The 72089-nt window shown below is 38.0% G+C and overlaps 2 pseudogenes; both read left to right on the top strand.

The window, feature by feature from the left end:
* The first annotated feature begins 14979 nt into the window (after positions 1–14979).
* Positions 14980–15979, top strand: LOC149139882 (uncharacterized; annotated as a pseudogene).
* Positions 15980–16039: 60 nt separating this feature from the next.
* On the top strand, positions 16040–56677 carry LOC149139881 (uncharacterized; annotated as a pseudogene).
* Positions 56678–72089: the final 15412 nt, after the last annotated feature.

Raw genomic sequence — 72089 nt, 5'->3', positions numbered from 1 at the left:
ATTTCCCATGGTATTTTCAAGGTAAAGGAAAAACAAAAGGAAAACAAAATTTCTTTATGTGAATGGTAAATTTTACTTTTTACGTGGCAAAAATTAACCGAGTCAAAGGCACATAAGTGGACATATATTTTTTATTATACCCCAAAGAGGTGAATAAGCATGTTTCACTAGGGTTGTAAACTTTCAAAAAGAAAAAAAAAATTATAAAAAAGAAGAAGAGAGTTTAAGAAAAAAAATAACAATTGTTGAGAATATATATATATATATATATATATATATATATATATATATATATATATATATATATATATATATATATATATAAATTAAATTACCAAGGAAGATTATCAAGTCAAGAAAAAGGGAGCCTAATTAAAAAATAATGAAGGAAGTAGTCAAGATGAGTCCCACACAACAATCGCTATTTTGGACTAAATTTCCAAGTTGTGTAGAGAAAATTGCATATACATATAATAAAAAAAATTGCAATATACATTGTCCAAGGTGTGAAGATTTTTTAGTACAAAAGAACACCAAGATAATGAGCAGATGCAAATAAAATGATTAAAGGAAGAAATCACAAAACTTCAACAAAAGAACTAAGCATCAGAGAAGAAATATAAATATCTTGAAGACCGGTTTCATGAAAAATCAACAAAACGCAATAAAGAAATTTGGCATCTAAGGGACCACAATGAGGATTTGCTTTCATAAATAAAAATGTCCAAGGTTAAGAAACAAAGAATAAAAAAAGAAAATGAAAGTTCTGATAAGGAACTAAAGGAGAATCTATTAGAAAAAGAAAAAGAAAAATTGTGCATAGAAACCCGTAATAAAAAATTATCAACGCAAATAAAAAATTTAAAATATAAAGGGAAAGATACTAAGGACAAAGTGAATGATTCAGAAAATGATGAACTTTCACGTCTAAGGAATCATAACCAAGCCTTACTTACACAAATAAAAAGATTAAAGTGACAAGAATTCATTAAATGACTATTATACATCTAGCTCATAAAATAGAAGAAAGAGATAGATAAACGACTTAAAAAGTAGCCTCTTCAAAGGGGCAACCTCCTTTACATTACACGAATGAACAATTCTTAAATGATACAAATGGCAAGACCTGATTTCTATATATAGGAGTTTAAGTGGTCACAATATAATCAGAGCCGACATAACAATACTAATGTAAGAGCACAACAATAACAATAGTGGGCTTCTATGGGGCACAATAATAACAGTATGGGGACAACATGGGCACAACAATAAAAATAAGAGGCTACAATGACAATAATAATAAGGGAATACACTAGTATTATAGGGACCTAACATGTTGCCTCCTTCAAAAAGGTGTTGTCCTCAATGCTTGAGTAGTCCTGGATGTTTCTGTATTAAATTATCATATTTCCATATGGAATCTTCAGTGGGTAAGTTTTTCCACTTGATGAGATACTCTGAAATTGATCGATTTTGTAGCTGTCGATTTCTTGTTTTTGTGACTGCTTCATGTTCCAATATGATTTTTCTTTCCTCGTCAAGTTTTGGCAATATTGTTTGAACTAGGAGCTTGTCACCTATAACCTTATTTAAGCATGAAACATGGAAAATTGGGTGCACTCGGGAAGATGCAGGAAGTTCCAATTTGTATGCCATAGTACTAATCTTTTGCAACACCTTGTACAGACCATAATACTTTGGTGATAATTTATTATCCTTCTTAGCTTGGTTGAGGGACATTTGCTTGTATGGTTGTAGTCATAGAAATACCCAGTCACCTACATCAAAAATTCTTTCACTATGATGTTGATCTTCCTGTTGTTTTATTCTATTCTATGCCATAGTGAGATTATCCTTTAAGGGTTGGATAACTTTTTGTTGATGATCGATGTGATCTTCCACTGCTTGAACCTTATAATTTTCTCTTAAATATGACGTGATGGACAATGAATGATATCCATAAAGTGCCATAAATGGGGTCATTTTTGCTGTAGTATGGAAGGAAGTGCTATACCAACATTCAGCCAGAGGTAACCATTTGACCCATTTTGTTCGCTTATCAAATACAAAGCGATGTAGATATCCTTCCAAACATTTGTTCACTATCTTAGTTTTCCCATCAGATTGAGGATGATAAGATGAGCTATGAGCTAACCAAGTACTGAGCCAAGAAAATAATTATGTCCAAAAATTTCTAGTAAAAATAGGATCTGTGTCGCTTACAATAATCTTTGGGTTTCCATGTAGCTTTTGAATTGTTTCCATAAATGCAATTTCAAATGTGTTGGCTTTAAATGGATGAGATAATGCACAAAAGTGCACATACTTGGTAACTATATCAACTACCACCATGCTGACACTATTTCTTTTGGACTTGGGTAAACCTGTGATAAAATCCATTGAAACCTCCTCCCAATGTTGACTTGGAATGGATAAAGGTTGTAATAGACCTAGGGTCTTAATTGTTTCAACTTTATTTTGTTGGCAAACCAAACATTCCACCACAAAATTTTGAATATAAAATTTACGGCCATCCCAAAAAATACCTTTTTAACCCTATGGTAAGTTTTAAAAAATATTGAATTCCCTCCTAAGGGAGAGGTGTGCAATTCCAAAAAAATATTTTGTTTGAGTTGGGAATTATTACAAGGGTATAAGCGATCTTTGTACCATAACGAATCATTTTTCTAGCTAAATGTATCAGATGTACTAGGATCTTGCTGCAACTTTTGAATGAGAACCCACACTTCTTCATCATTCTTCCATTCATCCCTTGTTTCCTTTATCCAAACTGGTTGGATAATAGAGATCGCACAAAGAAATGATTCCACATCCTCATCCTTTCTTGAGAGTGCATCTGCAACAACATTTTTCTTCCCTTTTTTGTAGATGGTTTCAAATCCATAACCCAACATCTTTGTGACCCATTTGCTGCTCTTCTAAAGATAATATTTGTTCTAAAAAGTATTTAAGATTACCACGATATTTTCTTACCTTGAAGTGTCTTCCCATTAGGTAAGGTCATCATTTCTTAAGTGCATGTAGTATTTCCAACATTTCTTGTTCATAAATAACTTTGTGTAAATAATTTCCTTTGATTGGGCGAATTTCAAAAGTAATGGGTATTTCTTCTTGCATCAAAACAAGACCAATTCCATTTCTTGAGGCATCACATTCCACAATAAATGTTTTTGTGAAGTCTGGCATAGCTAAGACTGGTGCTTGGAAAATTGACTCTTTAAGATGTTCAAAGGTATTCGTTGCTTTTGGAGTCCAAGAAAATGCATATTTTTTCAGTAATGTTGTTAGAGGTGCTACTATTCTCCCATAATTCTTAACAAACTTGTGATAATACCCTATCAACCCAAGAAATCCCTGAATATGCTTTATGGTTATGGGGATTTTCCATTCCATAATGGATTTATTTTTGTTAGGTTCTATCTTAATAACCTCATGAGATACAATATGACCCAAATATTCCACCTCTTGTATTACAAAGAAACATTTAGTGATTTTTGCATATAATAGTTTCTCCTCCAAAAGTTTGAGCACTCTCTCAATATGTTGAACATGATCCTTCCAAGACTTGCTGTAGATTAGTATATCATCAAAAAATACTAACACAAATTTTCTAAGGAAGGGTTTGAAAATGGAATTCATCAAACCTTGAAATGTAGAAGGTGCATTGGTAAGGCCAAAAGGCATGAGCAAAAATTCATAATGACCCTCATGAGTTCTAAATGATATTTTTAGAATGTCCTCAATATTCATTCTGATTTGATGATATCCTGAACAAAGGTCCAACTTGGTGAAGTAAATTGCTCCATGTAATTCATCCAATAATTCATCAATTACATGAATGGGAAATTTATATTTAATAGTGAGCTTGATAAGCTCCCTATAATTTGGACACATGCACCATGATCTATCCTTCTTGTGCACCAATACTACTGGAGAAAAGAAATAATTTTGACTAGGTTGAATTATACCAACATCTAGCATTTCTGCGACCATACATTCAATTTCACTCTTTTGGGCTTAGGGATATTTGTAAGGCCTGATGTTTGGAGGAACATTTCATGGAATTAAATTAATATCATGATCATGATCATGAATAGGTGGGAAGCCTTTGGGAGTCTCAAATACCTTGGAATGATTGTCCAAGACTTTTGGAGATCTAGAGAAATAGATGATTTGGACATGGGAACATCTAGCGAACATAATTGTGCAATTACGCCTCGTTATTCTTTCTTTAGAAGCTTTGTCATGCCATTATAGCTGATTATATTTCCCAGTTTTCATGTGATACCCCTTAGTTCAAATTCCTTTCTTCCGAAAACAATTTCAAGAAAAGTTCTTGAAAATTAAAAGCTATCGTACCCAAAGATTGTATCCATTGGACTCCTAGTACAACATCAACACTACCCATTGGAATGGAAAGAAATGGACTATTCAACACATATTCTCCCATCGATAGTTTGATTTTATGGCACTTTCCAGAGAAATGTATAGTTCCTCCATTTGCAACCATCCCTTGACACTCTGGTGATGGATATATGAAGCAATTCAATTCCTTGGCTATCTTACAATGAATAAAATTATGGGTACTACCCGAATCAATCAACACTACTACATTTTTCTTCTTGATGTGTCCTTTTATCTTGATAGTTTGAGAAGTGGTAATTCTATCCAATGCATTACAAGATATGGTCAGGTTCATTTCTTCTTTCTCTAGGGTTTTTTCATGGTGTGGATCCTCTTATTTTGATGTTTCTTGTTCCTTTTCTTCCTCCTCTTCACAATCTATGTAAAATAATTCCTTCTGAGCACAGTTATGACTTTTAGTGTATTTTCTATCACAACTGTAACAAAGCAATTTTTCTCTTTTTTCCAATTGTTGTGGTGGCAACCTTGTAGGTTGTGGAAGGCTAGGGGCAACAACACTTCCATATTTATAGTTGTGAGTGGTAGGCTTCCTTGTTGTCATAATTTTTCTTTCCAACTTGAATGCCTTCTCTAATGAATTAGGTTCCCAAAGGAAAACCTCATGTTGTATGTTACCCTTTAAAGTCCCTATGAACACATCAATCCTATTCTCCTCTGCAATATCTTTTACCTTATATTAAATTTTTGGAAGTCCTCAATGTGCTCCACCATTTAACCCTTTTGTTTGAGATTTATCAATTGGCTAAAAATCGTGTTTCTTTTTGTATCTTCATAATGTGATATCATTTGTTCTGTAAAAATTGACCAGGTGATAATTTATTTACGAGAGAAAAGCCATCAATGCCATACAAACTGATTGGGTTCCAAATATAAAGTTGCAATGCGTACCTTTTGTGTGTTTTGTACATTATGGAGATCAAAATATTACTCCATCTGTAGTATCCATGTTATAGGATCCTTGCCATCAAACTTCCTCATATCGATCTTTGGAATATGGTGGGTCTTCAATCCAACTTTAGAGTCTATGAAATCATGACTAACATTTCTTTGTTCTTCTCATGAGTTTCCTTTACTACCCTTTCTCCATTAGTAAGCATTTCTTGTAGCAACTTTGTCAAATCTATCCTAAAATATTCCATGTTGGCTTTAAGTTTTACTTCTATACCATCCTTATTAGCTTCCATGCCATTCTTTAAAACATCCACCTTGGCTTCAATTACTTTTTGTGAGAGTGGAATTTTTTGCACTTGGTCTCGTAATTTTGATATATCATGTTGCATTTTCTCCCTCTTCTTCATGTGTCATAGTAGATATTTCAAGTTGCTGACTAGGTGTTTCCATTTTATTTCTTTGGATCCTAAATGAATGATAATTATGCTTCACAGTTCCCTTCGAATCACTTCAAACTACTTTCTCAAATAAAACTTATGCAAATTAAAAAAAAAAACTACACACATTTTGTTTTTTAATCTCTTTGTATGAATTCGATCTTGAAACACCTGTAACTATGTAATTTTGGATCTAAAAGTCCTAACATTTCTACCTATGATAGCCCTTGGGTATTCTTTCTAACCCCACAAGTTTGATTGCAATTGGATTCTCCAAGAAAGAGTTATGCCCAATCTCCCACGATGACCTAATTATAGACTAGTTCAGTAGAGAGAACTGGTATGACATTCCACATGTAACTATTTCGACCTTCGGCTCTAAAAATGATACCCAACAAAATAAAGTCCGTCCTATTTCTATCACTTTTTACAAAATTTGAATCTGATGCTCAGAGAGAAAGTTATGATGATTTTCCCAAGGTGATCTGTTTGAGATCAAATTTGGTATCTTGCAAAAACCCTAATTTCCCCAATTCATATCTCTGAAAATATAGTGAGAGAAGATCTGAAATTTGGTCACGAGGTTCATTACGATTTTGTCTTACATGGGTTTTAATTTTTGCTTCCAAAACTTTGTAGAAAAATAGTTATAGCGAACATTCCACATGATCTATTTGAAGTAGTGAAACCCTAAAATGCAAAGCTCTGATACAAATTGTTATGCATCCAGCTCACAAAATAGAAGAAAGAGATAGATCAATGACTTAAAATGTATCCTCTTCGAGGGGGAAACCTACTTTACATTACAAAAATGAACAATTTTTGAATGATACAAATGACAAGACCTCCTTTCTATATATAGGAGTCTAAGGGATCACAATATAATCAGAGCCGACATAACAATAATAATGTAAGGGCACAACAATAATAATAATGGGATTCTATGGGGCACAATAATAATAGTATGGGGACAACATGGGAGAAACATTAACAATAAGGGGCTACAATGACAATAATAATAACTTAATATACTAGTATTATAAGGACCTAATGATGACAAGTTAGAATGATTTACATAAGAAGAAGTATCAAAACCTTCAGTCCAAGTTGAAGATAAAGGAACAAATACCAATCCCATCAATATCATAACTCAAAAGGATGAGAAACCAATAGAATTTAAAACTTATGCAGAGGTTGTAGCTCAAACAATGGAAATTCCAAGTGATGATTCAGAAGCCAACTCAACAACAACAACACCTCAAGGAAATCAAGAAATAAACATAACATGTTAAGGGAAAGTCCAACCATAAGAACTATTTATCGAAATCTGAACCACAAGAAAGACTTTCCAACAAATGTATGTACCAGTATCACTCAGAACATAAACAAAAAATTTATGTTCCCAAGAATGCTGAAGTTTGAAAAATCTAGTCCTATAATAATTATTCATCACAAATTTCTAGAGATTAGAAGATTCCACAAAATATTAATGTAAAATGTTATGATCCATTCTCAATATGCCAATTTTTTCTATCACTTAGAGCATCATATCATCTTATATCAATGAAGATGAAAGTTCAGAGACAAAAAAATATTCTCAATAAGCTTTGAGGACAAAGCTTCTTGAAGAGAGAGGAAATGTTCTGAATATAATTCCTATGAAATAATAAATATAGATATAAATATAATAATAATAATTAATAATTAATTAACTAATGGTTAGTTAGTTAATAATGAAGAGGCATGTCTTAGAGACATGACCATTCTTGAAAGGGCACCTTCTTAGGGTATATAAGCAGGCCCTCATTCTCATTTGTAATCATAACATATCTTACATAAATGCAATATACAATAATCAGTATACAGTTACATGTCTTACAATGCATATTTATGTCTTTGAAGCATTTTAAATATTTCTGTTGCATATATGATTTTTGGTCGTTACATTGGTATCAGAGCCATGTTAGCAGATCCCAACCTTTGGCCGTCAACTTGTTATTGAAACTAAAGAGTTTCTCTACACGAGTTGGATTTTCTCCATTTTCAGTCGAACACTTGGCCACCTAAAAAAAAAGAGTTAAAAAAAAATGGAAAAAAAATTATAAAAAAAGAGTTAAAAAATGAATTATTTAATTAAAAAAAAAACATTGTCCATTGACATTTCAATAATTCTAGTAAATAAGTGGTTTACAAACTCATGGGTTTAGAAACCCATGGTAATTTCCCATGGTATTTTCAGGGTAAGAGAAGAACAAAAGGAATACAAAATTTCTTTATGTAAATGGTATGTTTTACTTTTTACGTGGAGAAAGTTAACCGAGTCAAAGGCACATAAGTGGACATATATTTTATATTATACCCCAAAGAGGTGAATAACCATTCTTCACTAGGGTTGTAACTTTTCAAAAAGAAAAAAAGAAGATTATAAATATACATTTTTTTAATAAAAAAAACAAAATAGAAAAAGAAAAAAAGAAAAAAAAATATAAAAAAAGAAGAGAGTTTAAGGAATTTTTGTTTGTTTGTTGTGTGTGTCTATATATATATACATACCAAGGAAGGTTATCAAGTCAAGAAAAATGGATCCAAATTATAAAATAATGAAGTAGTCAAGATGAGTTCCACACAAAAATCACTATTTTTGACTAAATGTACAAGTTGTCTAGATGAAATTGGATATACATATATTAAAAAAAATTCAATTTGCGTTGTCCAAAGTGTGAATATTTTTAAGTACAGAAGAACATCAAGACAATGAGCAGATGCAAATAAAATGATTAAAGGAAGAAATCACAAAACTTCAACAAAAGAACGAAGCATCAGAGAAGAAATATAAATATCTTGAAGATCGGTTTCATGAAAAATATATAGAAGGGAACGAAGAAATTTTGCATCTAAGGGACCACAATGAGAAGTTACTTTCACAAATAAAAAAATCCAAGGTTAAGAAACAAAGACTAAAATAGGAAAAGGAAAGTTCTAATAAGGATTGAAAGGAGAATCTATCAGAAAACTAAAAAGAAAATTTGTGCCTAAAAACCATTAATAAAAAATTATTAGAGCAAATAAAAAATTTAAAAGATAAAGAGAAAGATACTAAGGACAAAGTCAACTATTCAGAAAATGGCAAGCTTTCACGTCTAAGGAATCATAAGCAAGCCTTACTTATGCAAATAAAGTAGCTTAAAAGTGACAAGAAGTCACTAAATGACAAGTTAGAACGACTTCAACAAGAATAAGTATATAAGCCTTCATTCCAAGTTAGGGAAAATTTTAAGAACCACCCTAAATTTATATGTATAATAAATGGGAAAATCCCCATGATACACAGGAAAAATGGTATTGAGCCATGGAGAAGGTATGTTATTATCATTTATTTTGTCATCTTTTCTTTAAAACTCATAACCTCTTCAAATCATGAACTAGGTAGATAATAAGAAATTATGATAAAATCTATAGGATTTGTATGCAACGTGAAATAACTAATAATTACTCTTTTCTTATGCAGGAAAAGGAGAAAACGGAAGAATGTCATCCCAAAGGAAAAGACAAGACAAAGTTAACTGTTGTGCCTTTGACAGGGAACTGCACGCAAACAAGGTGATCCAAATTGGAGCGTATCAGCCAGGAAAGGGAAAAGGAGATACCAAATCGGCGCAAGAGAACAAGAGGATAACTGAGAATTAATAGTTTGGCAAATCCCTCAAGATCCTTTGATCTTGAGGGATCGTTATCTTAATGATTTTTTGTATCATTGATATCTCCACTCGGTTTTTATAGGAAGGGACAACACTGCTAGCCCGGGGGATAAACTGTTGTTGTTTTTATGAAATTCTCCTTTGTAGTTGGAACGTTGATCATCGACTCTTGTTGAAGAGTGACTCATTATAACTCTATTTTGATGCTTTAATATAAATATGGTTGTCGTTCCATCTTTGATTCTGGAGTAATCTCAAGAAGTGTGTCCTTGGAGGCTAAGGGCCCAGCCCTGGTAGAACACATGCTCCTGTACCATTATTTCCAATTCGTGTGTGGTTTGCTCTTCTTTCTTAGCTCTGTTCAGTAATCTGATGTGCTTTGCTATTTTACATAGCAGTTCTATTATATTTTGTTTATGCTCAACTAAGTAATGTTGTTCTCTGTAACAGGAATGTTGTGTTCTTCATTCTGACTTTATAACGCATTGATGTTCCTTTAACCATTGATCTAACATTGATGTTCCTTACAGATTGCCATTATTGTTCGATTATAGAGTAACCATGATGTACAATCATAAATCGGTATTACTATATTTATCATGGTTTTCACTTAAACGCGATTGTTGTTCAATTGGGATTGTTGTTCAATTGCCAATCACAATTGTTATTCTTTATAACTGTGATTTACACATTTTGTATCGAAGTCAGATTACTATTAAGTGTGCCATGTGTGATATTCATCTTGGTTTATTGTACATTTATATTTGATTCAAGTTGTTGTTCTATATTTCATCTCTGTTAGTTGTCGTTCTATTTCCATTTACTGTATGATTTATCTTTAGAGTAAGGATTGTTACTTAATTCCTGTAGGATATAATTACTACTGCACTCATTTCCGTAGATTAAGTTTTTGTTTTTCAATCTTGTTCATAAGAATAGTTACTGTTCCATTTCCTGTCATTTGCATTATCATTGCTTTGGTGTCAGAACAATCTAAGACTGTAGTGAGCATTGACATATGTTGTCTAGTTCCCAGATTGATGATATTTTCCTTGATTGTATTTTAATTACATCAGTTTACAAAGGGATGAGTTATCATTATTGTACCCTTGACTGATAAATTGTTATAGCTTTCTGAGTGCATGATTTGAGTTTTAAGGTTATTTTCTGTAAGTAGATCTTATTTCAAGCATATGTTTACTCTTGTATTTAGAGCACTATACTACTAGCATTACTCTGACCAATGACCACCTCAAACTGAGTACACTCTTTGAGATAACAAATTGTTCCTGGATTGATAAGTTAACGTAGGGTAACTAGAGGTGAAAATGACCCTTTTTACTGCTTGACATTTTGGCGTCGTTGCCGGGGAAGAGTGTAGCCATTTGTTTCTTTTCCAAAGTGATGTAAGAACCTACTAGGAGAGAACTAGGTTTTAAAACGGAAGGTAAGAACCTGCGTATGAAGAATGTAATAGCCCTACTCCCTTGCCCACTTTCCTACATATTTGTTGCTATTCTTTGGGTAGAAATTAGCATTTGATTTTTGTGCATGACTAAGTAGAAAAAGCCTGAAAATAATCCTAAACCACTACCCAAGTCTGATAAAGCTAAGGGGCCAGTGACCCTTCACCGATCGACCTTTATAGACGAAATCCTTAAGAAAGAAGAATCTCAGCCTTCAGTAGGACCTAGAAAATTTTCTTCTAGACAACCTACTAGTTCCCTTCAAGCCACAGGTTCACCATCTGTAGCCTTTGCTGAGGTGCATAGTCAAACCGAAAAGCAAGATTTTTCAAGAAATTGAGAATTCTAGCCCAAAATCATTGCAAGAAGGGAACCTTACCAACTTCTGTGAAGGGAGAGGAGAAATATGAGAAACTAAAGAACCAAGATATCCTCTTGGGATAATTCAGCCATTAAGTAGCCCAGATAAGGGAAGTGCTACAAAAACCATTTATAATAAAGTTGAAGAACCTCAAGAACCAGAATCCCCCCAGACATTAGGCACTTTCATCATCCCAGATAAAGGAAGTGCTGTTAAAGCCATTCCTGTTGAAGTCATTCCCCCTCGACAGCCTAAGAATACCCTCCTAGATATCCCAGAAGGTTATTGGCATATATTTGACCAAATGGCCTAGAACCACCCAAACACCCAAACCTCTACACTGCAATATCCCATCGTGGATACTGCAGCTAATGCACCTATGAAAGCAATTCTTCTCCAGCATATCCCTACATTCCATGGCCTTACATTAGAAGATCTAGATGCATTCTTATTTGAATTTGATGTGCCTTGTAGAGGATATGACTATACCACTGATCCCCAGAAACTGAAATTGTTTCCCTCTACATTAAAAGGGGCTGCTTTAAGATGGTTTATGGGATTGGGTGGTGGTGTTATAAACAATTGAAATCAAATGAAAGATGCTTTTCTAAAGAAATATCAGGATTATTGCAGGTTTAGAGAATTAAAAGATGAAATATTTCAGATGGTAGTTAGACTGAATGAAACATTAGAAGAGTATGTTGAACATTTCCAGTACAATATTCAAAGTTCTCTTTATGCATCATTACCTTTACCTGATAATGTATTAAAAACAACATTAATTAGATGAATGAAGGAACAATGGATTGAAACACTAAATATTATGGGAAAAGGAGATATTTATTAGGAAAATTTTGCCGACATTATTGATTTATTTATCGGGAGCTCGAGAGGCAGCAGAAGACTAAAACCAACGGAACATGACAGGTTTACAAGAGACAACAAGATGTCTATAGAAGGAGTAACTCACATAGAAATTGGAAATTTATTAGAAAATTTTAAAACTGACATATTGGGGACATTGACAACACAACTCGATATTATGCATGCCAAAAAAAAGCAAGTAGAGGTAGAACAGAACCTGGCAATCTTCTATCCCAGATGCAGAAAGAAACATAACCACAAAGAGTGTCCATTAGATGCAGTCCAAGTTTGTGTCATTTGTAGAAAAGACCACTCTATAGAGAGTTGTCCCTCACTTCTTGGATTGAAAGCAGTATACAAGGAAGCGGAAGAAGAGCCAGAATCGGTGTACCTACTCAATTAGTGCTGTCAATGGCAGCCGCGACAATCAGGTATGTTCCCAAATTCAGCTTCTTCTTTTCAGCCTCCTCAATATCATGCTCAACAATATAATACAATGTGGCAAAATCAACCTCCCTTCTCAAATTGGTCATAGCAACCATTTCCTTCATCATCACCATGGCCAAACCAAGCAAGTCAACCCAATTGGCCAAATTTTCCCTATACTCCACCATATTGGAAAAACAATGTATATCCAGCATAGTGGTCCCCTCCTACTTCACAAAGTCAAGCCTAGCAGACAAACTTGAGAAGACCAATGAATCAACCAGCATTACAGCAAAACCCCCAGTCTAACTTAAGACCACAACTCCTGACCCAGCCCAACCCTAATCCAAATAATAGACCGATCCAATCTATCGAAATAATTGAAACACCAGAACCAAAAACCAATCTAAAGGAGTGTAATGATCTTCAATTAAGATCTGGACGCATGATAGAAACAGAGGGAGATAAAATTACACAAGTTGAGAATCATTTATGTTCTCACTTAAGAAAAAATATTTTAAATTCTGAACATCAATTTTTTAAATTTGTCAAAGGGTTTGCGTCAGTTTTGGGTCTAGTCTTTTCATCTTATTTTAGAGTCTAAAGAGTTTGAATAGGAGTCTTGTTAAGAGTCTTGTTGGTATGTCAAAAGGGGTCAATTCTCTGCTTTAGTCTATCATTGGTCTCATATCTCACATGAATATCATATGTCGAAACTCATTTCAAAGTTCTTATGTGCAGAAACCCTGTCTAGGTGATTTCGTAGTGCAAAACCCAGATTTTGAACTGGTTGCGCCACGAAATCAGAGATTCGTTATGATCCATAGCAAATTTCACCCAGCTGTCATATTTATCAAAATACGTTGTGTTTACATCAACAGTTGTCAGCTCATACACTTCGTCTATCATATCCAACTCCTCATCCTCATCATTAGGTCGTTAGGTGTCTTAGTACTGGCACATGTTTGCAGTTATACTTTGCTCTGCGGTTTTGGTCATTCAACTAGGCTTTTCGAAATGGTATCACAACAATCGGAGAAATGTCCTTCTGGCTTTTGCATCTGTTCTTTGGATTTGGGGCAGTCTGAAACTATTCCTTGTAAACAGTCTTGAGTTCAGTTTTTAGGGATATTTTCATTATACTGGATATTCTATTTTCTGAGATTTTTCACCCAGCTAAAAGACACACTTGAGATCCGCGATTTTTATAAGAACGGACTCAAAATTATAGATTGGGAAATGCAAACTATCTCCTGGTCATCTGTGTTGTAAAAAACCGTTCAATTTCAAAGCATTCAGCGACTCTGTGTTGCCAAAGATCTTTCAGGTCATGATGTTGTAATGTGTATCATGCGCAAAGACAATTTCTTAATCGGGATGTTGAACAAGATTGTGCTTTCCATGCCTATTCCTCGGTAGGTTCCTGGTGCAGGCCCTGTGGTTCATAAAGCCAATGGCGCTGAGAATCGCCTGATGTTGACAAAGACTCTGGAATGGACCCTAAACTGGTGTATATTGAAAAACATGTTTGACAGGAATTTTTCTATTCGAATGGATTTCATATTATTTTTCCAGTGGTCTTGATCCAGTACATTTTCACGAGTATCCTGTATCGTGTTCCATTCTGCATACACATATTCTCAAGAGCGCTTGGTATGGGAATGCAAATTCTTGCCATCTTGGCAAAAAGTAGCAATAGTAAAGTGTCGTTTCTTCTTCTGTTAATTTTCGTTGGTCACACAGTTCAGATGCTTATTACTTTTGTTTAAGACAGAGAAGGTGGATATAGCTTCTTCAACTCACTATCCCAACTGCTATTCAATGATGTAACTCAAAGTGGTCCACGTGAGCAGTTATTGATGCTGCCTTTACTTTAAAAAGTTTCAAATCTCATAAACATCTTATCAGGTATCCTGAATTTGAAAGTCACTAAGAAAAAGGAACTTGATGAAACTATCTATCAGAAGGTTGTTCTAAATAAATCTCCCGACAGAGCTCTTGGTGGTTCCACTGGTGGATTTTGTGGTGTTTCTAGCTTGAAATCCAATCAACCTCCTGTTATAACGAACACCACCATATCTTCCAACATCTCGTCCAGCAAAATTGGATTCTCAGATACTTCATTTGCTGACTCTTGGCCATATAGCTTAGGTGTTTTCATATCCCCCAGTGCAGACAACAATGTGGATAATATACTAAGTACAAGCACTGGATCCTGTTCATGTGTGAATTATATTCGAATCTGCACAATCAAATCCACTCTAGGGCCATTTGAGCTTTCAGCGTTGTCTGTTACTGAGTAGATTATTTTCTATTTAGAGCTTCAACTGCAAGTGTTCTCTTGTGGGTTTCTCTTACCCTATGAAAAATATGTGGAGAGAGAGGGTCCTCTAATAGAGTATGAAAGGTAGATAGCAGGAGGAGAACTCATGGTAGGTGACACATGTCAGGAAGAGACCCTCAAAGCTTCCCAGATATTATATGATGAGCCGGTAGATGCAGTTGAATCTTGTGGATTGGAAAGATCTGCACCTTCTAATAGATCCAATAGTTGGTTCTCATTCATAAAGCCACAAGCTTCTTTGTTACCTGTTCGTGGTTTGTACATATATGGTGGGGCAGGCACAAGCAAAACAATGTTAATGGACATGTTCTATGAGCAACTGCATGAATCTTGGAGGAAGAAGAGAATTCACTTCCATGATTTTATTTTGGATGTACATAGCCTTCTTCAAAAGAAAAGAGGTCTAAGTGATCTATTGGATGTTGTTGCTAATGATATTTCAAGTGAAGAAATTCTGTTGTGCATTGATGAGTTCATGGTAACAGATGTGGTAGATGCATTGATCCTGAATCAGATGTTTAGATATTTATTTAACAAAGGAATTGTCTTGGTTTCCACTTCCAACAGGGCTCCTGATAATTTATATGAAGGTGGTCTTCAGAGGAATCTATTCTTGCCTTTCATCTCACTTTTGAAGGAGCGATGTGTTGTTCATGAGATTGGATCCTCCACTGACTATCAATAGCTCACTTCAGCTCAGAAAGGATTGTTTTTTTGTGGCAAAGATTCTTCTCGTTTGCTCAAAGAAAAATTTCAAGAATTGATAAGTGGATATATGGCCACTCCAACAGCTGTTGAAGTTGTCATGAGACAGACATTACAGATTCCTTTTGGAGCCAATGGTTGTGCTTATTTCCAGTTTGAAGACCTCTGTCAGAAAACTTTGGGTGCAGCAAATTATTTTGGGCTTTTCAAGCATTTTCCATACTCTTGCACTGGAAGGCATACCTACTTTTGGAGTACACAACAGGACATCAGCATATCGTTTTGTCATATTAGTTGATGTAATGTATGAGAACAAGGAAAAGCTACTTTGTGCAGCATAGGCATCACCAGTGACAATCTATTCAAGCAGCTTCGAAGAGGTTTTGTCTTCACACAGGTATATGGGAAAGGTCTACAGCACATGAGGAACGTGGCACTCCAATACATTTTTGTGATCAAAGAAGAACAACGTGGTGAATTGGTTTCGAATATCATTAAGGAAACCTAAAGCAGAAAAACAGGGGCAGCTTCCTACTTTTCAGGAGCAGTAAAGAGATGATACATTAAGGACCAGCAAGGAGTTTTAAAAACATCCACCAAAGCTAAACTGAAGGAGACCACTTGTCAGAGAACGAGATTTGATTGTAATCAATGCTATTACCAGCATGATGTAGAGTTAGACTCCTAATTGTCTTAGGTTTCTAAAACTTCTAGTTAGCAGTTTATTGCATTCAATAGTTAGTTAAAGTTTGAATAGGTGTTGTTGGGAAAAGTATCCAATACGGAATGACCCTATCCCACTCTAAGGGTGATAGTACCTCAGCAACAACTAAATTCAAAGCTATTCAAGATTACTTCTTTATGAGATGAGAGAGAGAAGAGAAGGATGATCTACTAACCGTTATCTTGCGCTAATAGTCGATCCAATCTTCACTCCTTGTTGCTTTCTCCTAGCTCCTTGCTCTTTCACCGGCCCAGCTACACAAAGATCCTGTAAAAGCACAAGAAAAGGAAACTACAAGAAGCATACATCCATAATCGATTTAGGGATTAGCATAAATCAAATATACAAGCATCAATTCACCATAGAGACACATGCATATAGAAGAACCTCAAATGCTTTATTAATAGAAGAAGTAAAGTTCTGAGAGAGTTACAACCATAATAGGCCCAATCCAGCAACACCTCCCAGCAGAAAGAAATCTCCTCTTCACCTCCTTCAAGCAAATCACCCAATAGCTCTATACTCAAACCAACAACACTTCCTTACTTGCACAAAATTCCAGCCTCCTTAGACCTCATGAGAGAGCTCTATATATAGGAGATTTGGAGAAAGGATGAGTCATCTTGAGACTGGCATGAAGCTGACTAGTGTCCTCTCCCACTTTAGTTATTCTTCAGTTCTTGAGTCCACTTGGAGATTCTTGCTTCCACTTGGAGATCAAGACCCTCTTACTCATCACAAGGCGAATTCCTTGACCCAAGTGTTAGTTTGGAAGCTTCCTGGGCAATTGACACCTTGCAGAATGATTGTGCCACTTGGCCAATCTCACCCAGCGCAGGTAGCCTTCATTGATTTTGACATTCAGCGCAGGTACAGAGTGGAGCAGTTGACATTCAGCGCAGATGCTCAGTGGAACAGCTGACATGATCCAGAAATAGCTTGTTTTTGAGTGTTTTCAGGTGGAGAACTGATTTTCAGTGTTGTGGTTTGCTGACCTTGTTCCTCTAGGGGTAGGAACAACATGTTTAGGGACTTTGGATCCCTCAGATTATTGACATTTCATGCTTCCTGCTATTAGGCACAAAAATGTCTATAACAGTTGCCCCCTAAAGTATGAGGTCGTTTATCGGGTGAAATGATTTATCAGGAGGATCCGAAGTTCATTCAATCACTGAGAGGTGCCCTGTAATAAAATACAATACAATACATTATTTTTCATTCTGCTTTCATGATCTAGCTTAGGCGGGCATTCCCATGCTCAGCTTTATAAATTCATTTTGGTACAGAGAACAGACGATCGTCTGATGGTAGACTGATAATTCTCTGCTAAAATTATCATCCTTTGAGTAGGATGATCATCTGCTGCAATGATGTACATATCAAATGCCTTTATATTTCCTGAATATATATCGCAGCCCGGATGGATGAAACTAGATCCGGGGTCTTCAAACTCGTTCGATCTTCACTCTAAGTACAAGTCGATCCATGTGAGAATTGCGCTGAAGTCGAACATGGAAAGACATCGCTTGATTACCGGTCAATAATGTGAACCGTTAACAAGCACGAGAGGAATCATCGATAATGATAATGACCCTCAAGGTACTACAGTACAATTCACGTGGTGTGAATATAGGACTTGGCGTCGAACACCACGCAAAATCTGCTGGTCGAAGGTCATTGATGTATACCTATCGCCGGAAGTGAGAAACTTGCCATTGAGGCATGCAAGCTTCAAAGTACTGGGGGGTTTGTTCCTAGATCAACTTCTTGGATAATGAGCTGAAGTCGACAAGAAGCGATCCGTCAAAGGAGGGCCTTAATGAATCCCACATCAATGACACGGAACAGAGCTAATGATTTCAGTGGAGATGAAAACGATCTGTGAAATATGATTCAGGGTGGCGATCATGGGTGGATGAAGGATAATGTATGGCAGTGGATGGGACCCGGTTGACTCTTTCTGAACACATCTCTTGAACATATAACGACACTGATGTGATGGATCGGTAGCATTACCCCAAATACGGATGGTTTGGCGAAGACCATGGTGATGAGACCGGTGAATGAAACAACCCAACCCGATGTGATACGGAGGACAAAGTGTCATGTTCAAGAGCGACTTGCTACCATTAAAGCTTTGAGGTTCTCCCAATTTTTCCCCAGTCATTTCTGACCAGTACCTCTTTATTTTTGTCAAGCTTGAGGAGGATAACATATGCTTGTTCTATAACCTGCCCTTCGGGCAAGCCCATTGCTATGTTTTAACGAGCCTAGCGATAGGGAAACTCGTTCTCATCTAAAGACAAGTTTGTCGCTATTTAATCATTTTAACGAGTCTAACGACAAGGAAAACTCGGTCCTTTTCATTTTTAGAGAGTCTGAAAAGGTATAGAAAGTTAACTCCAAAATTCCTTTTGCGTCATCTAATCCCTTAAGTCCGAAAAAGTATAAAACAATACAGAAGGGATGAGTTTTCGATAGTTTTAACGAGCCGAACAAAACAAGCGCTCGATCTTTTTGTGCAATAATCCCTCAGGTCCAAAAAGATTAAAATCTAGAGGAGGGATAGCTCTTCCGGTCATTTTTAACGAGCTGGAAGGCCAAAACTCGGAAAACTTTTCATATTTTACGAGTCAGAAGAAAAGAGCTCAAAGAAGACTCGTCTTTTGAGGAACGAGTGATAAACAGGGATAGCAGCAGATTCTAGGTACAGGTTGCAATTTTCCAATCACGGCAGTGTCACAAGGATGGCTAGGTGAAATCACTCTTCGCAGTTGTTCCTCAAAAAGGGTAAACAATCATATGGGGGTGAACGATCGGCCAAATGAAATGGAGGTGGCAAGTGCAAACATGACCAAGGCTTTTATGGCTAATAAATTTACGATCACAATGGTTATTTACCGGGATAGGTTCATTTTTTAATGAGCTTGAACTCTAGTGGAACCCTTGCTCACGCTTTTCTATTTTTTAACGAGCATAAATTCCGCGGTAAAACTGCTCGAACTTGCATTTATTTTTTAACGAGCATGAACTTCATGCTAAAACTGCTCGAACTGGCGTTTATTTTTTAATGAGCATGAACTTTATGCTAAAACTGCTCGATATACCAGTCATAAGATAAGAATGTCTCCTGAAAGATCCCATTTTTTATAGAGCTTGCGCCTTACCAAAGCTATGCTCCTTCTCATCCTTTCTTCATGCAAGTTCGGAAACGGCTAATCCCAAAAACAGATAAATAACCGCCCCTAGCTTGCACTCCAAAAGGTATGCATGCCCCCAGGTATAAAATACAATTTCAAGGCTGCCCCTACTTATCCGATAAAACATTTGTTTTAAAGGGTGAGGCTTGCCTCTTTCAGGTTATCCAAAAAATGGTTTTATTTGCTGCCGCAAATGAAACTCTTTCTTTGGCGATGTCTATCATTAGGTTACTCAAAGATGGTTACAATTTGTTGCAGCAAAGGAATCTCTTTCTTTGGAGGCTGCCCCTACTTATCCTTCAAAACATTAGTTTTAATGGGTGAGGCTTGCCTTTTTACCCAAAGATGGTTACAATTTGCTGCCGCAAAGGAATCTCTTTCTTTGGTATTGCCTACCTATTTAGACAAAGGTGAATGACTAGAAATCATCAAACACATAACTTTAACAAAAGAATCCTATCCCAGAACAACCCCTCTTTCACATACGGACGGGGTACGGACTAGTCATATTCTTTCGCAGAAATTCTACCCTATACCCAAGGTTTCCTCTGCCCGAAGCAGACCAGGATGCATGCCCCCTGGGTTCCAGTCCCATCTTTCTGAATCACTCACATTCATCGGGAAGGAGGACTGGGGGTGGAGACATTTCTTGAGTGAATAGACCATTAAGGGTTGGTATTTGACTATTTGCGATGCGTGATCCCAGAAATGAAAGTTGGTCTACGAGCTTGACCACCCTTCCTTCATGTGGAAAACACATTACTCTAAAGAGTGAGGAGACTATAGCTCCCATGCAATATATATAGTCTCTTCCAAGGAGTAGATTATAATCCAAGGGTCCTTGAACGACCATCACGTTCATTTGAACGGTCTTCCCTTTCAATGTAACATGCACATTGGGGAGGATCCCTAACGGTCGACTGGTTCCTTTATCAAAGCCCGAGAGATTTTTTATCTCAGGAAAAAGCGTCGGGGAACCCAGTGCTTTCCAAGCAACAGAGGAAAGGATACTCACAGACGCCCCTTCATCAATGATAGTTCCAGCCATCACCATTCTATAAATTTGGACTATGATTCTGAATGGTATACTGGCTGGTAACCGGGGTCTGCCTAGTTGGTTCCAATCAAAGGACACAACCAGGTTGCTCGGTGGTGGGACCGAATACACGGCCGGATACGATCCTGACGATGTTCCTTCCTGCGATAAAGGAATGGGCGCATTGCCCTGATGCTCATCAGAATCTGTGTTGATGAAAAGAATCTGGATGGTGTCATCCTTATTATCTTCCGTGAGGGTGTCATTTGAAGATGAATCTTCAGTGACGGTGTCATTTGAGGATGAAACCTCTGAAGGAAGAACCGGGTCAACTGCCGTATCGACCTTTAGACTTTCGTCTGGTCTGGATTCAGTAGGTTCATTTTCAATGACTGATGCCTCAGCTGACCACTTGAGCGGGCCAACTGTGTTTTCAACTAACGAAGGACTTGGCACGAGTTTTTTGTATCCAGGAGGAAGTCTCAACGGTGAAACCGGACGATCTTCCAAAACTCTCTTCGCTTCATCTAAGAAGGGACAATGGTGGATGGCGTGATCACCTTCACATAGTCTACAAGGGGATTTCGCTCCCCCCTTTTGTCTTGATCCTTCACTTTCGCTGGTTGACGGTAAGCACTCAACCTGTCTATCAGAGGTTGAAGCTCCCGAATTGTGTAATCGAGGGGACCAGTCCCTTAGTATCCGGGGAATACAGGGACAATCTCTATGGAAATGGTCTCCTCTACATATGACACATGGCGATTTAGGCCCGGTCTGTGCTGTGTGTGGGTTTTTGTTAGATTTCTTTTGCTTGCCCCCAGTCGCCTTAGGCTCCTTCTTCTTCTTCTCTTTCTTCTTCTTTTCCTTCTTCTCCGTGGGAGCTTGGCTTTTGCCGGCTCTACTTTTTGAAGATGAAGGATTGGAGGAAGGGTTAGAGGAAGTAGAAGGCTGGTGGGAGGCTCTAGACTCATCTAACTGTTGACTCGACTGCTTAGGAACCATGGTGTTCTGAACTACACTAGTTGAGAATAGCCAAATAGGCAGGCCAATTGTCAGTCCTGGAAGCGACAATGTGGCCATGTGGGGTGCACCAACTTCTCCCCAAGAGGAGAAAGGACTAGGATTTCCATCATGTGGAGTTCCTTGGTTGGGGCGTTCCATGTTCTCAACTTAAAGATCAACGCGGGAATAGGAGGTGATTATGTTCCGTTTAAAATAAATTTTATAACGACGCTTAGACACAACTTGCTTTTTCACTTTTTAAGGGTCGAGAAAAAGCTAAAGATGACTCTAGTCTCCTTCGATGTTTTAACGAGCCCGAAGTGACAAATGCTCGGATGGACTTTTTCAGTTATAGAGTTTGAAAAAGGCCAAAAGAAACTGCTCTGGAGTTCTAGGCAGAGGGTGTGCCAAACCTTTCGCAAAACCACAGAATACGTTTTACGGTACGAGTGGTCGATCTTCGTGAATGTTGTGTTCACTTCATTGCGATCAGTAGGGTGGCCGACACGGTTTCCTATAGATAAAGGCTTTGATCCTATAGGGGTCTCCCAATATATACGCGACGGTACGTGGGAGCACAAGTCCGTATTGATACTTATCGCTTCACCGTGGAGGAATCACCCAACCACTCAACGCTAAGATATCACGTTTAACGACGCCGAAACACGTCTCTAGCTTAGACCTCTATGTGTTTGTGTTATGTTTCAATGCGTTGTTATGTAAATTCAATTTATTTTAAGGTTGATCTTGTTTAGCAGTTTGCCTTTATGGATCACCACGAGATGTATAGTAACACTCCTGAATGCAGTCTAAGATGATAAGCAAGCTTTTCAATCTTTCAACTTTGAAAACCTTAACTACTGAGGGAGAAGGAAGATAACACCTTTTCACACAGATCATAGAGCACAGACTAATGCATTTTCCTAAATCAACATGCAAACCGTCATAATGCACATGCACAATGCAAGTATTTCTTTTCTCTTTCTTAATGTTGATGAATTGCAAAAAGAAAGCTGTTGTATAACTTTGAATTCAATTTCAAGCGAAAGCAAACAAGTTTGTCCAAAATCGAAAGACACCTTAAGATTTACTTGTTTCGACACTAGAAATATATAAATTCAAACCATATGACGAAAGCGACAAGCTCAATCAGCTATGAACAGTAAACAAACTAACTCTTAAGATCAAAACGACACTTAATCACAGGTCTAGATCTAAGAGGCCACAGCAAGATTGGTTCACTTTCGTTATGGGAAACTGTAAATGACACAAGAAATACAAAAGAACAAACATAGTTTCTTTATACAACTGAGGTGGAATAGTGACAAAGGAAATTGGTTTAAGATAGGCACACTGACTGGCAACAAACAGCAAAAACAAGAGTGAAAACAAGGCAAGAAACAGCAGGAAACCCCAGCATCACAAGGCAAGACTGGTCTAGCGCAGGTGGAACACTGCCTGTTTGACCTTCAGCGCAGGTAGCCCCTTCGGGAACTGCGCTGAAATGCAGACAGCCTTTGTACAGCCTGCACTGAAGAATGAGACTTTCGTCTCTCTTGGTTTCCGGGTCACAGATTGCTCAAAAATTCACAGTTTTTGCTCAAATCAGAAGCTATCAGTCAAGGACACACTAAGGGATGAAAAGGAGGATGGAAAGCTATCACTAAGAGCTTATTAGAGTCCTTGTGGATCAGCTCTTCAAATCATAAACTTGCTCAGAAACTGAGCTAGAGTAGCTGCCCTCTACTTTGTATTTGATAGATCCAAATACAGTTCGATTCGGTACTCCCTTTGTTTATGAAATGAATAGCAAAAAACACAAACAACCAACAAGATACGATCCCCAGTGGAGTCGCCAATTTGTTGTTGGGAAAAGTATCCAATACAGAATGACCCTATCCCACTCTAAGGGTGATAGTACCTCAGCAACAACTGAATGCAAAGTTATTCAAGATTACTTCTTTATGAGATGAGAGAGAGAAGAGAAGGATGATCTACTAACTGTTATCTTGCGCTAATAGTCTATCCAATCTTCACTCCTTGCTGCTTGCTCCTAGCTCCTTGCTCTTTCACCGGCCCAGCTACACAAAGATCCTGTAAAAGCACAAGAAAAGGAAACTACAAGAAGCATACATCCATAATCGATTTAGGGATTAGCATAAATCAAATATACAAGCATCAATTCACCATAGAGACACATGCATATAGAAGAACCTCAAATGCTTTATTAATAGAAGAAGTAAAGTTCTGAGAGAGTTACAACCATAATAGGCCCAATCCAGCAACATCTCCCAGCAGAAAGAAATCTCCTCTTCACCTCCTTCAAGCAAATCACCCAATAGCTCTATACTCAAACCAATAGCACTTCCTTACTTGCACAAAATTCCAGCCTCCTTAGACCTCATGAGAGAGCTCTATATATAGGAGATTTGGAGAAAGGATGAGTCATCTTGAGACTGGCATGAAGCTGACTAGTGTCCTCTCCCACTTTAGTTATTCTTCAGTTCTTGAGTCCACTTGGAGATTCTTGCTTCCACTTGGAGATCAAGACCCTCTTACTCATCACAAGGCGAATTCCTTGACCCAAGTGTCAGTTTGGAAGCTTCCTGGGCAATTGACACCTTGCAGAATGACTGTGCCACTTGGCCAATCTCGCCCAGCGCAGGTAGCCTTCATTCATTTTGACATTCAGCGTAGGTACAGAGTGGAGCAGTTGACATTCAGCGCAGATGCTCAGTGGAGCAGCTGACATGATCCAGAAATAGCTTGTTTTTTAGTGTTTTCAGGTGGAGAACTGATTTTCAGTGCTGTGGTTTGCTGACCTTGTTCCTCTAGGGGTAGGAACAACATGTTTAGGGACTTTGGATCCCTCAGATTATTGACATTTCATGCTTCCTGCTGTTAGGCACAAAAATGTCTATAACAATAGGTGTCATAGCAAGTAGAATTCAAGTTCCCCTCATGCTGGAGGAGGAATCTCGGCTTTGTAAAGAATTCTATATATAGCATAAACAACAATGTACTCAGGGTTGGAAAATTTTAGAGAAATTGGAACTATTGTGCTATGTATATGACTTTGTTTTAGTAATACAAGACTGGGCTTTACTTCTCAGGAATCAGAAGGAGTTTACGGTTCAGAATGTTGTGTATTATCTTCTCTTCAATATTTGTAGTGGTATAGATGTTTGATTACTTAGAAATCATTTATTGTGCTCTAATTTCCTTCACATATTTATAAACTGTCTTTCCCTATATGTTTCTGGTGTGTTCTAAATGGTAGAAATCTAAATGCCCTGACTTCTATGTAAGGTTGATGTCATTGTTATACTGAAATGATTGTGACTCCATAAGCGCAATGGATACCTTCTAATTGTGTTTCAACCACTCTCACTTTTCTATCTTTGTTTCACAAGAGTTAGCCATCTTAATCATAATCAAAAACATTAATACTTTGAGAGAGCCCTCTCAGGTTGGGGAGGCTAAGTCTCAGCCTAAAGTAGGTTTGAAATAATTACTTAAGGTCTTCGTGGTCAGTAGCCTTCCAGGGTCTGATTTTGAGATAACATTTTGGTGCATCTGCCGGGAGTCTGAAGATTATTCATTCCCGAAATCAAGAGGCTAAACTTCTGAAGGTAGCAGGAGCTCAAAAATCTTTCGAGGTTGCAAAACTACCTTGGCGACTCCATTGTTGAAGAATGCGAAATTCATAGATTCATGGTGATTCCACTGGAGTTATGAAGAACACAGATGCTACCATTATTATTTCAAGGTATGCATGCATAAATTTTTCAGGAATTCATGGTTTCCCAAATCATTTTCCCAAGGATACATATTTTCTAAGGAATGGTCCAAAATTCAATGGAGAAGATTTGAGTTTAACTTTGAAGCATATATCAGATTTCAGTGATTTTACAAAGCTTCTTAGAGTCAAACATGAGGATGGTTGCATTATGTTGTTCTATGATTCATTTCAAGGGAAATGTAAACAGTGGATTGAAAGCTTTCCTGCCAAATCTATTAAGTCATTTGAATATTTTTGGTTTATGTTTTTGGAGGAATGGATAGATAGATCAGATTTGGTGGCAAACTCTCCTTCAATTCAAGGTTTCAAACAATGGAATAATGATCATATTAATGAAGAAATAGATGAAAATTTTTCTTTGTCCTTGTCTTCTTATCTAAAATCATTTGAGTGCAAGACAGAAGATAAGATGAAATTTTTGGATGAAATTGCTAAGGACATTCAGAAAGACATTGAATGTTTTGTTAGAGTCAGTCTGATCAACCCTCCGTCAGAGATCAAAACTCTTTGTGCATTTCAATTTTAGGTGTCCCGCTCCATTCACTCAACTACATTTCGCTAGGGGCATGCCATGATCTGATGGAGAAAGTCATGCTAATCATTTTCCCTCATGTCTGGCTCCTGCTGGCTCAGGTATTTTGTCAACAATCACCAAAGTCCATGGCAGTCAAGGTCTGGTCCTTTACAGGACAAAGTCATTTTCTATGTTTGGGTCTAGGAATTCATCAATTTGGTCTTTGAAACATGTCCAGAAAAGCCATGCATGCCAGAGGGAGGCCCTTACACAGCTATGGTTCAGATAGCTTCATCGTCATGTGGGTGTGGAGCGATAAAAAGGTGTCTTGTGAACTCCTAATTACCTCACATTAATTATCAACCCAAGGACGACTTTTTATTTCAAGAGTGTACTCTGTCTGAGGCGGCTATTTACTTAAGAGTAATGTTTTGCAATATAGTGCTTAAAACCCAAAAGTAAATGAAAGATGAATCAAAATCTAAAGCAAGAAACTGAAATGTTCTAAACTAAATCATTCATTCAAACAACCATCAATCGAGGATATGGTAGCAATGACTCAGTCCTCTAGAAATTGATGAAGGAAAAGGAATTAGAGTATGGATCATGGTTCTGGGAGCATAATAGCGTCTGCTGTGTCTCACGACAGCCTTGATCCTCCTCCCACACTAAAGCAATAAATGCAAGGAAAAGGAATGGCAAAAAGCAGCATGAAACGAAATGGAAAGCAGTAAATGAAACAGCAATTAAAAGAACTAAATCTCGCGAGTTAAAACTGAACTCTCATTCCGCAATCAAATAACAATCGGCAAAAGCAATTCCAATGAACTTTACTTTATGAGACGATATTTACAAATGAATTATGGAACAACAATAATCAAATGAAACAACAGCAATCAAATGGAACAGCAATCCTTAATGAATTACAAAATAACAACTATCACCCGTATGTACATGATTTACATTAATATAGCAATCTGAAAGTATTGAATGATATAACTATATTTCTGAACGAAGGAACATTGTCCTCAAGCCTCACAAATACTATTTCACATGGATCGGATAACAGTAACATTCATACCAACGTTCCACTACGGAAATAGCTGAGAAATGCAATTCGAATAGATCCACTTATACAATGCAGAGACATGAGAGAAAGAACTCCTTCAGATATCAATTATAATGAGGCATAGTATATCACATATAAAGAATGTATCAGATTACTTAATAACAGAAATGAACAAACCACACGCAATTTACCATATAATACAACAGCGGCAAGTGTCCGTTGGAGCCGGGCCCGTAGCTTCCAATGGCACCGCCGTAAATTATTTCAGATGCAGGGAGAAAGTAAATGCCAAGCCTTTTATATTAACGCATCAATGATAATACAGCAACACTAATTCCCAAAGAGATTCGATCGTCTGAGTTCTGAAACTTAGAATTACAAAAACAGTCCTCTTCCCCCGTCTCTGATCTTGGGTTTCATTTAAATAGAGAAATATCAGAGCATGGATAATTACAAAATGATTTGTTTTACAGAATTGGATGGATCCTAACCAATTGATCAACCAGATCAAGGCGAATTTTGGCTTTGCAGTTAAGATTTGGAGGGCGGCCGCAACAGCAAATCTCAGAAAATCGTGCTCAAAGAACCCTGCGTTTCTCCCTGTACAAGCCGAATTTGGGCAATCTGTTCACTTTGAAGATAATTGGGCCCGTTCTGGACAAAACCCATGTTCCAGATTTTCCAAATTCGTCTTCATTTTCTCAGAATCTTAACCGCAAAACTGTCACTCCTTAAACCAGCGAATTTCTGAGTTGGCTGATTTAAAAATCAAATCTTCAATCTGGAAGTTACTTTGGAGGCTAAAAATGGTAGATAAGGTTACAACCAACTTATTAGAACTATCATTGGTAAAATAATGCATAATAATCAATTTATTAAAAATAAAAGAGAATAAATAATATTCATCCATGAGAGCATAAATCATTTATAAAATGGATTTAAATGATAAATTATAATAAATGTCATGATGAAGAATGGTGGAAATGGGTGGAATAAACGTTCACAAGTGACAATAATCATGGCATATTAACGACCCCACACACCCCCACACTCAATATGTTGCATGTCCTCATGCAACGAAAACTAAATATATTGCATGTCTTCATGCAACCCAAAGACAAAAACCATGTGTTAACCAAGCAATAAAAATTTGAGAATAACTGAATGCTTCCTTAATTAATAAATATTCAATTTTAGCAATCTCGATGAAGGCATAACAATTTTTACATTGACATTCAACTATATGTATGAAGTTGCAGCAAAATATGTTATAGATAACAACAAACTTCATTAAGCATTTTCTCAAAACTACAAACCAGATTGTGTTGAAATGTTGCAAGTAAAGTTACAATACATGAATGTCTCTATGATCCAAAAATCAGATCGTTTTGATGCATGGATCATGAGATATAAAAATGGTTGTAGGTGAGAGTACATGATTTCCGAAATTGTATGAACCAATTTAACTTGAAATGATCTAGGTTTGTATATTTTAATAGTATGTCTGTGTTTCCTAGAGATCACAAGAATTGAGTTCATAATTTTAAAAATATTATGGAAATCAATTTCTACACTGAAATTGTATGACTGAAATTGCATGCCTTAAATGAGAAAGAAAATAGGAAACATCCATCATGCGTAGTGATTCCTCCCCCTCTCTGAAAAATTAGCATGCCCTCATGTGATGCTAGAAAACAAATAGAGGTGGTAGCTACCGACTGTTGAATTCTATGCTTGGTGTAAAACAATCATGGAATAAGGGAGGTGTTGAGAGTGAAAAGAATATGAATGACATGGGTATAAGAAAGAAATGAATGAAAGGAACACTCCCCCACAGTCAAAAATGACATGCTACTGAAAAAGGGGAAGTGGTAAAGATGTGGAATGAAGGATGACAAATAATGCTCAAAATGGATTTGCATTAGATTCTCCTAAATTTATAATAAATTAGAAAACTATGCAATTTTACCTCAAGTTTTACCTCCAAAAATGTGGAATGACATATAAATACTGGTAGTTGTTGAAGCTGATGTAGGCAGAGTTGGTGCTGAAAGCGATGCAAAAAGGTAGAATCCAGGGAAGCACATCATGTCTGAAGAATTGTTCACGTTCACGAGCCTCTACTGTGAAGTGCAATAGTGTGGTCATGCTACGAATAGAATTATGCCCATACTTGTTGTTCTCCTATAAACAAAGCACTATTTTGCATACAATGTTCTTGAATCCATAGTGTTAGCTTTGAATAGCAACAGAGAAAATGCATGCAAAATTGCAATTTAGAAAAACTTATGTATACATGCTATACTACTATGTTGTCAAATCAACAAGGTATGGCAAAGTGTAGTAATCATATCGCATGCAATCCCATAATGCATACATTCCCCCCTCCAATTGGAAAATGGGTTCCATAACCATAAAGCATATGAGAGGGGTGGTGCCGAAGGCAAGGCAATGGAATGAACAATATATCAGTAAGGGAGGCAGAGTACACTTATGAAGGATAGGACGGTGAAAATTATGGTTATATTGAGAGCAAAGTGTGTAAAGATAGTTATGAAGAAGAGATAGGACGCTGTGGATTGATGATAGTTTATACAAAACGAAAAAGGACAACAATATGCTAGAAAGATGCTTTGCTGACGGTATTCTAGCTGAAAATGATGTGATTGATCATAAAACACTTTCTCATGCATAAAGGTTCAAACAGGGAAAAAGTTAAGGAAATAACTTCTCTGATAAAAAGAAAATAAGAAAAGGGTATTATAATAATAATTGACGAAAAGAGATAACTTCAATACCATAAGCAGAGCCTCTGCTGCCAGCAGGCGTCCATAGCCTCGGCAGGGTTGCTTTTTAACCCATATGAGCCAGGATCCTCAATTTATAAATGGAGAGTTTTAGTGTTGTTCTACAGAAGAGATCAGTGTGCTGGCGTGGTAACCAGATAACCACACTGCCATTCACTAGGAGGTAGCAAAAGTGATCAGGCCGACTCGTGATGAGACCTCCTGTTCCAAGGATAATTTGGCTATCTAATGGATCATAACCCTGGTGTGGTGGCCATAATGGGAATGTCACTTTGTTACAGCCTTATGAACATGGTAGGCTGGCTCGTAATGAGACCCCCTATCCTCCATCTGCGAACAAAATTTTGTTGTTAGTACACATTTTTATGATAAAAAGAGGGAGGCTCAATACTCCTTAAGAGCAGGGATGGCGGAAGAAGTTGAAGATGTCAATATAAAAAAATATACCCATAATCTCATTTATTACAGACAGAGAAGATTATAACCAGGAAGGGTGGAACCAGCATGGTATTAAGATGATCAATCAGTATCATGTACAATAGAGAACAATGCAGTAAAGGAATATATAAATAATTGTGTCCCTTTTAAAAAGAATCTATCATCAAGGAGCTATCCTTTTAAATATCATAACGTGAATAATATTAACTTTGCTTCAAAAGAATCCATAATTCCTGTCCTCATAAAAGTAGTGTACTTCATGCCATGAAAGAGAATCAGGAGAATGTGGTTGAGCTGAACTATGAATAATCCCACAAGAGAAAGGAAAGGGTTGCCCTCAAAAATATTCCCAAAGTGTTTCTCTTTTGAATGAACAGCAAAAACACTCAAAAAGTGGTGTTCCGTGTAGGGAACATAAAAGAAAATGCACACCAAAAAACAAAAATACACACAGAAAACGTGAAAATGCAAATGTCGTTCCTTTTGAAAGAGAAGAATCCATGCAAGCAAAAACTCGAACAACAAAAACTCAAACTGCTGTTCCTTTTGAAAAAGGAACAGCAAAAAAACTCAAACTGCTGTTCCTTTTGAAAAAGGAACAGCAAAAACTCAAACTGCTGTTCCTTTTGAAAAAGGAACAGCAAAAAACTCAAACTGCTGTTCCTTTTGAAAAAGGAACAGTAAAAACTCAAACTGTTGTTCCTTTTGAAAAAGGAACAGCAAAAACTCAAACTGCTGTTCCTTTTGAAAAAGGAACACCAAAAAAACTCAAACTGTTGTTCCTTTTGAAAAAGGAACACCAAAAAAACTCAAACTGCTGTTCCTTTTGAAAAAGGAACAGCAAAAACACACCAAATGTTGTTCCTTTTGAAAAAGGAACAGCAAAAACACGCACTGCTGTTCCTTTTGAAAAAGGAACAGCAAAAACTCAAACTGCTGTTCCTTTTTCAAAAGGAACAGCAAAAACACACCAAATGCTGTTCCTTTTGAAAAAGGAACAGCAAAAACACGCACTGCTGTTCCTTTTGAAAAAGGAACAGCAAAAAACTCAAACTGCTGTTCCTTTTGAAAAAGGAACAGCAAAAACACACCAAATGCTGTTCCTTTTGAAAAAGGAACAGCAAAAACACACCCAACGTGAAAGTGCAGAAGTGCTGTTCCATTTCGAAAAGGAACAGCAAAATGTAAAAGTGCAAAAAGTGTTGTTCCATTTCGAAAAGGAACAGCAAAATGTGAAAGTGCAAAAAGTGCTGTTCCATTTCGAAAAGGAACAGCAAAATGTGAAAGTGCAAAAGTGCTGTTCCATTTCGGAAAGGAACAGCAGCTGTTCCATTTCGAAAAGGAACAGCAAAATGAACTGTGAAAAAGGAACAACAAAATGAATGGCTGATAAAAAAAAGTGTTATTCCTTTAGAAAATAAAAAGCGAAAATGATGTTCCTTTGAAAAAGGAACAGCAGGAACGACAAAAATGCACACAAATGCTGTCCCTTCAGAAAAGGAACAGCAAAATACACAACCATAAAATGCAAACACGCAAAGAATGAATTAGCTGTTCACTGCAGTGATGCTGAGGATGAGTTGCACTTTGAATGAAGCAACACCTGAAACACAAAATATAAGAGAAATTAGAAAAGAAACAACAAAAAACAGTATGTAAATAAATAAATTGAGTTGCAACAGCTATGATGTTATGTCAAAAAAATGATCTATTTGAAAAATGTTTTGGCAGCAGTGACAAGACATGAATCTTGAAATTGAAATCAATTCTTCATTTGTTCTATTATGAATCCGTTGGGTAATGATTTGGATAAAATTCCTTTGTTTTATAAAAATTTCTTTGAAAAATCACTCGTCCATAAGTTGACCTTCTTTATTTTCCCAGGACCTGCAAAAAACGAGTATCTTCCTGCAATAAAACATTAAATCATGGATAAAGAGAGGTGATCGGGCTCCCCTAATCCAAGAATTATGCAAAAAATAGCAAGTAGTTATTCTGTATAACAAATCCATAGAGAAAATAACAAAGTAAAATTTATTTGTTACCTGCGGGAGAGCAGTGGCCAATCATACTAACCTGCAGTGTTTTAATCACAACTTCTTTGTTTTTCGTCGAAATTGAGTGATTCCAAAGCCAAATGAGAGCTAATTCAAAGGTGTATCTCTGATAGAAACAGGTTTTAAAAATTCAATGATATGATATGTCAATTTTAGTTAGAACAACCTGCATAACATAGTCATTTTCGATTACCCGGCTTAAACCAACAGTTGATATTTCAAGCGTAACTTTTTCGTTTGATGTCGGATTCGAATGATTCAAATTGGAAATGAAAGTAGATTCATTTATTGATCTCCAATAGAAACAGGTTTTGAATACAAGAAGAATTGATAGGTCAAATATTGTAAGGAACAGCTGGAAAGACATAGTTTTAAGAGTGCTGATTTACGATAGACAGTCAGTATTTTGATCATAACGTCCCCATACGATATCTAAAATGAGTGATTCCAATTTCATTGTAAACTAGATTCATAGGGGAATCTACCATAGAAACAGGTTTTAAAAATTCATTCATTTAGGCCTCCAAAAACTGACTGTCCCAACTCTGTTCCTGAGCTGCCCGCTAGACATCCGGTCAATGTTTTGGCTCTAACTTTTTCGTTGCAAATCCAAATTGAGTGATTCAAATTGGATTGGAAAGTAGACATCAAGGACTACCTATGATAGAAACAGGTTTTAAAAATATGGTCATTTAGGCCTCCAAAAACTGACTGTCCAAACTCTGTTCCTGAGCTGCCCGCTAGACATCTGGTCAATGTTTTGGCTCTAACTTTTTCGTTTCAAATCCAAATTGAGTGATTCAAATTGGATTGTAAAGTAGACATCAAGGGCTACTTAGGATTGAAACAGGTTTTAAAAATATGGTCATTTAGTTCTCCAAAAACTGACTGTCCCAACTCTGTTCCTGAGCTGCCCGCTAGATAACCGGTCAATGTTTTGGTTCTAACTTTTTCGTTTCAAATCCAAATTGAGTGATTCAAATTGGGTTAGAAAGTAGACATCAAGGGCTACCTAGGGTAGAAACAGGTTTTAAAAATATTCACTTTTGGTCCCTCAAAACATGACTGTCCCGACTGTTTTTCCAGAAAGTTCATCAAGCCCGCAAGCCAAAAAAATGAAATTCAAGCATTTTTTTTTTTAATTGGTGATAAAAATGAAAATGAGTGTTTGTAGAACTTATTATTTCCATTATGATTCATCTACAAACACAAATTATAAAAAAAATATCACCGATGTTGATTTGCATAGCATGTTGCAACAAAAACCCTAGTTTTACAAAAGAGCAAAATGCACTTATTTATGTCTTTATTTTGTTTTATTTTATTTTCTACACTAACCTATTTTGATTTGAAAAATGACTACGTGTATGAATACTTCCAGTGAAGCCATTTTCGAAATACGGCTTCACGTATGCACATACCCAAATTTGAAAAATGCATGTTAATGGATATTAGGGTATGAGAAGGTGGCTTCCCTTGAAAAAATGGTATCAAAAATTGTTGAAGCATGGAGTGATGTTGCAAATAAATGATGGAGTGAAACCAATCTTCAATGTATGCGTTACTTTGTTGATTTCTCATATCCATCAGATCATGAAGTCCTTGGTCTTTTAAAATAACTTGTTGATGCATCCTACAAGAAACCCTAGCTTCTACAATTTTTGCATTTGAAACATTCTGAATCTCATTGTAGGTTTTCTCTAATGACACATGTGAGATAGAATGGGTGGGAAGGGTGGGTAAATTTTCCAGCTCAACATTGTAAGCATGTTGTACTGGTTTATTATGGTGGGGGAGTGAAATTAGTTGAGGAGGAGCATTTTGATGATGTGGCTGATTGGGTTGTGTGAATGGGCAAGCAAGGTGTTGTGAAAGAGCTGGTGGAGAATATGGAGGATGTGCTTGTGCTACAAGATGAGGGAGAGTAGTCATGCCATCATAAGATGAACCATGCCCAAATTGTAAACAAGATAGGTGGTTATATTGAGATTGACATGGCTGCCCTAACACATTAGCATTCCATAATGTATTATGCAAGTATGATAATGGAGAAAAAGTGTTTTGAACCATACCTATAGGCCTTGATTTCCGTGGTTTTGACCTTGTTGCAGCTTCCTCATCTCTTTGATATGCTACTTCCATCGTAGATAAGGAAGAGTGAGTATCTATGAGATGCTCCTTTCGGTCATGAGAACAAAACACTTCATCAAATTCTTCATTTTTATGAACCTGCAAAACATTCAATTTTTCATTTAGAGAGCTAATAAAATCAACTTTAAAATTTTCAAATAAAACATTGATTTCAGCTCTTATGTCTCCTATTCTTGTAGCTGATTTGGAGAACAAAGAAAAAACATCTCTAGAATTCTTACCAGCCTTGGAGATTCCTCTTGAATACCCTATGCACAACTCACAAACATCATCATATGATAACTGAAAAACATCACCTTTTCCTATCAGATTTAGGGTTTCTAAACATTCATCCTTGATTCCTTTAAGAATGAGTGTTTTTAAGATTTCTTTTTCCAAATGCTTATGCTTTGATTTTTGAAGGTTATAATGAAATCGATCTACATAGTCCTCCAAACTTTCATCTTCCCCTTGTATCATATCGAAAATATCTTCATTGGCTTTGCAATAATCTTGGTACTTCTTCAAGAATATGTTCTTCATGTCCTCCCATGATTGGATGCAATTCCCACCTAGGCTCATGAACCATCGGAGAGCTGCTCCTTTTAGAGTAAGAGGAAACACTTTCAATCTTTGATCATTAGTACAATAATCATATCCTCTACAAAGTATTTCAAATTCAAACAAAAATGTATGTGGATCTTCATTTGCTAAACCATGAAAATTTGGTAAAGATAGGGGAATTATGTGCATTTGTGTCACTCCTCCTAGATCTTTGATAGGAAAATCAAAAGTAGAAACGTGAGCCATTTCTTACCATAGTTTAAGATGTTCTTCATGTGTTTCTTCGAGGCTCCTTCTTCAAATGTTCCTGTCAATCGGTTAGTGAAATGGGTGGTGCTTACATCACCACTTGCGTGAGATCATGTGATTCAAAAAATTTCTATCTTTTTCCTAATCATTCACACAAAAATTCAAACATCTATTTCTACCCTAGGTTCTTTTAAGAGTCCTGCTGGAAAGCGGACGGTGGAGCAGGGCTTTTACATGCTCCGTACGCAGGTTCTTACCTTCCGTTTTTAAGATCCAACTCTTCCCTAGCAGGCACTCATCAGATTCACACTACTCTTTAGAAATGGCTACACTCTTCCCCGGCAACGGCGCCAAAATGTGGAGCGATAAAAAGGTGTCTTGTGAACTCCTAATTACCTCACATTAATTATCAACCCAGGGACGACTTTTTATTTCAAGAGTGTACTCTGTCTGAGGCGGCTATTTACTTAAGAGTAATGTTTTGCAATATAGTGCTTAAAACCCAAAAGTAAATGAAAGCTGAATCAAAATCTAAAGCAAGAAACTGAAATGTTCTAAACTAAATCATTCATTCAAACAACCATCAATCGAGGATATGGTAGCAATGACTCAGTCCTCTAGAAATTGATGAAGGAAAAGGAATTAGAGTATGGATCATGGTTCTGGGAGCATAATAGCGTCTGCTGTGTCTCACGACAGCCTTGATCCTCCTCCCACACTAAAACAATAAATGCAAGGAAAAGGAATGGAAAAAAGCAGCATGAAACGAAATGGAAAGCAGTAAATGAAACAACAATTAAAAGAACTAAATCTCGCGAGTTAAAACTGAACTCTCATTCCGCAATCAAATAACAATCGGCAAAAGCAATTCCAATGAACTTTACTTTATGAGACGATATTTACAAATGAATTATGGAACAGCAATAATCAAATGAAACAACAGCAATCAAATGGAACAGCAATCCTTAATGAATTACAAAATAACAACTATCACCCGTATGTACATGATTTACATTAATATAGCAATCTGAAAGTATTGAATGATATAACTATATTTCTGAACGAAGGAACATTGTCCTCAAGCCTCACAAATACTATTTCACATGGATCGGATAACAGTAACATTCATACCAACGTTCCGCTACGGAAATAGCTGAGAAATGCAATTCGAATAGATCCACTTATACAATGCAGAGACATGAGAGAAAGAACTCCTTCAGATATCAATTATAATGAGGCATAGTATATCACATATAAAGCATGTATCAGATTACTTAATAACAAAAATGAACAAACCACACGCAATTTACCATATAATACAACAGCGGCAAGTGTCCGTTGGAGCCGGGCCCGTAGCTTCCAATGGCACCGCCGTAAATTATTTCAGATGCAGGGAGAAAGTAAATGCCAAGCCTTTTATATTAACGCATCAATGATAATACAGCAACACTAATTCCCAAAGAGATTCGATCGTCTGAGTTCTGAAACTTAGAATTACAAAAACAGTCCTCTTTCGCCCCCCGTCTCTGATCTTGGGTTTCATTTAAATAGAGAAATATCAGAGCATGGATAATTACAAAATGATTTGTTTTACAGAATTGGATGGATCCTAACCAATTGATCAACCAGATCAAGACGAATTTTGGCTTTGCAGTTAAGATTTGGAGGGCGGCCGCAACAACAAATCTCAGAAAATCGTGCTCAAAGAACCCTGCGTTTCTCCCTGTACAAGCCGAATTTGGGCAATCTGTTCTTTTGGAAGATAATTGGGCCCGTTCTGGACAAAACCCATGTTCCGGATTTTCCAAATTCGTCTTCATTTGCTCAGAATCTTAACCGCAAAACTGTCACTCCTTAAACCAGCGAATTTCTGAGTTGGCTGATTTAAAAATCAAATCTTCAATCTGGAAGTTACTTTGGAGGCTAAAAATGGTAGATAAGGTTACAACCAACTTATTAGAACTATCATTGGTAAAATAATGCATAATAATAAATTTATTAAAAATAAAAGAGAATAAATAATATTCATCCATGAGAGCATAAATCATTTATAAAATGGATTTAAATGATAAATTATAATAAATGTCATGATGAAGAATGGTGGAAATGGGTGGAATAAACGTTCACAAGTGACAATAATCATGGCATATTAACGACCCCACAGTGGATAGACTTCGACTCTTCTTCAAAACTCTGTTTTGAAGAAAAGTCAAACAAGGTCATTTATGATAAAATTTTCCAAAAAATCACCAGTTGACTTTTCAGATGCAATTATGGTTTACATGGCCAAATTCTTTGTCATATAGTCCGTGCAAATATGTGCCGAAAATTTCATCATTTGAACCAAAATGTCAAAGGGAAAGTGAAAATCAGTGTGTTTAAAAATCAGTGAAAAAGTGCAAAACACAACATTAGAAAAATGGGTTTTCAAGGAAGCAAAAATTAAACCCACCTCCTCTAAGGCTATAAATACATGTTTTGACCCAAATTAAAGGCAGTGTGCTGCTACAAGACTTGGAGAAGACATTGCAAAGGCATGAGTGTGAGATTGGAACATTGGAAGTGAGTGGGAGCAGGTTTTATAGGGCACGGCGCACATACCCAGGAGCGCGGCGCACTCATCGGGCGTGGCACACATGCATCCAGCCCGCAGTTAAAGGATTACACAGGCACAACGCATACAAAGTTCGTGGCACACTGGGAATTGCGTGCGGCGCATACATACCAGGGGCCGAGAAACGTTGCCAAACCACCCAAAATTTTGGTGAAGGCTATCAAATCGAGAGGTAAGCCTCATGACATCACCTGCTAATCAAATTTTATCAATGATATGGTGTTTGTGAATAGGTTTGAATGTCAACCAAAAATGCATAAGGTCAACCATGAGAAAATCACCAAGAAAACGATGGCTGGGATTGTAAAATTGTGTTGTTAGTGCCAAGGTTTCACTCCACTCACCTATTCCCCTCACCTATAATTTTTCCCATCTCCCCTTGATCATTTTTCCTAATAACCCCATCCTAAATCATTACCAAACCCTCCCCCTATTCCTCCACTATTGGGTCAAGTCAAAATCACCATAAGATCAGCTCATTGTGCAAGAAAGGTTGTGGGAGAAAGGTGCATAGTCGCAAGAGTAGAAGAGTCAAATGATTAGGAGAAAATTTGGGTGATTTCATAGGGCGCAGAGCACACACCAAGGAGCGTGGCACACTCATTGGGCATGGCGCACATAGGGCCCGTCCACTGTGTAAATCTGCCACTGGTGCAGCGCATACCCAGCCGTGGCGCACTGGGCATTGTGCGCGGCGCACAAAGAGATAAAGCCCATAAACCAATCAATTTGCCTAAAAATTTTTGGAGGCTCACCAAATTTGAAAGGTAGGCAACCTACCTCCACTCTTGCATCAAACTTGTAAGTAATAGCATGGTTGTAGGAGTATAAATCAAATGCAAATTTTTTTATAAAGTAAACAAAAGAAGACACAAAGAAATAATGATCCTAGGGTTTATGCTACAGTGACAGTGCTGCCAAAGTGTTTCAAACCCTACCCCATCAACAATATACCCAAACTACTCCCAAATCCCTGACAAATCTCTCCCTTTAAACCGCTATTCCCCTTTCATCATTCCCCTCCTAATACTCCCTGCTTTATTGTCCCCTTAGTGGCATATTTTCGGAGAAAATACCAGCTTCATTGGAGTTCAAGGGCAGCATAAAACTCGGGGTACAAACAAAATTAATGGCATCCGAAGTTTCATCAGAATATGAGGAGGAGACCCACAGTGACACAACTTCGGGAGGAAGGGCCCAAAGGAGACATCACCGGAGTGGCAAACATCTTAGAGATGAGCCAAACACCCTCACCGAGTTGCAGGCATGCCCTCTTGCTATGTCTTGTTTCCAGCACTTAGCATGTTTCAAATTTTGTCAGAGGGTTGCAAATGTCAAAGTTCATCATGAGTTGGCCCATCTTTTTGCACTTCACCTACATGGGAGACAGTCTATCTTGGCTGGGGTCACTTTCACAATGACACCCGAAACCATATCAGTGGCAATAGGCATACCAAACATTGGAGAGCAGTGGCACAAGAAGAAGAAGGTAGAAAGGCATCATTATGAACCTTACATCAAAGACAGTTGTTTGAGCCACCTCACGAGAGTTTTTCCATTCAGATTTCTGAAAGATGAGTATGCCCCGCTCATGAAATTGATCATGAAATACTTCAGTTGCGAGGGGAGGTTTTCTCACCTTTATGCATACCACATCAGGTTGCTCATGCACTTTACCAGGGTTCGGATGATGAACCTCCCATTTTTCATCTGTGGGAACATAGAGAGGATGAGAAATTTCATGTAGCACAAGACCCCTCGACAACAGCTTAACAGTGTGTATCACTTTGCCCTTATCCAGATTTTGGTAGATCATCAGTTGGGATTGCAGGGTATTTATTGGGAGGACTTCATCTCCCGTGACTTCTTCAGTGCTCCATAGGTGGTTTAAGAGGCAGAGCATGAGGTAGGGGGCCCATCTCATCAGTATGAGTGACATGAGACTACCACTATGCTAGTATACATCACCTATCAGAAAGGTAGTAGACCCTTATTTGCAGCAGCAAAGTGAGTGTTATCTCCACCTGGGGTGGAAGGGGCCTCGCTTCCGACATCAGCATCACAGGAGCAGGGTAAGGGCAAGGAGCCAATGCAGGAGGAAGGGCCATCAGGTGAGTGAGAGACCGAGTTTGTTCTCCTCTAGGATGATGAGACAGATGCAAAACCAATAAATGAGGAGCTCATAGAGATCATCCAGGAGCAGCAGTCAGTGATTGAGTCCTTGTCCCTTGATTTGGAGAGGTCCAAGTGGAACATGAAATACCTGGAGCAGAGAAACAAATAGCTTGAGGACCAACAGGTGATCATGGAGCTGCAAAATATTCGTGAGCATCGCCAAGCTGCTCAAAGAAGAAGGGTTGCGCTCACATCTTTGGAGCAAGCAATCAATGAGGATCGGGAGGCCAACCTTGAGAGGGTCAACATGCATTTGGAGAGGCTACTAGACAAAGCCGACTAGGACCTTGCTCTATTAAGACATATGGCTTTTCGTTACAGGGTGCGAAACATGAGTGCATAGGCCCGGATAAGGAACTCGAAGGTAAAATTGAGGAAAGCAACAAGAAGGGAAAAGAGGGCAAAAGAGAAAGATCGGCTTTGAATCTTGGCTAAGGCTCCCTTGGCCCATCATAGCATCACATAGAGATCCTCCAGCCCAAATTTCAAAAAATTTGGGGAAATTTTGGTCACTTGGTAATTTTTTGGGTAAAAAACAGGGATTTTCTCCCTGTGCGTTGCATCACTGGCGCGACGCTAAAATTAAAGGGCTCCAAATGAGGAATGGCTTGTAGATTTGGATTCAGCATGGAAAACTACAACTACTAGTGTCCGAGCAAGAGATTTGGGCAAAATCTAGGTCTCCTAAAGGTCAAAAAACAACCAAAAATGGCCTCTCTGCCACTTTTTTGAAACACAGAAAGCAGTCTTGGGAGAATGGAGATTTGGAGGGGCAAATGAGCACCAAATTTGAAAATTCTAGTTGTTTTAGGAAGTAGATAGGACAGGATTTCTAGCAAGCCCACTTGGGCACATTTTGGACACCTGCAAGTGCCCCAAAACAGGTCCCAAAGTAGCGCGACGCATAGAAAAAATGGCGCAGCGCACAGGGGAAAAAATTGCCAATTTGCTTCTGTTTCGCAAAATTTTGGTTCACGACTTCTCCAAGTGGGCCCGCTCATATGCACTTTGGTTTTTTGGCACCAGAGGCGGAATTTAAAGACTTTTTTCTCCAGATTGGCTTCTATCCAAGTGGCAAAGGAAGGCAAATGGTCACCCAAGCCAAATGTCATGTTTGCAGCGTTGGCTCTCCATCTACATTTTGTAATGATTCGAGTAACTTCCCAACCCTTGGGAATTATATCTCTTCCTCACACATTCTATAAATTGTATGCAAGTTATTTGCAAAGGGTTGGTTGGCTTGTAACTTCTGGGAGACTGTGGGAAAGAAACTTTGTTTCTTCACTGTGTATTTTTTACTGAGAATTAATGAAAGGCAGCGGCTCTGTTTCATGAGATTCTTATGGCTGTGAGTGTAGCAAATGTGTCTCTTGTGTTTTCATATGTATTTCGTTATGTTTCATAATTCAATTCATGTTCATTTCCAGTGAAATTTTCTTAGTGAGATTAGGTACAATTCAATTTTATTGCTCTACCTGTGGGAAAATTTCATGTTCAGTGTTATTCTTCTGTTGAAAAGGATTCATGTCACTATGCCCTTTTCACTTTCTTCAGCAATATATTCATGCCGCGGTACCTCAAACTAAATTGTTACATTTTTCACCTACCTTGCCTCACGGAATAATCTGTGCCTTTGTATTAAATTCTTTGTTCTTTGCTGAGCGTCAGTCCCATAACATCCCAGAAGCTCGGTCATTCATGAAAATTGTTTCGTGAATCCCTATTCACTTACTAGTCTAAGGTAAACATTTCATTGTAATTCATCTCAGACCGTTTTTGATTATCTATTCACTGAGCGTGACTCGGAGAGAGCCCTCTCCTGCTCTGGTAGGGCTAGCTACCAGACTGAGTGTGGTTTTTGGTTACCCTAATTTTTGCCTTCCTTCAGCCTAAGGCAGATTTAGGTGCTAACATAGTGGCGACTCCACTGGGGACTAAGTTGAAATCAAATCCCCTTGTTTCATAATAATTCTAAGCTTCTGGATGATGAGCTTAGGATTGGAAAGGCTGAGTAAGTTAGTTGTGTCCTGTGATTTTTCTCAATAGCACGCTGGCTTCGAGACGATATACTAGAGCCAATCCAGACCTGGATCCTCCTCATATTTAAGAAAATCACAATTTGATACCAAGACTCCTTCGTCAAGAAAGCACCATAACTCCCTTGTTCAAATCCCATTCATGTCTCGACATTTTTGAGTATCTTGAAGAGCTTGAGTTTGACGAACAGTTTGAGATATCATTGCTTGAGTCTAAATCTGAAAGGGTTGTTGATTATTCTGTCCCCAATCCGCAATTTCTTGTAGACCTCGAAAGAGAAAGATCTAATAGATTAATTGATAATTACATTGCAACACAGCCCCAAACTCCAATTGCGAGCCCCTTGCAAACTGTACACACTCCTCCAACACCTCCAAGCCCAAACCACCGAGAATGATGGCTTCCCGTTTTGCACCCCTTGTTCTACCCCAAGTTCTAGATGATATGCCAACGGATTATCAAAGTAAAATCCTGTTTTTTGATGGCACTCCTAATAGCATTACTGCTCAGCAACATGTAGACAAAATGGCAGACTTCTATGAACTTCATGAGATTGATGCAGAGAACGTGGCAGTGAGGCTCTTTGTATAGACATTTGCAGGTGATGTGAGGAAATGGTTCAGAGGTTTTTCGGCAGCAAGTATCACTACCTTGGCTGAACTACAAAGACAATTTTTGAACCGGTGGGAAGTGAAAAAGGATCCCCTTAAAATTCTGGCCGAATATGAACAAATCAAACAGAACGCTGGTGAGTCGGTCCAAGACTATTGTGTTAGATTTAATGCGGTCTATAACGAAATTCCAGATCATCTAAAGCCGCCTGTGGGACTAGCAATGATGAATTTTCCAAATGGTTTTGATGCTGACATAGCGTACCAATTAAGAGAAAGAGAACTGGCCACAATGGAAGACATGCAAAAAATTGCGGTCAGCGTTGAGGCAAATCTGTTGTCCAAAAGAGCTAGAGCGAAAGCAGAGAAGAAAACCACTGTGAAAGAAGAATCTTCTTCAATGGATCAACTTCTCAAAAAGGTAGAGCAGATGCTTGAAAGGGTAAAACTTGACAAGCCAGAGCCACAAGTTAGGAATCCTAACTTTCATGGCCAGCAGCAGCCACAATATAGAATAAGATAGAGAGATCAGTGAACTCAAGAGCAGACAGCACAACAGCCAGTACACACACCTTTGCAGCAGAATTTTGTGCATGGACCGGAGTCAGATAAGGACAGGAATGTAATAGGCGAAGAATACTATCTCTTTACTCCAGATGAGCTGCCTACTTACATTACCGAAGAGGAAAAATGTGCAGTGAATTCAGCTGCACACCAAGACACTGATTTTATTATAGCTAGCGACACTGTGTTGGAAGAAGAATCAGAAGAATATCAAATGGGATATATGAATGCTTTGTCCACACAACAACAACGATATTCACTTAGAAACGGATATGTGCTGGCCAAACCAATTCAGGAAAAGAAGGAGGTTGAAACAACAAAAAAAGATTCATCAACTACACAAAGAAAAGGAAAGGAGGCGGTTGGTCCGGAGAGCAGCAAATCAAAATCAGCAGAACAATCACAAAAACCAGCCACATCAAAAGAAAAGGAAAGGAAAGAGATCCCAGTCAAAGAGGTAGAAAAGACTCCCACTTTTAGCCTAGAGATTGAGATTTCTAAGTTAAAGGTATCCATTCCCTTGACTGAAATAATGAAGAACAGCAGTTATAGAGGACAGATTTCTAAAATGTTGAATTTGGACCAAATGTCCGATATGGTAAATGTAGAAGATGATCAGCCTAAAATGATTTTTGGATCAGCATCGAATGGTGAGTCTCCTGATATCGATGTGTTACCCTTCTATATCAGTTTACGATTGCATGATTTTGTGTTACACAATGCCATGATTGATTTCGAAGCTTCTCACAATCTCATGCCTAAGGCTATCATGGATAAGCTTGGTTTGGACATCACGCGGCAATATCATGATCTCTATTCATTCGATTCTAGCAGAGTAAGATGTATAGGACTCATCAAAGACTTAGTTGTGAGTTTGGATCAGCTTCCTATGAAAAATGTATTGATGGATGTGGTGGTAGCAGATATTCCTCCAAGGTTTGGCATGCTTCTTTCCAAGTCTTGGGTAGTGAAATTGAAAGGGACACTACAGCTGGATTTCTCCTATGCAACAATCCCGATGTTTGGACAAATGAGGAAGTTATATCGGGAACAAAAAATGAAATATATGATCACAATCAAGGAGAAACATATAAATCATCCTATTAACTATGTACATACAGATTTAGAGTCTTTTGTTTTGTTTTTAGATAGTTTAAATGAGATAGATAGTCAGATAGTAGAAGCAGATGACATTCTGGAAATAACAGAAAATTTTAGAGAAATTTTGAAGAAAGAAAGACAAGAAAAGTAGGAAAATGTTGGGCAATCAGCTGAAAGTAATGGACAGCAAGCAGACAAGGCACGACAAACAGATTTCCAGCACTTACAAGAGGAGGAAGAAGGCTTGTGGACCATGGATTTCGATGGAGCAGTAGGAAATGATGGCACTGGAATTGGAATTTGGGTACGCAGTCCTTTCTCCACCCCAAACAAAGTGCCTAGCAGCATGAGGGTTTGCTCTTACAAGCTGGCCTTTGAGTGTTCAAACAATGAAGCTAAGTATGAAGCTCTGATTGCTAGCCTGAATATTCTTAGAAAGTTGAATGCAAAAAGGATTTTGGTATATGGAGATTCCTAGTTGGTAATAAAACAGGTCAGAGGTGAGTATCAAGCAAAACATCCTAGGATGTGGGCTTATCGTAATGCAGTTTTATACATCTTGAAGTTATTTTCAGAATACACCTTGACATGTGTACCTCATATACAAAATAGTATTGCTGATGCTCTTGCCAAGACAGTGAGCAGCTTGAAGATCCCCATGAACTCCAGCAATAAATTTGAAATCCATGTCAAGCATCATCCAACCATTCCAGACAATCAACGATATTGGCAAGTGTTTCAAGATGATAAGGAGATTAAGGATTTTCTACTAAACAAAGGCAAGTTCAAAGAAACCTCAATTGATGTAGTAAATGATGAAGGAAAAAGGAATGGTACAGATGAAGTGCAGATCAATGAAATAGACGTTTTGCAGCTGAAGAATAACATCATTCCTAAAGGCTTGATACCTCTAGAGGAACTTTTCGATCAAGATGATGTAGCCCGCAAGCCAACGTTGCAGCCAACAGAGAAGGGTGTAGAAGAAGTCAACATTGGTACAACTGCCAATCCAAAGTTGATAAAATTGTCCAAAGCATTACTGCCAAAGATTAAGGACAAATACATCAGTTTGATGGCTTCATTTGCAGATGTGTTTTCTTGGGACTATTCTGATTTAAAGACCTATGATACAAATATTATTCAGCACACAATACCCATCAAGCCCAATCAAAAACCATTTAGACAAAAGCTGAGAAGGATAAATCCAAAGTTGCTGCCATCTATCGAAAAGGAGGTAAACAGGTTGTACAAGTCAGGTATCATTGTGCCCATCAGATTTTCAAATTGGATATCTAACTTAGTGCCTGTACGCAAGAAGATCAGTGAGATCTGCCTATGCATTGATTTCAGAAATCTAAATAAAGTCTCATTGAAGGAAAACTATTCACTGCCCAAGATGGACCATATACTTCAGCGAGTAGTGGGGGCATCTCGTATGCCACTATTTTATGGTTATTCCGGATATAACCAAATTTCTATCCATGAAGATGATAGAGACAAGATAGCATTCACCACTCCATGGGGAACCTTTCACTACGCCAAAATTCCCTTCGGTTTAGAGAATGCAAGTGCCACATTTCAACGGGCAATGGACTTGTCTTTTGCAAATGAGAAGGATGTGTTTTTGGTGGTGTACTTGGATGATTTGACGGTATTTTCCAAATCTGATGAAGAGCACATGCATCACCTAAAAATTGTCTTTCAAAAGTGCAGGAAATATGGTCTATCGCTGAATCCTAAGAAGAGCTTGTTCGCCATGGAGGAAGGCAAATTACTTGGGCACATCATTTCAAAGGATGGCATTCGTATAGACCTAGCACGTGTGCAAGCAATTCAGCAAATCGATCTACCTAGGAATAAAAAAGAGATACAATCATTCAATGGTAAGATGAATTTTCTCCATCGCTTTATGCCTAATCTTGCAGAACACTTAAGAGAAATGACCAACATGCTTAAGAAGGACAGCCAGGTGAAATGGACAGAGGAGGCTGTAAAATCTTTCAACTTGGTCAAATTGGCCCTTTCTTCAGCTCCAGTTCTAGTCAGCCCGAACTACAATCAGGATTTCATATTGTTTTCATTTGCTTCTGAGCACACTATTGCATTCTTCAGCAGGGCCATAAGGGATGCAGCATTGAAGTACAACATCATTGAGAAGCAAGCCCTAGCATTGGTGAAGGCATTGAAGGATTTCCGAGTATATATTCTACATTCTCACATTCTAGCCTATGTCCCTAATACTGTTGTAAAATATGTTTTAGTGCAGACCGATCCAGAAGGGAGAAGAGGCAAATGGATTGCAGCCTTGTTGGAATATGATATGGAAATAAAGCCCACAAAGTTGGTCAAAGGACAGGGGTTGGCAAAGCTGATGGCCGAATCAAACTTGCATGCCTTGGACATAAATCTGATTGCTGCCATGTCCGATGAGAATGAGGAAGGAATGTCAATTCAGGTATCTGAAATGTTTTCTTTGTCCCCATGGTATTCCGATATAATATATGTGCTGAAGAATCTGTCACCACCGCCCAGCATGACTAGAAACAAAGCGAGAACACTCAAATTGAAGGCTGCCAAGTTTTGTATTTTGAATGCTGCACTGTACTGGAATGATCCCGGTGGAATTTTGTTAAATTGTTTGGTGGAAGAGGAGGCAAAGAAAGTCATGGAGGATTTCCACGGAGGAGAGTGTGGTGGTCATCTTTTTTGGAAGTCAACAACGAACAAAATTTTGAGAGCAAGGTACTACTGGCCTGCTTTGTTTACTGATGTGTATAAGATGGTCAAGTGCTGTCATAAATGTCAAATTTTCGAAGGGAAACAGAAATTACAGCCTTTGCCACTTAAACCTATTGAGGTGAGCGCTCCTTTCCAGCAGTGGGGGTTGGATTTCATTGGAGAAATTCATCCCGCCTCTTCCGGACAACATAGATGGATCCTTACAGCGACAGACTATTTCACGAAATGGATCAAGGAAGCTCCCACCAGACAAGATACAGACACGGTAATCATTTCATTTCTCAAAAATAACATCTTGTCTCACTTTGGTTGTCCAAACAAATTAATCACTGATAATGTAGCAGCTTTCAAATCGAAAAGGATGGCATAATTTTGTCATAAATATCACATAATCTTGGGTCATTCAACTGCCTATCATCCGCAAGGCAATGGATTGGTGGAATCTTCGAATAAATCCTTGGTCAACATCATCAAGAAGCTGTTGGAAATAAATAAAAAGAGCTGGAATAAGAGGTTGGTCCATACGCTTTGGGCAGATCGGATCAGTCAGAAAAAGTCCATTGGTATGTCACCATTTGAGCTTGTTTATGGAGTTGACACAGTATTCCCTGCCTCTCTTACTGCCCCGGTGGTCAGACTTCTTCAGGAGGCCGGCAGTGAAGAAGATCCCATGCAGAGAAGGTTGAATCAAATGATCCACTTGCAGCAAACAAGAGAAGAAGTTTTCAAGAACACATCCAAGTTAAATGAGAAGATAAAGAAAATCTATGACAGAAAAGAAAAAGCAGATAAATTCCAGTTGGATGATGTGGTGTTGAATTGGGATGCAAGGAATGAAGAGAAAGGCAAGCACAGAAAGTTTGAAAATCTATGGAAAGGTCCTTTCAAGATTGCAGCATATAGGGGTTAGAATGCCTTTCTTCTGAAGGAAATGAACGGGGAAGATTGTCCTGGAGGGCCGATCAATGGTTGACTGCTTGAGCGGTATCACTGCTGATCTATTAACGCTGCTTCCAATGTCATTGTAAATACCATTTTTATTTCAGTTTGGTTTCAGTCTATAAAGTTAGTTTTTGAGTTATTTCAATGTCAAGTAGATCCAATTTCTTGGTCATTTCAATTTCATAAATAAGTCAGAGTCCTATGCTGTTTATCGAAATGATGACTCCATAGCCCAATGGACAAAAGGAACTGTCTAGCTCCTCCAGAGATCTGTTGTTCTTGGCACCTCCAAGGAGCTACCATCCCCCATTGGAGCCAATGTTAGAGTCGGTCTAGTCAGCCCTCCGTCAGAGATCAAAACTCTTTGTGCATTTCAATTTTAGGTGTCCTGCTCCATTCACTCAGCTGCATTTTGCTAGGGGCATGCCATGATCTGATGGAGAAAGTCATGCTAATCATTTTCCCTCATGTCTGGCTCCTGCTGGCTCAGGTCTTTTGTCAACAATCACCAAAGTCCATGACAGTCAAGGTCTGGTCCTTTACAGGACAAAGTCATTTTCTATGTTTGGGTGTAGGAATTCATCAATTTGGTCTTTGAAACATGTCTAGAAAATCCATTCAGGCCAGAGGGAGACCCTTACACAGCTATGGTTTAGAGAGCTTCATTCTCACGTGGATAGACTTCGACTCTTCTTCAAAACTCTGTTTTGAAGAAAAGTCAAACAAGGTCATTTATGATAAAATTTTCCAAAAAATCACCAGTTGACTTTTCAGATGCAGTTATGGTTTACATGGCCAAATTCTCTGTCATACAGTCCCTGCAAAGGCTTACCGAAAATTTCATCATTTGAGCCAAAATTTCAAAGGGAAAGTGAAAATCAGTGTGTTTAAAAATCAGTGAAAAAGTGCAACACAACATTAGAAAAATGGGTTTTCAAGGAAGAAAAATATTAAACCCATCTCCTCCAAGGCTATAAATACATGTTTTGACCCATATCAAAGGCATTGTGCTACTACATGACTTGGAGAAGACATTGCAAAGGCGTGAGTGTGAGATTGGAGCGTTGGAAGTGAGTAGGAGCAGGTTTTAGAGGGCGTGGCGCACATACCCAGGAGCGCAGCGCACTCACCAGGCGCGGGGCACATGAAGCCAGCCCGCAGTTAAAGGATTACACAGGCATGGCGCATACAAAGCGCGCAGTGCACTGGGAATTGCGCTCGGCGTATATAGGCCAGGGGTCGAGAAGCGTTGCCAAACCACCCAAAATTTTGGTGAAGGCTATCAAATCGAGAGGTAAGCCTCACGACATCACCTGCTCATCAAATTTTATCAATGATATGGTGTTTGTGAAGAGGTTTGAATGTCACCCAAAAATGCATAAGGTCAACCATGAGAAAATCACCAAGAAAATGATGGCTGGGGTTGTAAAATTGTGTTGTTAGTGCCAAGGTTTCACTCCACTCACCTATTCCCCTCACCTATCATTTTTCCCATCTCCCCTTGATCATTTTTCCTAATAACCCCGCCATAAATCATTACCAAACCATCCCACTATTCCTCCACTATTGGGTCAACTTAAAATCACCATAAGACCAGCTCATTGTGCAAGCAAGGCTGTGGGAGAAAGGTGCATAGTCGAAAGAGTTGAAGAGTCAAACGATTAGGAGAAAATTTGGGTGAATTCATAGTGTGCGGCGCACTCATTAGGCGCGGTACACACAGGGCCTGTCCATTGTGTAAATCTGCCACTGGCGCGGCACATACCCAGCACGCGGCGCACTGAGCATTGCGCGCAGCGCACAGAAAGATAAATCCCATAAACCAATCAATTTGCCTAAAAAATTTTGGAGGCTCACCAAATTTGAAAGGTAGGCAACCTACCTCCACTCTTGCATCAAACTTGTAAGGAATAGCATGGTTGTAGGAGTATAAATAAAATGCAAAAAATTTTGTAAAGTAAACAAAAGAAGACACAAAGAAATCATGATCCTAGGGTTTATGCTACAGTGAGAGTGCTGCCAAAGTGTTTCAAACCCTACCCCATCAACACTATACCCAAACTACTCCCAAATCCCTAAAAAATCTCTCCATTTAAACCCCTATTCCCCTTTCATCATTTCCCTCCTAATACTCCCTGTTTTATTGTCCCCTTGGTGGCAGATTTTCAGAGCAACTACCAGCTTCATTGGAATTCAAGGGCAGCATAAAACTCAGGGTAAAAACAGCAGTAATGGCATCCGAAGTTTCATCAGAATATGAGGAGGAGACCCACAGTGACACAGCTTCGGGAGAAAGGGCCCAAAGGAGACATCACCAGAGTGGCAGACATCTTAGAGATGAGCCAAACACCCTCACCGAGTTGCAGGCATGCTCTCTTGCTATGTCTTGTTTCCAGCACTTAGCATGTTTCGAATTTTGTCAGAGGGCGGCAAATGTCAGAGTTCATCATGAGTTGGCCTTTTTTTTGCACTTCACCTACATGGGGGACAATCTATCTTGGCTGGGGTCACTTTCACATTGACACCCGAAACCATATCAGTGGCAACAGGCATACCAAACATTAGAGAGCAGTGGCACAAGAAGAAGAAGGTAGAAAGGAATCAGTATGAGCCTTACATCAAAGACAGCTGTTTGAGCCACCTCACGAGAGGTTTTCCATTCAGATTTATGAAAGATGAGTATGCCCTGCTCATGAAATCGATCATGAAATACTTCAGTTGCGAGGGGAGGTTTTCTCACCTTTATGCATACCACAAAAGGTTGCTCATGCACTTTACCAGGGTTCGGATGATGAACCTCCCATTTTTCATCTACGGGAACATAAAGAGGATGAGAAATTTCATGCAACACAAGACCCCTCGACTTCATCTCCCATGACTTCTTCAGCGCTCCATAGGTGGTTTCAGAGGCAGAGCATGAGGTAGGAGGCCCATATAATCAGTATGAGCGACATGAGACTGCCACTATGCTAGTATACATCACCTATCAAAAAGGCAGTAGACCCTTATTTGCAGCAGCAAAGCGAGTGTTATCTCCACATAGGGTGGAAGGGGCCTCGCTTTTGACATCAGCATCATAGGAGTAGGGTAAGGGCAAGGAGCCAGTGTAGGAGGAAGGGCCATCAGGTGAGCGAGAGACCGAGTTTGTTCTCCTCCAGGATGATGAGACAGATGCAGAACCAACAAATGAGGAGCTCACAGAGATCATCTAGGAGTAGCAGTCAATGATTGAGTCCTTGTCCCTTGACTTGGAGAGGGCCAAGTGGAACATGAAATACCTGGAGTAGAGAAAAAAATAGCTTGAGGACCAACAGACAATCATGGAGCTACAAAATATTTGTGAGCATCGCCAAGCTGCTCAAAGAAGAAGGGTTGCGCTCACATCTTTGGAGCAAGCAATAAATGAGGATTGGGAGGCCAGCCTTGAGAGGGTCAACATGCATTTGGAGAGGCTGCTGGACAAAGCCAATGAGGACCTTTCTCTATTGAGACATATGGCTTTCTGTTACAGGGTGCGAAACATGAGTGCACAGGCCCGGATAAGGAACTTGAAGGTAAAATTGAGGAAAACAACAAGAAGGGAAAAGAGGGAAAAAGAGAAAGATCGGCTTCGAATCGTGGCTGAGGCTTCCTTCTCCCATCATAGCACTACATATAGGTCCTCCAACCCAAATTTCAAAAAAAATGGGGAAATTTTGGTCACCTGGTAATTTTTTGGGTAAAAAACAGGGATTTTCTCCCTATGCGTTGCGCCACTGGCGCGACGCTAAAATTCTAGGGATCCAAATGAGGAATGGCTTATAGATTTGGATTTAGCATGGAAAATTACGACTACTGGTGTCCGGGCAAGAGATTTGGGCAAAATCTAGGTCTCCTAAAGGTCAAAAAACACTGCCTCTCTGCCACTTTTTTGACACACAGAAAGAAGTCTTGGGAGAATGGAGATTTGGAGGGGCAAATGAGCACCAAATTTAAAAATTCTAGTTGGGTTAGGAAGTAGACAAGATAGTATTTCCATCAAGCCCACTTGGGCACATTTTGGACACCTTCAACTGCCCCAAAGTAGCACGACACACAGAAAAAATGGCGCGGCACACAGAGGAAAAAATTGCCAATTTGCTTCCGTTTCGCGAAATTTCGGTTCGCGACTTCTCCAAGTGGGCCCGCTCATCTACACTTCAGTTTTTTAGCACAAAAGGTAGCATTTGAAGATTTTTTTCTCCATATTGGCTTCTATCCAAGTGGCAATGGAAGGAAAACGGTCACCCAAGCCAAATGTCATGTCTGCAGCGCTGCACCTGTAGCTGATGGTTGGCTCTCCATCTCCATTTTGTAATGATTCGAGTAACTCCCCAACCCTTGGGTGTTCTATCTCTTCCTCACACATTCTATATATTGTATGCAAGTTATTTGCAAAGGGTTGGTTGGCTTGTAACTTCTGGGAGATTGTGGGAAAGAAACTTTGTTTCTTCACTGTGTATTTTTGACAGAGAATTAATGAAAGGCAGCATCTTTATTTCATGAGATTCTTGTGGTTGTGAGTGTAGCAAATGTGTCTCTTGTGTTTTCATATGTATTTTGTCAAGGATAATTTTAGGGGTGAATGTTCGCCCTTTAGCGAAATTAAGGGGTTTTAAATTTTTAGTGGGCGAATATTTTGTATCATAGTACATTTTTACAAATCACCTCAAATAGCCCACCTTATTTTAAGGGAGAGGGTAAAAAAGGTAAATTTAGCCCTTGAAATTAGGACTTACAACCTTCCATTCGCCCATTTTCAAGAATAGGTTTTATTTAAGTGAATCCTATGGGCCAAATAACATATTTATAAAAGAGGTATGGTAAATTAATAAAAATATAAATAAATGAGAGGTATGGTAAATAAATAAAACATTTTTTATATTTACTCCATAAGTCACCTTATATACATGTAAGGGTGTAAACAAATAAAAATATAAGTAAAGTGGAAGTATGGTAAATAAATAAAACCTCTTTTTATATTTAGTCCATAACCCTCGTTCTATTTATGAAGGCTCAAGAAAGAGGTTTTATTTAAGTGAATCCTATGGGCCAAATACCATATTTGTAAAAGAGGTATGGTAAATTAATAAAAATATAAATAAACGAGAGGTATGGTAAACAAATAAAACATTTTTTTATATTTACTCCATAAGTCACCTTATATTTCAAAAAATGGGTTATATTTAGGTGAAACCTATGGCCAAAATACTATGGGACAAATACCATGGACTAGATTGTTATTAATACCATGCAAAAAACCATTATTAACCCTAATATTAGAATTAATAAAAATAAAAATGGCACATGGTATTGACCCATCGTATTCACCTGGAATGTAGCCTATTTAAATGGGGGAATTAAACCAGCATGTAGCCTATGCTAAGATTCACTAGGACTTTACAAAGTTTTATTATTTAGTGAAAGACTCGCCAAGATCTTACAAGATTTTATAATTGAGTAAAATATTCGAATAAAAATAAAAATGGCACATGGTATTGACCCATGGTATTCACCAAAATGGAACATGGTATTGACCCATGGTATTCACCTGGAATGTAGCCTATTTAAATGGGGGAATTAAACCAGCATGTAGCCTATGCTAAGATTCACTAGGACTTTACAAAGTTTTATTATTTAGTGAAAGACTCGCCAAGATCTTACAAGAATTTATAATTGAGTAAAATATTCTCCATGCTTGGTGAGAGATTCGCCAAAAAATTATATATACATATTATATTATTGATAAAATCACCTTCCATTTTTCCTATATACCATGGAGATTCGCCCATTTATTATATTTATAAATTTAGGGGGGGGTTCTTGAAAAGGATTCATGTCACTATGCCCTTTTCACTTTCTTCAGCAATCTATTCATGCCGCGGTACCTAAAACTAAATTTTTACATTTTCCGCCTACCTTGCCTCACGGAATAGTTTGTGCCTTTGTATTAAATTCTTTGTTCTTTGCTGAGCACCGGTCCCATAACATCCCAGAAGCTCGGTCATTCATGAAAATTGTTTCCCGAATCCCTATTCACTTACTAGCCTAAGGTAAAAATTTCATTGTAATTCATCTTAGACGTTTTTCGATTATCTATTCATTGAGCGTGACTCAGAGAGAGCCCTCTCCTACTCTGGTAGGGCTAGCTACCAGACTGAGCGTGGTTTGTGGTTACCCTAATTTTTCCCTTCCTTCAGCCTAAGGCAGATTTAAGTGCTAACAGGTTTAAAGGGTCAAATTCAATCATATAGTCTTCATAATCATGATCATTCTTTTCAAAAGCTTTCTATGGCAGAACACAAGGAGAGGGTGTTGCTTCATTTCTCTTTCATGATTGAGGAAGAATACACTGTTATTGAAGATCAGTTTGCACAACCAGAGAGTTATGAGAATCATCAAGCTGATTATGTATTCTGGGATCCTATAGCTAAATGCATGGAAGAGTTTTACTCTCCAGTGTTTCAGTTTTTCTATGAAGATCAGAGGCAATTCCAGTGGCAGTGGTCATCACAATATCATAGTTTCTGTAAACTCTGGTGCAGTAAAAAAACTCAAATATCAGATAAGACAAATGATTGGCTACATTGGAAATTTCACATTGTTTGAGCTGAAAGAAGTTTGAAGCTGATAGGGTAGGTAGGTAGGAAAATGCAAATAAGCTCAAGGTTGACTGAGCATTTTTTAGTAGATGTAAATTTCTTTCTCCTACAGTGATCATCAAGCTTAAGCCCGAGGTGAAGGCACAAGAAGTCTAAAGAGGATGCTTATCAAATAAGTTTTTGATTACAATAAGGGGACTAAGCACTGGACCTGCATGTTCTTAGTGTACCACAGGGGCACACTATCCCAAGTGGAGCCACTTGTTATCACTTAAGAAAAAATATTTTAAATTCTGAACATCAATTTTTTAAATTTGTCAAAGGGTTGGTGTCAATTTTGGGTCTAGTCTTTTCATCTTATTTTAGAGTCTAAAGAGTTTGAATAAGAGTCTTGTTAAGAGTCTTGTTGGTATGTCAAAAGGGGTCAATTCTCTGCTTTAGTCTATCATTGGTATCATATCTCACATGAATATCATATGTCGAAACTCGTTTCAAAGTTCTTATGCGCAGAAACCCTGTCTAGGTGATTTCATAGCGCAAAACCCAGATTTTGAACTTGTTGTGCCACGAAATCAGAGATTCGTTATGATCCATAGAAAATTTCACCCAGCTGTCATATTTATCAAAATCCGTTGTGTTTACGTCAACAGTTGTTAGCTCATACACTTCGTCTATCATATCCAACCGCTTATCCTCATCATTAGGTCATTAGGTGTCTTGGTACTGGCACATGTTTGCAGTTATACTTTTCTCTGTAGTTTTGGTCGTTCAACTAGGCTTTTCAAAATGGTATCACAACAATCAGAGAAATGCCCTTTTGGATTTTTCATCTGTTCTTTGGATTTGGGGCAGTCTGAAACTATTCCTTGTAAACAGTCTTGAGCTCAGTTTTTAGGGATATTTTCATTATACTGGATATTTTGTTTCCTTAGATTTTTCACCCAGCTGAAAGACACACTTGAGATCCGCGATTTTTATAAGAACAGCCTCAAAATTACAGATTTGGAAATGAAAACTATCTCCTAGTCATCTGTGTTGGAAAAAACTGTTCAATTTCAAAGCATTCAGTGACTCTGTGTTGTCAAAGATCTTTCAGGTCATGATGTTGTAATGTGTATCATGCGCAAAGACAATTTCTTAATCGGGATGTTGAACAAGGGTGTGCTTGCCATGCCTATTCCTCAGTGGGTTCCTGGTGCAGGTCCTATGGTTCATAAAGCCAATGGCACTGAGAATCGCCTGATGTTGACAAAGACTCTGGAATGGACCCTAAACTGGTGTATATTGCAAAACATGTTTGACAAGAATTTTTCTATTTGAATGGATTTCATCTTAGTTTTCCAGTGGTCTTGATCCAGTGCATTTTCACGAGTATCCTGTATCGTGTTCCATTCTGCATACACATATTCTCAAGAGCGCTTGGTATGGGAATGCAAATTTTTGCCATCTTGGCAAAAGGTAGCAATAGTGAAGCGTCGTTTCTTCTTCTATTACTTTTCGTTGGTCACACAGTTCGGATGCTTATTACTTTTGTTTAAGACCAAGAAGGTGGATATAGCTTCTTCAACTCACTGTCCCAACTGCTCCTGAATGACGTAACTCAAAGTGGTCCACGTGAGTAGTTATTGACGCTGCCTTTACTTAAACAAGCGCCAAATCTCATAAACATCTTATCAGGTATCCTGAATTTGAAAGTCACTAAGAAAAAGGAACTTGATGAAACTATCTATCAGAAGGTTGTTCTAAATAATGCTCCCCGCAGAGCTCTTGGTGGTTTCGCTGGTGGATTTTGTGGTGTTTCTGGCCTGAAATCCAATCGGCCTCCTGTTATAACAAACACCACCATATCTGCCAACAACTCGTCCAGCAAAATTGGATTCTCAGATACTTCATTTGCTGACTCTTGGCCATATAGCTTAGGTGTTTTCATATCCCCTAGTGCAGACAAAAAAGTGGATAATATACTAAGTACAAGCGCTGGATCCTGTTCATGTGTGAATTATATTTGAATCTGCACAATCAAATCCATTCTAGGTCCATTTGAGCTTTCAGCGTTGTCTGTTATTGAGTAGATTATTTTCTATTTAGAGCTTCAACTGAAAGTGTTCTCTTGTGGGTTTCTCTTACCTTATGAAAATATGTGGAGAGAGGGGGTCCTCTAATAGAGTATGAAAGGCGGATAGCAGCAGGAGAACTCATGGCAGGTGACACATGTCAGGAAGAGACCCTCAGAGCTTCCCAGATATTATATGATGAGCTGGTAGATGCAGTTGAATCTTGTGGATTGGAAAGATCTGCACCTTCTAATAAATCCAACAGCTGGTTCTCATTCATAAAGCCACAAGCCTCTTTGTTACCTGTTCGTGATTTGTACATATATGGTGGGGTAGGCGCAGACAAAAAATGTTAATGGACATGTTCTATGAGCAATTGCATGAATCTTAGAGGAAGAAGAGAATTCACTTCCATGATTTTATTTTGGATGTACATAGCCTTCTTAAAAATCAAAGAGGTCTAAGTGATCCTTTGGATGTTGTTGCTAATGATATTTCAAGTGAAGCAATTATGTTGTGCATTGATGATTTCATGGTAACAGATGTGGCAGATAACTGTCGTTTTGTGTCAAAAAGAGAAGTGTCATTGAGTCTTCCTTCCCTGGATAGTCGATTGAACTTTTTGTCATGTACTTGATTTGATTTTATGATATTTGAAGTGTTGAAAGCATTTTCTATTCAAAATTGAAAAGTGGCGTTTAGTCTTCCTTTCTATTTTGAAAAAGAAATTGTCGAAAATGTCGCTTTGAGTGAAATATTTCAGGTCTTTGCTATACTTAGTTTTCCTTTTTTGGCATTTTTTCACATTAAGGGGACCAAAAAACAAATACATGCATTTACATTTGCATTTAGCTTGTGTGCGAAATATGATTTAGGAAAATACACTAGTGTGTGCTCTTTACTCTTTGTTTGAAAGAAATTGTAATCTTCTTTCCCTAGTAGCTAGGATTTTCATTGCTCAAAATAAACAACGAATACTTATCATTGTAGATTGCATTTTTAGGAATTTCAAATCAACATCACGCGGTGAACCATTGAAAGGAAAACTTTAAACAAGTCAACTCTAAAATAAATTTCAATGAACATAACAACGCTTTGGAACTTAACACAACACATCTAGAGGTCTAGGCTAGAGACGTGTTCCGGTGTCATAAAATCTAGTAACTATCGTTTTCATTGAAGGTTGGGTGATTCCTCCTCCTTGATAAGACAAGTGCTAGCACGGACTTGTGCTCCCCGTGTCGTCGAGTATATATTGGGAGACCACAATAGGCTTATATCCTTTATCCATAGGAAGTTGAGTTTGCTGCCCTACTGATCGCAATGTACTGAACACAGCATTTGGGAAGATTGACTGTCGTACATAAGTCCTTGGTAATTTCTCTTTAATTTATCACCAAGGTGTATATTGTAGTTTTTCAATTGGTTTGGTAATCCCTTTGTCTAGATTTCTAGAGTAGTCACTTTCATTGCTTTTCGACTCTTTAAAAGAAAAGGTCCATCTGAGCACTTGTCACTTTAGGCTCATTAAAAATCAAATGGGACCAGAGTCATCTTTATCTTTTTTTCGACTCTTAAAAATTGAAAAAGAAAAGTTGTGTCAAAGCATCATTAAAATTTATTAATTCAGAATAACATCATATTCCCCTTAATTTTTAGTTTATCAAGTAATCCACAATCATGGAAGAAAGTCAATCAAAACCCCATCATTCGCAGAGACTAGTGAGTCAATCGTCTTTGACTCCTGAAACGAAGCCATTCTGGGAAAAACGGTGTCATTTAACTGAGTCCAATTCACCTAGTTTATTTGAAACTTTTGTTTCAACCTCGTCAAAGACTACTGTTACTCTGATCATTTCTAGTACATCTGCCTTTAGAGAAGAAGTTCTACAGTTACAAGAGGACATTAGAACTGATCCTAGTGTAATGGTAGACACTTATATACCTAAAACAACTCCATCTAGAGTTGATCCAGAGACTGAAGTTCATTTACCTAACCATCTGGAAGTCAAATTTCAGAATTCAGAAGGTGTCACCCCTCTAGTATCTGTCACTGCAGAAGTTATACCTCTTCAGCACTAGAAATATTTTACAGACCTGAAGGTCTACCTTTTCCACCTGGTCTGATTGTTATAGAGGAGATAAAAGAGGATCCTCCATCCAGTACCATGATACATTTTGGAACTGGAATTCATTTGTATCCTTCTACTCCTAAGTTTGGTTCTTTTAAGCATCCTTCATCGCAAGTTCCTGTCGAATCGCTAGGAAATCTTTTGGATAGAATAAACATGTTTGAGCAACCATCAACATCTAGGACTGTGTCATCTGATACAGATACAACAAAACTTCTTGCTGCCATTCCTACAATGTTTGCTGGTATGCCATCTGTTCCAGCTAGTTATCAATCACTAGCGGGAGTCCACTTATAGGTTGTTTCAGCAACATGGTCTGCTCCTATTTATTCATCCGGAGTTCCATCTGGTATTTCTTATGTTGAAACTCAGCAAATTTATCCTGCATGCCAATATCAATTTGGACAGACCAGTCTTCAAAGACCGATATATCCTTTGAACACTAGACTACCGTTGTATGGAGGGCAGTATGCTTTTCCATTATTCCCTCCTAGAGAACAACCATATGAGAGTTTACAACAAAATTCAGATCAAACTGGAATTACATCTAGTGGTTGGGTACCAATACTACCACAGCAACCAAGGGTTGTATATTCAATGCAACCGATCGAACCTGTGTCGAATATTCCCACTATACCTACGATTGTGACTGTGTCACAAGTACAAGCATTGCTTGTTGTGTCTCAACCTCAAGTCTCTCGAGTTGCAACACAAAATCCTCTTGTCTCTACATCTCAATCGCAACCTCAGGTTAGTGCTTCCTTACCTAGAATGACTCAGGCTCAAATGGGTATTATCACTCCGCATCTGGGTCAATATTCTAGTATTGGGCAGTAGAAAATGGTCCAACAACCATGGCTGGTACAATACCAACAACCACAATTCCAGCAAACCCAACCTCAGTTTGGGCTTGGTCAATATCAAACCTACCGAGGACCTGAGCAACAAGGCTTTGTAGGTAATGGACAGCTGCATTTTCAAAACAGTTATCAGCAACCACACTATACTAGTTATGTCCAACAACCTTATCAAAGTTACCAGCATCAGATACACTATGGCTGTATGCAAATACCTACTACTCAGGCAATTCCATCTTATCCTGGGTATGCTTCACCTAACCTGAATCAACAGTTTCCTTTTGTAGCAACTCTAGAATTACCAGATTTGAACCGGCTGACAAATGATCCAATTGCATACGCCCCTTGGTGGCCAATGATTCCTCATAAACTTCCCTCTAATATTCCTAAATTCAATGGAAATCCAGGTGAAGATCCATTGAATCACGTAATGAATTTTCATTTATGGTGCTCATCTAATACCCTCAATGATGATTCAATTAGGTTTTACCTTTTTCAGAGAACACTCACTGGTCCGGCAGCGAAATGGTATACTGAATTTCCTAGAGCTTCGTTCGATAACTTCATCACCCTTGCCACCACTTTTCTAACCCACTTTCAGTTACCCATAAGGTACGAAATAGGAACAAAACTTCTTACCAATTTTAAACAGACCATGGGCACTCACATATCTGATCATATTCATGAGTGGCGATGTCATTGTCGAATGGTAAAGACATATGTTCCTAATCAGCTTTTAGCTGAGTGGTTTATTAAGTCCTTATTTCCATCTATAACTGAGGATGTGGCAAAAGGAGGAGTTGTCATTGAAGAGCAAGTCATTGCTTGTGCCCAATATTTAGACTTGATTTATACTCAGTCCAACACACTCTACGACAAAATTCCTGACGTTCCTAGACAAAAAAAAATTGTTCCACCCCCTCCTAAATCAAACAAGGACTCTCACGCCAGTGATGGTGTGATCGGTGCCTCAAGCATGCAAACCGCAAAGGCTCCATCTAGTAAATCCCTTTCAGTTTCTAGTCAAAAAGAAACTGACAAACCTCTTGCCTCGGAGATTAATGTTGTGTCATCTGACAAGGGAAAATATCCAAAGCAACCAGGGGGCAAGAAGAAAGGGAAAAATAATAAGAAGAAACAAGAAGATTCAACTCCTGAAAAATATTCTAAGAACCCTACTAGGCAAAAGAAACCTCGTTATCCATGTTACATATGCAACGAGGAGCATTGGACGAAATATTGTCCACATCAAGCTGAGGTTGTGAAATTTTTAATGACTTCAAATACCTCAGCGGTGTTGACTGATCCATTTTCAAACCCAGAAACTAATCTGGTTGCTACCAATAATGCTTCCACATCCCAACTGCTTATGCTATCCATCTCAAAATAGCAAAATTATTCTTTGATATTGACAAGGAATAAAGACTATGGGAATCCATCATTGTCAAACAACCACACTACAGATCAACCTAGTCGTTCGACAAAAGCTTCGCCAGAAGTTGTTCCACCCATTATTCCTGAATTAACTATAAAGCCACCAAAGGGAGTCGTACATAAATCGACATTTAATCCTCATGCTTCAAGTTGCACATAATTATAATATAGTGGAGGATCTGGCTCAATCGTCATCCACTATGTCGACACTTGAGGTACTACAGAATTGCCCCTCCCAAAAATAGGATTTGTTATCAGCAATAGGTGGGATTGATCCAACGGATTCCAATCTTGTGGCATTTAATCATAAAGGATATACACCTCAGTTACCAGCCCAACTCGATTTCCTTATACAGGTAAATGCCCTCAATAAAACTATTCATCGAACAATCATTGATGAGGGGGCATCTACCTATATTATGTCAATGAGTTGCTGGAAAACTTTAGGTTCACCACCTTTGTTGCAATCATCAATGACATTAAAAGCATTCGATGGAAGAACATACACACCGTATGGGATTTTAAGTAACTTGCAAGTTGAACTGGGGGGCAAGAAAGTAGAGATTGAAGTTGAGGTCATTGATGGAAACCTTGATTACAATATTTTACTGGGAAGACCCTAGATTTATGCTATGGCTGCCATTGTATCTACATACTTTAGAAATATTTCATTTCCCTTCAAAGGTGGAATCATAATGGTTGACCAACTAGCCTTTTTTCCCAACAATTCACAAGCTACTAGAAGCATTCCATTGATCCATGGAAGTCATCAATCACTTCAAAATTTTGGAGTAGGTCTCCTAAAAGACCCTTCCTTAATGGGTACTTTTTCCCTCCCACCTCCACTTGGAATTGCGGAAGTGGCCACAGTGGAAACCTGTCATATGATATCTTCTACAACCCCTGAAATTAAGAAGAACTCTGACAATTTTGATAGTGCGGATCACCACAAGGTGTTGCCACCAAGCCCCATAGAATCTTTGTAGCAATCAATTTTCTAGGTCTGGGCGGTAAACCCAAATAATCACTCAACGATTGTTTGGATAGATAGGTCTTTAGAGTATGGTACCTCTTTTGATCCTTAGTCTTGTATACATTCTATAGATGAAGGAATCATCCATTCAATGATGATGGGAGAGATGTCATGGGAAGATTACCACCATCGTTCCCACCTTCAAGATAATAATGAAGATTATTCAAGCAACCTTAATCATCCTTCAGTTTTTGATTTTTTATCAAATATTGTAAATACAGTAGATTCTGAATGAAATCTGTCCAATATTGAAGAAACTATCGCCATTAATATCTCAACCAAACCTAATGTTGTAGAGAATATTCACGTTGGCAAATCTTGTTCTCCATCAGAACTAGAAATTTATTGTGCTCTCTTTCGTGAATTCAGAGATGTCTTTGCATGGTCATATGAAGAAATGCCAGGCATCGACTTGAGAATTGTTGAACATTAAATAAAGATGTATCGAGATGTCAAACCAGTACGACAACGTCTCCGACTTTTTCATCCAAAGAAAGCCACTGCCATTAAAGCAGAAGTTGAAAAACTTTTGCATGTTGGTTTTATTTACCATGTTCCTCTCACCGATTGGGTATTGAATATTGTTACTATAATGAAAAAACAAGGAACAATTAGAGTGTGTGTCGATTATAGGGATGTAAATCAAGCGTGTCCGAAGGAAAACTATCCTACACCCTTCATCGACCAGATAATTGATGAATGTTCCAGATGCAAAATCTTTTCATTCATGGATGGATTTTCTGAATACAATCAAATCAATATCTGCCCACAGGACTAGTCAAAGACTGCATTTATATGTCCGTGGGGCACATTCGCGTATCGTAAATTACCTTTCGGTTTGAAGAACGCAGGGGCAACTTTTCAAAGGGAAATGAATTACACCTTCCATGACGTCAAACACATCGTTCAACAGTATCTCGATGATCTACTGGCTCATTCCCGAAAGCGAACTGATCATCCATAGCATTTGAGAGCCATATTTCTACGTTGCCGACACCACAAGATATGACTCAATCCACACAAGTGCGTGTTTTGTGTTAGTTCTGGTCGACTACTTGGTTTCGTAATTTCTAAGGACGGAATTCGATTCGACCCATTTAAGGTTCAAGCAATCCTTGACATGCCTCCACCTTCAAATTTACTTTAGAGTCAGATGAACTTGGGGGCAATCCACCCGTTCCTTCACAACAAGAGGAAAATTCCTCAGTTCCCGCTACTCAAGGGGTTAATTCAACCATTTATTCGGTACCCCCTCCAAGCAGTCTAGTCACTTCCTTTGATTGGAATTGACTAGCAAGACCCCACATTCCATCTTACATGCCTTTCCGGATCATACTACAATTTTACAAAATAATCGTGTCTGACACTTTCATAGATGAAGGGGCATCAGTGAGTATCCTTTCCTCAACTGCTTGGAAAGTGCTTGGTTCGCCATCACTTATGCTTGTTACACAGAATTTGTCAGGCTTTAACAAAGGAACCAGCCGACTGTTAGGGATCCTTTCTAAGTTATGGATAACTTTGGGAAGGAAAATTGTTCACCTGAGCATGATGGTAGTCCCAGGACTATTAGATTACAATCTACTCCTTGGACGTGACTATGTTTATAACATGGAGGCTATTGTTTCAACACTCTTCCAAGTGATGTGTTTCCCGCATGAAGGAAAATTTTTCACTATTGACCAGCTTTCATTTCCTGTTTCAAGCATAGCTCCAAGCTGATCATCATCCCTAAATGGTCCTTGTACATCAGGAGTGTCTCTCGAACCTTCATTCCATCCACCTAATTACCGCAAGTAGTCTGGTGAATGTAATGAAGCTTAGGGGGAATGCACCCTTGTCTACTTGGCAGATGAACCCAGCTGAAAAGATAAGTTTCCCTGTAAATTATGTGATTGGTCTGACACACCATTCAACTTTGTCTATTCTGCAGACGAAACCATCCTGCATAAGCACAGTAAGTTTCCATATAGCTACTGGAGACTCTCCTTTTCACCATGTTGGGGACATGCAAACTTTTCATTTCTTTTTTCAATTTTCATTTTCTAGAATTTTTTTAGCTTTGTTGTTTCTAGCTTTTTAGTTTTGAGCTTGCGTAGAAATAGAAACTTATTCAATCATATCTTTCCATTTTAATCTTGTAAAAAAATGAAACTGAAACCAAGCATAGTTCCCCCCATGGTTCAAGCTCATTAAAAAATGAACCCACCTTGAGTAAAAAACCTATGTGATTGCCATGCTATTAGCCTTTTGAGCCTTGGTTGTGTACCTTTCATCACCTCCATTCTTTTGGCCAATCATACGCTTCCACTTGGTTGTTTACCATTTCGAGGAACAGCTGCAACAAGTGGTCTTGTTAGCCAACCTCTTCCCAGAAATCACCATTTTTGAGAAGTTCTAGCTTACTCGAAACTAGTTGCTACCCTAAACACCACTCGTTCCTCAAAATGAGTCTCCTTTAAACCCTTTTCAGACTCGTTAAATATGAAAAGATTTTTGAGTCCTCATTAAACCCTTTTTAGACTCGTTAAATATGAAAAAATTGTTGAGTCCTCGTTAAACCCTTTTCAGACTCGTTAAATATGCAAATATTGTCGAGTCTCCTTTAAACCCTTTTCAGACTCATTAAATATGAAAAGATTGTTGAGAAATTGGCCTCTCCAGCTCGTTAAAGTAATTCGAAATGTCATCCCTCCTAGAACTGAGGGATTATCTCATGAAAAAGTTCGAGCGCTTGTCTTTTTCGGCTCATTAAAGTGATTGAAAAAGTCATCCCTTTTGTATTATTATAATATTTTTCAAACTTAAGGGATTATTCTACGAAAAAGAACCTTTGTAGTTTTCTTTTCGTCCATTTTCAAACTCTATAAGCATGAAAAGGGCCGAGTTATCCTTGTCTTTAAACTCGTTAAAACAATAGCGACAAACTTGTCCACCCAGACAAGAATGAGTTTCTTAGTTGCTAGACTCATTAAAAAATAGTGACAGGTTTGCCCAAAGGGAAAATTATAGAACAAGCATATGTTATCCTCCTCAAGCTTGAAAAAAATAAATAGGTACTGGTCAGCAATGACTAGGGAAAAATGGAAGAAAACTTGAAAACTTTATGGTAGCAGGTCGCTCTTGAACATGACACTTTCACTCCATCACCATGATTGAGTCGGGTTGGGTTATTTTGTTCACTGGTCACTTCACCATTGGTCTTTCACACCATCCATTTTTGGGGTTAACGCTGCCAATTCATCTCAGTGTCGCCGATATGTTCAAGAGAAGTCATTCAATCGAGAATTCACCATCCAGTTGATGTCTCATCCACTACAATACCTTCAACCTTCATTTTTCATGACTGCCATTCCTGAACCTTGTGTCATCAGATCGTTTTCACCTCCAGAAAATCATTTGCCTCGTTTCGTGTCGTAGATGTGGGATACATTAAGGGCCTCCTACGACATGTCACTTCTTGTCAACATCAGCACATTATCCAAGAAGTTGACTTAGAAACAACCCTTTTAGTACTTTGAAGCTTGCATGCCTCAATGGCAAGTTTATCACTTCCAGCGATAGGTTGACATCAATGGCCTTCGACCGAAAGATTTTGTGTGGTGTTTGACATCGGATCATATATTCACACCATGTGAATTGTACTATAGTACCTTGATTGTCATTATCATTATCGATGATTCCTCTCACATCTGTTAATAGCTTATATTATTGGCTGGTAATCAGGCGATGTCTTTCCATGTTCAACTCCAGAACATCTCTTCACATGGATTAACTTATACATTGAGCGATTATTGAACAAGATTGAAGACCCCGGATCTAGTTTCATCCATCTGGGCTGCGATATATTTAGGGATATAAAGACATCAAATGTACACAGAAGCTGCACATATGGTCATCCAAGCTAGGGATGATGACTCTACATTTGAAGAATCACCAGTCTGCAACTGTAGACGATTATCTATTCTATGTACATGAAATGAATTTATAAAGCTGAGCATGGGAATGCCCGCCTCAGCTAGATCATGAAAAATTATATTTTTATGATGTATTGTATTGTATCTTATACAGGTCACCTTCCAATTTGAAACCTCGGATCCTCATGTTAAATCATTTCACCCGACATCAAGATTTACGACTTCATGCTCTAGGGGGCAACTATTATAGACATATTTGGGAATTTCAACCCCAATCTTATATGTCGATAAACCAAGGCTCTTTAGCCCCTAAAAGTGTTGTTTCATAACCTAAAGTATCATGGTTAACTGATCACATCATTCCCAAAAATTTCCACCTGAAAAACCATCCAGAATTGGCCTAAACTGGACCATACTAACTGCTCCACTGTCAAGGTGCGATGCATACTGACTTCTACACTAGCCTAGTGCGATGCATACAGATGAGGCCTTCTGTAGGGTGCGATGAGCAAGGATGGACAAATGTCCAAGATAGTTTTCTAAGTGGATGCGCATGGAATCTTCTAGAAACTTCTCCTATGACACTTGCCTCTCTGAATTCACCTAGGGATGAGTAAGAGATCCAAGAAATCTCCAAGTGGAACCAAATGCAACAAGTGGAATGACACTAATCAAAAACCCAGAGATGACTCACACGCTTGCACACATCTATAAATAGATCCCTCATCTAAGAGATCTAAAGGCTGGAATATTGTGAATTGCAAGTAAGTGCTGATAGTTTGGGAAAAGAGAATTGTATTGTTGGTGTGATCTTGCTATTTCATGAGGTGAAGAGGGCTTGATGTTGGGAGGATGATGCTAGATCAGACAATTGGGTTGTAATTCTCCCTTCTATTTAATAAAGTTCTTCAAGTTTTCTTCCATATAACTGTGCAATCGTGAATGTTATTATTTGTGAATTCCATTGTATGTTCATTATATTTCTGATTCCGTAATGATTATGATATAATAGATCAAGATCCTTTGACGGTTCTTTGTTATTATGTTTCTACAGGTACTCTCTAAGTGGAATAAGTACGGAGAGGAGTTGCACATTCTGTCAAGGGGGAGAGAGATCAAGTAAGGAGTTAAGCGAAAGATCCAGGTTGGTTCCTTTGTCCTTCTCTTATCTATTATACATAGAAGAAATCATGAATTGCTTTAAACTGTTGTTTCTAGGATAGCTACCAAACCTAGAGGGCTAGTCACTCGAAAAGACACTATTTTTCCCAGAAACACTCATCACCACTGACATAGAAAGAAAGCTCACACAAATGAAAGTAATGCATGCTTTAAGACAGGGATTTGCCCCTGAAAGCGAGTATTCAACCTAGCAGGTAGAGCAGATCCAGCAAATGGCAGAGCAGTGCACTGTGGACCTTCGCGCAACCCAGACACAGTTGGAAGGGCTCCGTGCCAGGATCGCCGCACAGTGACTTGGGACGAGTCACGATGATTGTGTTGGGGGCCTGTTGGGTAGCGGATCCCCCCACAACATGTTTTTGGGGCTTAAAGCCTGAGTTTTGGTCAATGTCATGTAAAGACTTTGAAAAGTATGGGCATAGAGGGTGAAATTCTAGGATGAGTCATAGGGTTGTCCGCCCTAAGAATTGTAAAATAATGTAAAGTTGTATCAGCCTACCCATGGTCCACGGACCATGGGATTGTATAAATAGAGCGAGGCTCTAAGTGTAAAGCAAGTTTTTGGGGAAAAAGGTAAGTAGATAGATGGAAAGGAATGATTAGAGAATAGAATTGTATCTAAAGCGTATTGGGTCGCAGTAGTAGGAAGAGGCTTTGCAGCTGAGTGCGCGGAGGCCTAGTAGAGTCTGCAGCTGAGTGCACGGACCCCTGTAGCTGAGTGCACAGGATGGAGTTGGGTATCTACTTGAACTAAACTTGGAAAGATCATTAATAAAGATAAGTTGGATTTGAAATATCGTGCATCTAGTCGTGGATCTATATTTTTGATATTATGCATTAAGTGTTATATGTTTATTTATATGCATGCACTTGATAAATACTTGTTTGAATGTTTATGTATGAAAATATTCTAAGTAATTAGCGAACAAAACCTAATTAAAGAACACTTGGATGAGAAACACGAGTCGCGCTGTGGTTAGAGTTGTGTGAAGGTAGTAACACAGGACGTAACGCGCCCGCAGGTACGCGTAGCCTAGTAAGCGCTAAGGTTGGATCGCATCACTATCACCGCATATCAGACATCCCCAGGGTGTGGAAACCTGGTTCCAGCACCCTACATACTAGTTCGAGTGAGACCACAGTCCGCACTCTGCGGATTATTGCCAAAAGGGCTAGTAGTACCGGGATTTTCTTGGCTAAATCACTTCTGAACTTGGGTCAAGCCCCACTAAGCCAACAAAAGGGGTGTGACTTCCTTGTCTACATTAGGAAGACGCTTCAAAAATACATCATGAACTCCACTTTGGCCCTATTAGTGGACATTTTGGTGGAGATGCCACCGCACAAAAGCTTCTAAGGGTGGGATATTATTGGCCCACTATATTTAAAGATGACCATTCCCTTGTTAGAAAATGTGAAACCTATTAAAAGTCTGATGGTAGGTTTAAAAAAAAAATCCCCTAAAGCTTGTCACTATTGAAGCTCCATTTAAGCAATTGGGCTTGGACACAATTGGCCTAGTTAACCTTCCCTCATCCCAACAACACAAATTCATCATAACAACTACAAATTATTTTACCAAATGTGTTGAGGAAGCACCTTTGCATGTGGTAAATGCTAATCAAGTTATTAATTTTCTTGAATCGCAAATTATCGCTCATTTAGGTGTTCCATATTTTTTGGTCTTTGATAATGCATCTTATTTCTCATCTCATGAGTTAGATACACATGTCTTAAAAAAGGTGATTAAGGTTAAATATTCAAAAAAACTACTATCTACAAGGAAATAGTCTTGTTGAATCTTCAAACAAGCATCTACTAAAAATCCTTAAAAGAACAAATTCAAAAAATCATAAAAATTGAAATCCTACTCTTTTTAATGCATTATGGGCTAATATGGCCACACTGAAATCTATTATTGACAAATCAACATTTTCCCTCGTTTATGGTAGAGAAGCCATATTATGCCCTCACATATTTCTCCCTTATTTAAAATTGCCCAAAGTGTCCAAGAAATTAAGTGATCAACTATGGAAAATAGAATTAATGATTTGCTAAAGTTAGAGGAAGAGAGACAACAAGCTAAAACCAAGTTAAATCAACATCAACAACTGGTAAAATGATGGTTTGGTAACAAGTCTTCTTCTATCGAGGATTTTGAAGTTGGTGACATGGTTCTAAAATGGGATAAGGGGGGAACACACCAAGTTTTAAAAGTTATGGTTGGGACCCTTCATTGTTACATAAAAGATTGGATGCAACACATTTAAACTGCAGAATTTAGAAGGTCAACCCGTGTCACTCCTAGTCAATAGACATCTTCTAAAAAGATACTTTGCATGATCCCCTTGTCGATTATTTTGCACATATTTATGTTATGATTTAATTTTATTTTGTATGTTTGAGTTTTTTTTTTTTCCTTGAGTATAATTTTTCCTTGGTTGGATTCCTTTTGATATTTGTTTTTCTATTTTATTCCATGGTAAAATCTCCCTAAAAACAACTTTTAAAGGGAAACTTATCAAATGATTTACTAACTCATGAGTTAACTTCTAAATAAATTATTTCATTTTGATCTCAATGAACAATCCCTTTGTTCAAATATATCTTCATATATGGTTCAATTGCAAAAATTATCTTAGCCCACTATTATTGAAGAAGAATTTATGTTTTAGAAAAAACAAATTACTTTTAACAACATTATTAGTACAAAGTTGGAAAGGTACATTTTTCATGCCATCCCTTTCTCTTAAGGAACATGTTTTCCTCCCCATCTATTAAGTAATCCATTAAGGTTGAATATTAATCAAAGTATATTTTAGCAAAAAGGGATTAACTAATAGATAGGATGTCTCCTTACGATCTAACCTACTATGATCATGGGTCCTAACAGAAGTGACATTACCCCTAATGGTCACCAAGCCAAGTTAATGGCTTTTGGTTGTAAGGATAAAAGACAATAGGTCTCATCATGAGCCGACTTGTTTTCTTTTCTTAGTTTATGAATGGCATTGTCATTATCTAGTTACCAAGCTAGGATAGTGAATTTCAGTTAATTACTAATAAAACCCTTAATTAAAGGAAATAATTTTTATAGCTTTGAATCTATACCTATTGGATGGGATACAAGAACGTTAATTGTTTAAAATGTGCCCCTGCTGAGGTTATAAACACCCGTTGATAGTAGTGGCTCTACGTTTGGTATTAAATTTATGATTATACCAATTTTCACAATTTCTTGTTTATGTTTTCCAACCTATTTTCTTCAAAAAAATCTTCTAAAAAATTTAGTGGTTTTACTCTAATTTATGTATTTTGTTGATTATGTTTAATATAGATATTAATGTACATTCATATTATTTTGTATGTTGAGATGAGAGAGATTGTTTCTCAACATGTTGTACATGTCTATATTACATATGTCTTTTATACCTTCATGTTGATATTTCAGACAGAGAAAACTGGTTTGACCCAGCAAGTCGCCAATTGTTGGCCAACCATCCTAATCTTTTTATTTTGAAAAAATAAATGGCCCGTCTTAGAAATTTTACTCATTTTGTCATTATTATTTGATTAGATTGGTATTGGGTTGGTTTCTCCATATTTTCCTCTAATTATCATTTTGATCTCTATGTTGAATTCCACTTTTTCTCATGGTGTGTGTTACATGGCCCATTGTTTCAGTCATAAGTGATGTAAGGATTGTTTCCTTTGATTGTTATGGTTAGTAAATTTATCATTTCTCCTAATAGAAAGAAAATGTTTAAGTTTAATGGGTGCTACAAAAACAGAGATTTTGTAGCATCCCTAATTGAGTTTGTAATGCTAATATGGCAATCTCTATAAACTGTCATATCAACTCTTATGTTAATCCTTTTATTTTTGTGTGATGTGTGATTTTAAATGTTTTAATATTCGAACCAATGGTGATAACCCAAGGTATACCCTATATTGATGGCACTATATGTTTTTAAATATTTCATTTAAACATTTAAATAGTTCAATCATGTCATTGTTGGAAATAATACTGAGAGGGGGGGAGGGGGCTGAATTAGTATTATCAAATCAACATAAACTTTTCATTTCCATATTCAGATTCATATACGCTACTTCAGTTAAGGAAAATTGTGTGTATATGCAACTGTTTGTAATGCAACAAGCCTATATCCAGTAAACTTATGATTCAGTTAGTTGATCCTTAATGAGTGCATCAGAAAATTATTAACCATATGAACAGTAAATAGGAGCAATAAAACGGAACAGATCATCACACATAAGTAACACACATGAACACCAAGATGTAAGGTGGAAACCCAATGTGTGTGAAAACCACCTACTGCAATTCATCTCTATCTTCCTTTAATAAGAAACTTATTTTTAAAATGGTTTTGTACTGGTGTTGTCTTATACTAGTATGCAAGCTTCTATCTGCAGAAGGCTACAACCTTCTCTCGTTCTCCAGACTCTCCTGGAAGGGAGCTACAACCCCCTTAGCTCTTGTACTAGCTGATGTACTAGTACGTAGGTGCTGGCCTACAGAAGACTACAACCTTCTCTTTTCTTCCAAGGACCACATTTCATAAATTTTTAGACTGGATCCATAAATACAAAACAATCACCACTGCACTATAAACATCAACTTATACCTACATCATCAATCTCTAAATCACCCAAAACTGAATCACTGAAACCCTATCATCAAAATATAGTTACCAGAATAGACAACAGAATTCTGCAACAATAACCAGATCCAACTGCAACTTCAAATATCATATCTCATAATGTATACGCTACTATGATGAACCAAAATGGTGTACATGCACGCTTTTACCAAAGCCAACCCGCGT

The sequence above is a fragment of the Pinus tabuliformis genome, chromosome X (genome assembly GCF_031772625.1).
Source record: "Pinus tabuliformis cultivar Carrire ecotype Pingquan chromosome X, CPIR1, whole genome shotgun sequence".
In the NCBI taxonomy this organism is placed as follows: domain Eukaryota; kingdom Viridiplantae; phylum Streptophyta; class Pinopsida; order Pinales; family Pinaceae; genus Pinus; species Pinus tabuliformis.
The sequence above is the reverse complement of the archived record's forward strand: the minus strand, read 5'-3'. Positions and strand labels throughout refer to the sequence as shown.